We start from the raw sequence: 72,089 nt of genomic DNA on the forward strand, positions 1-72,089 counted from the left end.
TTTTGAAGAACTGTTGCTCACTACAATTCATTGTCAGTGCAGATAAAGTCTTTACTCTTTCCAATTTCTTTGCTACAAATACTACAAGCTTGTTTTCCTAATACTTAATAGTTTCACAGCACAGACATGCAAGTTTCAGTGCCAATCCAGGCAGAATACAAATTTCAAAAATGAAGACTCAAGAGTATTAACAACATAAACCCAGAAATAACGTAATAGCCCTGGTAAAACACGTCAGCATTACCTCATTGCTTTTTCCTCACATAAGAAGTGTAACTCAGGACAATGCAGGTAAAAGATGGTAAGTATCAAACCTGACTTTAGAAATTATTGAGAGAGAACATACTCGCATCTAGATTCTGTACTCCTTAGTTCAGCTTCAGGGAATTTTGTGACTAATCTACTAACAATGACAAACCCTGCCCCTCCATCACTTTCTTACCTGTTTTTTAACTGAGTTAGGAAATCAAATACTACATTGCAAGTCAGTGCACTTCATACCTGGTGTCAAATTACACTGAAATCTTGCTTTGTTTGATTAAAAAAATCCACAACCATTCTCACAAGTGAGAGAATCTCAGTTTATAATTAGTGTCATCCACACTATGTTCTAACAATTATGATTACCAATTTAATGACAAAGCGATGCTACATATACCAAGCTAATTTAGCCACAGGCAAGAGAGTGCAGCATTGATTTCTGGTACAGATGTTGAGCACACAAAAACATAGTAGGATCTTAAAAAGGACAAATGAAAAGAAAAAGAGACATGACACATATAATTGACAGACTGGCATAGCCAAAGGTGTAGTATGGGTAAAAAGCAGGAAAAAAGTTTGAAGGACACTCGCCCCTCCAAGATATTCTACCTAAACTTCATTTTTACAATATATATCTTAAAACATAAGTAAATAATGTGCTTAAAAAGTGCCTAAGAATTTCTGTATCTTGGTGTCCCAAGGTGAAAGTCTGCAAGCCTTTAACAGCTTGGTAGTTCAACCACTGCACATACTGGAATAGCAATGTGAGATTTGGCCAGCTGTGTATATAACAATGCAGAACCGTGATTTTCACTTAAACAAATGTTTAAACAGGCATTTAACAGGTACACCACAAACCTTATGAAAGCACAACTATCTATTTCACCTTCTGTCCAGTTTGTGGAAGATACAGTTAAGAGAAAGTACTGCCAGTTTTCTGCAGAAATGGTCTGCTTTAATGGAAAAGTTGGCTTATGTACTACATACCAGCTGCTTTGGATAGTCCAGTAAGATAAAGCTTCCAAAAGAAAAATAACCTTCTATCATGAGGTATTTCAACCCCAGAGCGGAAAACCTGAAGACAGCAGTACGATAAAACTCTTCACAGAAGAAACTACAAAAGCTTCAGGGTTTCTCTGGAAAATAGAAAGAGAGCAGTTTAGAAACACAGTAGGCAAAATAAAAGGTTTTGTACTCCAACTGAGAGTATATTTCTTAAACACTCAGTAATTTTGCCTTCCTCCTGATTTCAAAACCAGACATTCTGCAGAAGGGATAAAAACTACAGTGCATCTATTTCACTTGAGCCCATTACAGCTTATTAATTTTCCCCTGTGAATGACCTTCCACACACCACCACAAGGCTGACTGATAGAAGATGAGAGGAATAAGGTGCTATAAAATGAACTAATCAGGCAAATAGAAAAGAACTTCAATTTCTAAATAAATGGAAACTCTGATGGCAGACCAAGTCAATTCCAACTTTATTTGTGGTAAAAAAAATTAATTCTGGTTCCATGAGGTTTTCTGCATTTTGTGGTTTTGTTTGATTTTGATATTCCTCAAGATGCCCAATTCCTGCTCCCTATAAATCAGCAGTAATAACTATTATTTCAGCATCATGCCCCTGTGTCTATATGGCCACCAACATGGCCATAAAGCTCTACCTGTAGTAGCTTAGGACCAAGGCTTAAAAACCATGAAGCTACCTGTTGTGTAAGGAGCACAGGATTATTATTTATGCATAGAACCTGAACAAAATCAACTTTCAGCATTTGGTAAGACTTTAAACACCATTTGCCAAGAGGGGCATCTAGATTATTAGTTTCTGGAGAACACAACCTATATATAGGTAATAATTCACAAACCTTATGGTTTCAGAAATAATATATTACAGCTCTGATCCGTCAAGCACTTGCTATTAAAGCTACTCAGATATGTAAGTGTTCACTGATTTTGTCTGTTGAAATGTGAACTGACACGACCTTAAACATAGCTTTTAAACACCCAGTCCCTTTCTGCACTGCATACATTCCTGAGCAGCAGAGGAGGAAAAGGGAATAGATTTAGACAAGCTTAGAGCAGCTATTTGCAAATTTATGCACAGAAAACTTACTTTAATTCTGATGCAGGTTTGGAAAGCTTAGTGGCAGCATTTAGGTACTGTGGTGAGTAGAGAGATACAATAGCTGACACCCATCATCCATACCAAAGTACTCTAGAGACAGGCAGTGATAAGGAAGGGAAAGCAACTGTTTCTCCCTTCATCTAGCAGAGGGTAGAATAATATTTCACATATCATATACCTCCTAAAAAACACATGGCACTAAAAGAAACCCTAAAAAAGACCATACTCAAAACATGTTAGAAGTCTCCAAAATATCCTCTTCCCTGGCAAGTGTGGCATTTTGTAACTCTGGCTTTGTCTTCTTCATACAACATAATGTGCCCACAGTGACATCCAAGCTGGGACACATCTAGTTCTCCCTTAGCTCTGACAGGGAAGCGCAACAGACTGTGGGAAGAAACAAGTTCAGATTGTCTCATGGAGTAAAAATATATACAGCATACTTAAAGGAATGATGACATTCAAATGCTGTATTAGAAATTATTTAATCTAATAATAAAAAAATGAATTATTCCACCTCTAGGCTCAGCCAACAGTCTTGCCCAGTTGCTGGTATCAAACACACACCAATAATGCAAATCCCTCCATCCCACCGCAACTCTTGCCAGGCTTTCCCACTTACAGATAAAAGTTTCCTTTCTCCTCAGTAAAGATGAAATCACTCTCTTAAGCAAGCAGAGGCTTCCCAAGATCTCCCTTTCTGGCTTTTCTTTAAAGGACTGTCACAGGAGAAGGATTAGGTACATTATTAACCCATTCCCAACCCATGTGGAAGTTTATACATTTCATAATGTGGCATTCATGATGTGACGAGTGGTGTTCCTCAGGGGTCACTGTTGGGACCAGCGCTGTTTAACATCTTTTTTGGAGACATGGGCAGTGGGATCGAGTGCACCCTCAGCAAGTTCACCGACGACACCAAGCTGTGTGGTGCAGTTGACATGCTGGAGGGAAGGGATCCATCCAGAGGGACCTGGACAGGCTGGAGAGGTGGGCCCGTGCAAACCTCATGGAGTTCAACAAGGCCAAGTGCAAGGTCCTGCACATGGGTCAGGGCAATCCCAAGCACAAATACAGGCTGGGCGAAGAGTGGATTGAGAGCAGCCCAGCAGGGAAGGACTTGAGGGTGTTAGTGGATGGAAAACTGACTATGAGCCAGCAATGTGCACTCGCAGCCCAGAAAGCCAACTGTATCCTGGGCTGCATCAGGAGAAGTAGGGCCAGCAGATCAAGGGAGGGGATTCTCCCCTTCTACTCCTCCCTCATGAGACCTTACTTGGAGTGTTGTGTCCAGCTCTGGGGGCACCAACATCAGAAGGACATGGACCTTCTCGAGTGAGTCCAGAGGAAGCCACAAGGATAATCAGGGGCTGAAGCACCTCCCCTGTGAGGACAGGCTGAGAGAGTTGGGGTTCTTCAGCCTGGAGAAGAGAAGGCTCCGGGGAGACCTTAGAGCGGCCTTCCAGTACTTAAACTACAGGAAAGATGGGGAGGGACTCTTTATCAGGGGGTGTAGGGATAGGACGAGGGGTAACGGTTTTAAACTGTATGAGGGGAGATTTAGGTCAGATATAAGGAAGGAATTCTTCCCTGTGAGGGCGGTGAGGCACTGGCACAGGTTGCCCAGAGAAGCTGTGGCTGCCTCCTCCCTGGAATGGTTCAAGCCCAGGTTGGACGGGGCTTTGAGCAACCTGGGCTAGTGGAAGGTGTCCCTGCCCATGGCAGGGGGGTTGGGACTGGGTGATCTCGAAGGTCCCTTCCAACCCAAACCATTCTGTGACTCTATGATTCTATGATAATGTCTGTCCTTTTTCTCTAAAAATGAGAAATTTCATGATAGAAAGTATGACTAAATATAAATTTGCAAAATCCCCTTTGCCAGTAGAGCTACCAACTGTCCTTCTAAACAGAGACTGGGGAAAGTGAGGAAAAAACTAAAATAAAACTCCCTTCAGATAGTTTTCTCCTGAAAGCCACTAAGATCTGGATCTAGCAAAAGGCTCTGTCAAGATGGAAGAATCAAACCTCATGTAATTAATTACAGGGAAGTAGTCCCTGTCTCTTACTTTATTGGTTTAGAAGATACAAAAAATTAAACACTAGTCATGCCCCAGTAAAGTCATTACCCCCCTTTTCTGATAGAAAAGGGACAAAGAGGAAAACATCTTAAAACCAAATCCTCTTCTACATATGAATATACTCTAGTTAGCTACCAGACCCATACATCTCTAGACTTTTTTTTTCCACCCCATAAAACATCTAGTTGTTTGCCACTGGCTAGCTCCCCTTTCCATATCTGAAGAGGTCTTACAGGCTGTCAGGGGCCTTGTGCTCTGCAATGAATGGATTTGATTCCTTTATCAAATATAAAGTTTTCCTTTTATTTGTCTCATGAAACACTTGTACAACAGTACAAGTACCTTAACCAAAAACTTTCTTCTACCCTCTTTAAAAGGCAGTGGGTTATTTTCTTGTAGCATTTGTCATCCAAATGATGCTACAAGAAGGAAAGAGACAGACTACCTCCAAAGATTACTTCACAAGACATTAAAGCAGGCACTTGAAATTTTAGTGAAAGAAGTCCCAATTCAAGCCCAAACTGAAGTTATGACATATTCAAAGTGAACCCAGTACTCACAGAAACTATACAGCAGAAAAGTCCTATCTTCTGCTGCAAGAGCCAGCAAAATTTACAAGCTTCTTGGCCAACAATCAGCTCTCATACTGAACTGCTTATGTGAGGGCTTCTGAGTCCGAGGCCTTAAGCAACCAAAAGCTAGCTGCCTTCCATCACTAGGTCCTCCAGGAGCCCGTGAGGACACTGACACCTTCTACAAGCACAGAGGATGACACTAAAGCTTTTCACTCCTGCAGACCCACTATCACTCAGGCCGCAGCACTCCGAGCCTTGCGTTGTGACCATTCTGAAGTAGTACCTTAGGGCTAAAGGCTGGCAAGGTCTCACTGCTGCGCTGTTCAGCTTCCAAAACTGTGGCTTCAGACTAGAACTACAGACAAACAGATGGACACTCGACTGTGCTGCACACAACACTGTATTAACAGACGTCATTCTGTTATTAATAATATTCAAACACAAGTGCCAGGCCTGTTAATTCTCCCTCGTTTCGTAGTAATTTTCAGCAACCAGATAAATAAGCTCATCCATCTGGTGCCGGTGCCTGACATGCCCCCCCCAGGGCGGCCGGCGCGGTGAGGCCGGCGCTGCAGCACAGCGGGGAAGGACCCCTCCGCGCCGACATGTTCAGGGTCGGGTGGTAACGCGGCAGGGACCGAAAGGAGGCGGGAGGAGCAGAGCTCTCAGAAAAATGGGACGGTCAGAGAGGGGGAGCAATTACTAGAATAAAATACAAGAAAAATGGGATGGAAGAAAAACGACTCTTTCTAAAAAAGAGATCTGGTGCGCGAGAAGCCTCTAGATCAGGAACAAAATTGCTCATTTACATCAAGAATAGGAAGATCCGCACTATCGTTTCCACAACGCCGCCACGCTGCTCCCCCCGCGGCGGCTGCTGTCCGCGGTCACAGCAGAGCCTCTTCCCGCGTTCGCCCCCGCCCCTCCGCGCCGCCCCGGGCCGGGCTGACCGGGCACCCCGCGGGACCGGCCCCTCCAGCCTCCCCCAGGCCGCGGCCGCGGCGCTTCCTCCCCTCAGGGCAAGGCCCCCGCGCCGCGCGCGCCCCGCGCCCACCGAGCTGCTCCCGCCGCGCCCCGCCCCGCGCAGCCAGCTCGCCCGGCCGGCCTGCCCGCCCCTGCCCGCTCTGCCCGCCCCGGCCCCGCCGGGCTCTGCCCCTATCCCGTCCCCGCCTGCCCCGGGGCGGTGTCCGCAGCGCCTTCCCTCCCCGCCCCGCGCCTCTTTACGACAGCCGGTGGGGGCTTTGCGGCCGGCGCGGTGCCGTACGGCGAGCCAGGGCCCGCCGCGAGCTCGGCCCGGCGATCGCCAGGGCGCGGGGCCGGGCGGGGGCCGGGGTGGCCATGGTGAGTGCGCTCGGGGGCTTGGGCCCGGCGGGTCTCGCCGTAGGAGCCGGCGGCCGCTGATGTCTCGGGCGGCAGCTCCCAAGCCCGTCCCCGGGCCGCGGAGCCCGGCTCGCCCTCGGCCCGGCCGTGGAGCCGCGGGGTCCGGTGCCCTGGGCCGCGCGGGGAGGGCGCTGCCCCGCACAGGCCTCGGCCCCGGTGCCTCCAGGGTTAGAGCGGGGCTGCCGAGCGGGACGGGACTGCCGGGCTGGGTTCCCCTCGGCCCCCACAGCCGGCGGGTTCCCGCCTGTGCCGGCCGCGCCTGAGCCCCAGCCCCGCCGCCAGCAGCGGCCGCGCTGCTCTCGCTGAGCCCCTGCGGTCCCTCGGAGCGGCGTAGCCGAAGTAAAAACCGTATTCTGACCGCTTTTCCACTAGTCATGCTGTTCTCAACATACATACTTGTCTGACCCGCTGTAGAGATCGCCGGTTGGGTTTTTTATTTTTCCTTTGGTAAACAAATACTTTATGTCTTTCCTGTGTAGGCCAGTACAATGGTGGCGGTTGGCCTGACCATAGCGGCAGCTGGATTTGCAGGTTTGTAGATGATGGGAGAACACTGAACACCCAGTTGTACCTCTCATTGCCTGCTTCAGTACTGATGAATTTTAAAGTGGTTTCATAGCTGATAGAGGACACTCTTGGAGAGCCTGTATTGAGAAACATGGCTGTAATTAAACAAAAGAACAAAGTTCTTGCTTTTTTATGTCCCCAAAAAGCTAATTCCACAAGTTACTAGTTGCACTGAGTTGCTAAATCTTTATGAAACTTCATACTTAGCCTTGTTCAACACTGATTTCTTAAAGGTCGCTATGCACTAAAAGCTATGAAGCAAATGGAGCCACAAGTAAAACAAGCACTTCAGAATCTACCAAAACCTGTAAGTTTTTATCAGTGGCATCTTTTTATTTTAAAGTTTACTTGGTGAAATAACTACAGACTATTGTCTCCGTATAGCATTTCTGTATTTTCTTACAGTACTAAATATAATTTTGTCAGTAATAACAGAATTAAGCTCAGCAATTCTGGTGTTTGTTGACTAATAGAGGCCTTGTTTTGGCAAGTTAAGTACTCATTTAAATAATGATACTCCCACTGAATTTGTTATTACAAGCACAAAAGAAGCTTCACAGTATTCTTACAGACTAAAAGCTCAGCAGCTACTAAAGCAATAATGAGTTGTTCTAACTATTAACATTAAAAATTAATATTTTTTTAAACCACATGTTTTCTCTTTCAGGCCTTCAGTGGTTATTACAGAGGTGGATTTGAACCCAAAATGACTAAACGAGAAGCAGCTTTAATACTAGGAGTCAGGTAAAAGGAGATTTATTAGAAATGAAAGGTAAAAAGGAGGCTACGATGTTACCTAGCTGCTGGCCTGGTTTGAAAAGGACATCATTCTCAATGCATGAGACTGTCCTGTGCCCAGCTTCCCCTGGGAATGTTACTGCCAAGTCAGGAAATAGGGAGTGGCCTTTCAGGATTTTCCATACTTACTTGGGATTCTTTGCTGCATGTCAGCTTGCTTAAAGGTAACTCTAGTTGGACTTCCATACATCTGCAAATCCCTACCACATTCAAAAGCCACGTACAGGTCCAGGTAAAGATGCCATTTTCAGGAAGCCTTGGGGTTCACTTGGTGTGGGGAACCCGGTTGTGCTGTTTCCTTGTGGTTCCTGTCACTGCTGGTGAATTTCAGGTAGATGCAGTGTGAAGGTGCTGCAAACCCCTTCCTGCATGTGGAGTAAATTCATCACTTATTCTAGAATATCTTAGATATGAGTATGGTAGCTATCCCTGCCAAAAGCTAAGAAGACTTCAGACCAAATACACAAATTTATCTAATAAGATACAGAATAAGAACCATTTCTGCTTGAAGGCAACTTTCAACTGTGAAGTTTATACAAACAGTTGTTTGTTTTTTAAATAGATCAAGAGCAAATTTCATTTTTTTCCCACTGGCCTTTAGGAAGTTGTCCCAATAAAAATGTTGCAACATAATTCAGTTTTTTTCAACTGTGTGAATGACCCCCACCATATTAGACTGCTATAGCATGTCTTCTTCCACATACAGTGTTGGAAAAACCTTGGAAACCCTCTCCAGGACTTAAATGCTACATACCAATAACAGGAAAAGAAAAAAACATACATGTAAGCCAAAGAGTTTATGGATAAGATGGAGTTCTAGCTTGTTCTGAGACATCTTTTAAAAATCTGGGGGATTTTAGGAGGTTCCCTTAAGTCAGCTTTTCTCTCTTTTAAAGCCCTACAGCCAACAGAAGTAAAATTAGAGAAGCTCATAGACGGATCATGCTTCTGAATCATCCAGATAAAGGTAAGTAAATTAAGTCACATTGATTAATTAATACATGTTTTCAACACAGATTAATAGAACTGTGTAGGGATGAAGTGACTGTCATATGACTACCTCAGCTACTAAAAGAAAAACCCAGAAAACTCGGGGGAAAAAAATTTTAGGGTGCCTTAATCCTGAGGGTTTTGGAGCATATTTTTGTGTTTGAATGCTCTAAAGTAGACAGATTCAGCAGGTCAGCTTGTTACTTGCTCTATCTTCTGTGTGTATCAGATGGAAATGTGATTAGTTAAAATGAGACTTAATTTTAGATGAAAGCCCAGAGTATATTTGTGCGCTTGTGAGTTTGAGCTGATTTGAATGCGTTGGCAGTTCACCATGAATAGCAAGTATTGAGCCTTCTGCATCTGTTGAAGACACTAAACTATGAAATATTTGGTTTTGGTACTCTGAAGGCTCAGAATCTTGTTATGCTTTAACTTAATTAACTTGAGGCATCTATACCTGTTCTATTCTGTTTACTTCAGTGAGAATAATGTGTTAGTGCTTGGCATTTAACTTTTTAATCCTCACTTAAAAGGTAAAATGGCTGCCTTTAAAGTGACTGTTGAACTTCATTACTTTAATGTACCAAAATCCAAAATAATCCTTGGGATATGCCTTTCCTAGATAATACCTAGCGGAAGTTAACTTCAACATTAACTTTAATGAATATATGCAGAACCTAGAAATAGCTATCCAAACACTGCTGGGAGCATTTCATGTTTTACATGACTGAAGTTAAATTAAGCTTCAAGTAAATAGAGTAATTCTAGTGCTAGTAAATGGTATAATTGCTACAAATACATGCTACAGATCTTTGCACCTCATGGTCAGTTACAATTTCAGTGGATTCGTGCTGTGGATTCTGTTTCAGTATCTTCGCAAGTCATTTGTATGTCATGTTTAAAAACTGAGTTAGTCTACTGGTGCAGCAGCAGTTCCTATGCTGGCCTTGAACTGGGGGGAAAGGTTTATCTGAGATTCTTAGTTTAATGCTTCTGTATTCACAACAAACCTTATGCTAAGTCATTAGTGACCAATTCATTTATGACCAGAGAAAAAACCCACTCCAATAAACTAAAAGCAACCTAATAGGAATGAGCTGTCTGCACATTTAGCTACTGCAGTGACTGTATGTGTAAACTTACATGGCTTCAGTCATAATGCAGTTTGTTCTTTAACCCGAATAACTTTCAGACCATATTCTTTTTTTTTTTCCCTGTGTACTATGGCATTATAACAACACAGAAAGAAAATACTTCCTTCATCTGATGTGACGTGAGGTTATCTTTCTTCTAGGTGGCTCTCCCTATGTAGCAGCCAAAATCAATGAAGCTAAAGATTTACTGGAAGATCAAGCTAAAAAATGAATGGGAGAGAATCAGAGGGTTTGTCCCTGCAAATTATTATTTTTGATAAATGGCTTAAGTCAGTCTTTGACAATATAAATGAAGCTGGAAATAAAAATCCAGGGAGGTACTTCCCTCCCCACTCACTACTTAATCACTTTTTGGGGAAATGTGAGAGGGAGGAAGGCTTAATGGCTTTTTTTTCATAGCTGTTCTTTATTAAGCAGCAAAATCTACCACTCAAATATTTTCAGTGTAAGAGAGTAGTAACTTGGTTTGGCCAATGCATGTTACCAGATACAGGTACACTTACATGCTGTTACCCAATTTTTGTTTAAACATAGCTATGTTTAAAGTTCATGCTGCTGTTCTTTCATATGCCAAAGTTAGCATGATGAACCCATTTGGGGAGGGGGTGGAAAGAATCAAGAGGATTTATTTGATGTGAAGAATGGGGACAGGTGTGTAGTTGTCTGACTAAAGAAATAAAGTATAGAAAAATGTACTCGGTTGTCTTTGCCTTATGAAAAACAACCTTGGTTGAGCTGCTTAAGTGTTACTGATGGGTCTGGCATGGCTCAGATTTTTTAGCAACTTTATGTTTTAATGGATTTTATAGCATTTAATAAACTCCAAATAAGTAAGTAAACTCCAAATAAGTACTGTAGTTTTTATACATTATCTTCCACTACAAAGTCAGTACTCACATAAGGTTTGCATTTATAGTGATTAGGAAACAGGAACTCTTTACATAGAGCATTAAAGATTCCCGAGCTGGATTTACCGTGCTGCATGGAGCCTGACGTACCCCAGGAGCTCTCCTGGTAAGTAGCTGAACTGGGGCCAAAGAGTTCTGTTGTACTCCCAAGAATCTTGCCAGACCTCCTGCAACTACAGCAGAGCTGCTGTACAGCAGATGAGTTAACAGCCATCTGTTTGTGGATAGAGTGGAGTTCAGAGCTTTTGTTTCTCCAGAACCACCAAGCCTCTCTGTCAGAGCAGTCCTGGCAGGAGCCTCAGCTGCAGTGTCGCAGCATGGCTGCAGGCTGGTTCTAGGACACTTAGTAAGGATCACCAGAACAACAGCACGGAGAGTTCCCTGCCTTCAGAGGAGAGATCAAATCAGTAACACAAGCATGAAGTGGAAAACTTAAAAACCTGTAGAGGGGAAGAATGTTGCTTTACTACAGCATTTAGTGAGGTGAAAAAAACAGCTGGAACACCGCCATGCAGCAGTTCCAGAGTGCACATTTCAAGCCATATTAAGAATGTTACTGTACTTAAGTTTTTCCCTGCCAAATACTACTGACTTTTTAAACACAGCTTTTTTCTTCCATTTTTCAAATTTTCTCTACTCAGGGGGCTGCCTGCACTGTTGAGATGTTTGCACACACTTCAGTTTCAAAAATTTAACCGTGTGTGTTCTCCAGGAGGGAACACTGTCAATGAGTGTCAACGCTTAAGTCATTAAAAACTGCACCTCTCCTTAAATGAAATACATACCCAAACCCAGTTGGTACAAGTCTTCTGTAGCTGTACTGGGTACAGCAGCTGGAGTCACAGGTGGTTCCAAATACTTCTGTCCTTATTCCTGATGAAATTATGCAAGACAATTTTTTTTTTTTCAAGTCCACACAACTTCAGCACTACCAGTTTGCTCTGACTTCTCCCAACATCTCCTTGCTACGCTGATGTTTATCCACACCTGTCTGTTCTGCTTCATTGCTCTTGCTCATGTGCCTGAAAAGATGGGTTAGTGTGTCACACTTCTAACTTCATCAAAAACATCTGCATTAATTCCTATATATGTTAGTCAAGTTATGTGATTCTCCAAGATAAGTCTGTTTTTAGACTTGTTAACTGATGTTTTACATCATCTCCTTAAAAGAATGGAAAATTAGCATGTTAGGAAACTCTTATGAATAAAAGAGTTAAAGGTTCAAGCTGCCTCCCAAGTTTCAATTGTTAGTGTTAACAGCTTGAAAACCTTAAAGTCAATAGTAATTTAAATTTCTGATAGAAACAGTCAACAGATGGAAGATCAAAGTTTATTTTCTTTTACTACCAGCATACAAAAAAAACATATTGCACATCAAACAACCAAAACAAAAATAAAAATACTCTACTAAGGACTAACATATGTAGTTTATACAGAATAAACTTTCTGGAAATTGATCTTTTCAGTAGTTCAGGTTATGTCTTAATGGACATGACTAATTCAGCTTAGTGTTAACTAAAGCTATGTTTGATTTTTAAATACTGTACAGTTTAATAAATAAACCAAACAAAGCCTCAATGTAGAACAGTCACTGCCAATGTCACCCAGTATCCCTGCAGATTATGAGAATTTAACAAATGTATTCCAGTGGTCTGCAGATTTTTCCTCTACATACAGCATTTAAAAAACATGTATTAAAACAGACCAGTTTCCAGACTAAACTAATGGAGAAATTACATTTCAGTGCAAAATATTTTAGACTGCATTTCTTTCTAGTATTCCTCAGGTGAAGAAGTGGTTGCATATTATTAAAAATGTAACAAAAGCAGCTAATGCTTTCATAAAGAGTATTATGTTAGGGATCCCCCTCACATCTTTGCCATATTTTGAAAACAAAATAACATTTCCTATAGCCAGCAATTTTGTTTATTTAAATGTTACATATACTATCTCAAGGCACATCTGATGATATATTTATAACACAGTAGGTGTCAAAGTATGTTTAACATATGATTTCTTCAGGATCCCTCCCCTTTCTGTATTCCAAAATGGAGGAACTGAAAGTGCGGTGTCAAGACTGGCGATCCATATTCTATCTTTGGCAAGCTTATACAAGCACTATTTTAAATGTAATGTAAAAGAACTGTAAACTAGGAACTTCAGTTTATGAAACACCATTCAGCACTGCTTCTTCCTGATTATTTCCATCCTCTTGAACAGTAACTTTCTTTTCATCAGGACTGTGCTGTAGTTTAGAAGGCTCATCCCCAGAAGTTGTAGCAGGACCATTCACTGCCTTTTCGGAAGGGCTGTTTTCATCAATCGCATCTTTTGCCTTGCAAAAACAAAACCAGGACAATATTAAAAATTCCATAAAAATATGGAGCGTGAATCTAAGTTTCTCTCTGGCTCACACAGCAGCTATGCAATAGGAAACACCTCTGGTCTGTGTGTGCTAGCAGCCCATCAGTTACAGGATCCTATGACTTCGTCATTTACAGGGTACTTTAGTATCAGACATTTCCAAAGAACTCATGCCAAGGTAACCCCGAGACAGCACACCCCCAGCACACCCACAGTGTTTCACTTCACAATTTCAATTTGTCTAAGCCAATGAAGAAGTTAACTGAAAAGTTGAGTTTTATACCCCTTTCAAAGCCTATAGTAAGATTAGATTTTGTTAATCATACACCAACAGATCCTTTCTTATTTTGCTGAACTCAGACATAACTTGCAGTGGTAAGCTCAATGTTACCTTAGAAGTAAAGGAATTTGGCTTTATGAAGTTCTGAATATTATTATGTATGATGTAATGCCACTCTGATCCTTTAAGGAGAACAGATCTCAAATCCACAATCTTTGTTAACATTAATTCTTTCTAAAATAGTTTGTACAAGTTCACTAAACATGCAACCTAGTATCCTCTATAAATTGTTTTAAGGATTAGTTCTCAAGACTCATCCATGGGTAATTTTCACATTTTACTATGTAATGCTACATTAGTAAGAGTAATGTTTTAAAATGTGTAAAGAGTTAATTTGAGCTTTACACCGGTCACTGAAGTCTGCAGTGACAGTGTACAAGTCAGTTCTGTTTACTCTGGGCCATTTTTGCTTTCCATTTATTCTTAAGTCAACCACATTTGTAGTCAAACGAGGGTGATCTAAATGAAGCATTCCTTTGCTATTTTCCTGCAAGCAAAGAGAAAAAAGGAAACATACATTAAAAAAAAAATATTCTTACCGTTTCTTTCTTGGTTTTGGCTAGTGTCTCCTTTGGAGGGTTTCTCTGTCTACTTTGAGATTCAGCTCGTGATATGTAATCAGCTACTGTTACTGTTCAAGGAAAAAGATTACAGTGATGCTCTTATCAGAAGTCTAATTTAGCATTAAGCTTCATATGTCTTTTGTACAAGTTATGCTATAACTGGGAGACATCTCACAAAAGGCCTTCACACTTACAGGTATCAACTACATAGCAAGGATCAATTTGTTTCTGTTAAATACAGTTGTCACTAAAATGGTAACGTGATGATCTGAAGGTGGAATCTTAAATAAAATAGTAATTTTGTTCCAATTGTAAATTTTACAGAAAGTAAGGACTTTCTGTACTGGGTTTGAAGAGATCAGACTGCAGGCTCTTCACAGTACAGACTCTGTCATTGGGGTTTTACTGTCTTGAGTAGTAAAGAATTTCACACAAATAAAATGGAAGTAAATTAAAATACGAAAAGATTTGGGGAGGTTCAGAGTATGGTATAACTTACGATAAAGCGGCATTCAAATCTCTGTTACTTCATGAAGCAACTGGCCAGAGAACTCACCCTGCTCCTGGTATTCAAAATGCAATCCACAGAGTTAACTCTGGCTTGTGGGCGGGTGGATTAGTCGTGGTGTGTGTACCGACACTCGAGGTGGCTCGGTAGGGGCGAGCCCGCACTCAAAGGCGGACAGCCGTGTTTGCACTGTTGGGGCTACACTTACTGGATGCTGGCCAGGGGTTTTCTGACCTCTTTTCTTCTTACCACCTCAGCACATGTTCTTGTAGCCTGGCTTTGTCTTATCCTGCCCTCTTGTAACCACACCAACTGAGAGTCAATTCTATCTTTAGAATACATAGTACTATAAATTTAAACATACACTTGCATCTTTGATGAGCTAAAGCACATTAGAGTTGGCAAGCATTATCTATTGAACAGTACAGTCAAATTATATTTAGTATATCATGCATTCAGGTGAACTATTTTTCTGAATTTAAGAATGACTGTGCATGAAACCTAAATCAGAATAGAAAGTACAACACACAAATTTTCTGTTACAGTAACTGGACTCCTTACAGCTGGGTCCTTGCCTAATTGTCAAGACCAAGTGAGTTTCTGCACAAGGAGAATTATTTCTTTAAAATGAGGTTCTGTACCAACTCCTCTAATGTAAAGATGAAGCATGCTTTATGCACACAGTGTAAGACACCGATTCTTAACATTCATACATGTAATAGGAACCCAAAACATGTAGCAATGTAGCTCAAATAATACAACTAAATGACTGAAGTACATTGTTAGCATTTGGGGGGGGGGGGGGGGGGGGGGAAGTTCCTTATGTTTTTATTTCACTCACTATACACTTACTAAGTGTTTATGAAGAGATTAAATTATTGGAGCATTTTCCACAAAGACAGTATAACTAACTACCAATGCTCTTACTGTTGTATTTAGAAATATTTATTATGCAAACTGAAAATGGTATGTTGAACAAGGACATCAGCAGAAAAAAAAAGCGAAATCTTGTTTTGTTCTTAGAATACTTAGATTTAAAAGAGAAATACCACAGCTTTTGTAGGAGATGACTAGCATCTCTATGTTGCTGGCCGAAATCAGTTTCTTAGAAGCAAACACTGAAATCCATTTTTACTTTTTCCACCCCTTTATAACTTCTATTGCTGTTACAAAACTAGAATGTTGAGAAGTAATGGGTTACTCTGGGGGTTTGGTTTTTTTTTTTAGAGGGGGTGGGGTGTTAGGGTTTTTTTTCTTCCCCCAAGTTTTAGTTAGTATAATTCAACAACTGTTTTCTTAATCAAATGTATGAGCACCACAGATCTAAGGAAGAAAAATATGGGTGAAATTTTGAACCTGTCAATCTAGAAGACCTTCTGTTACTACCTTTATGTACAAGCATTTTCTAAATAGGGCATTATATTGAAAATTAGCTAGTTCACCTTTAACATTTCAAGTGTTAGTACACACAAAAGAAATGCAACAAGCCACAACAACAAAAAAATTGGAAACATGCAATTTCATTTAAATTCCTCCTCCTCCCCACCCTCAATTTGTGGATGACTTACAAATATTCACAAAAGCCGAGGACCGACAGCAGCAGTTCGATACAAGCGCGGGACTGGCAGATCCCGCGTGAGCTCCCTCACGGAGCTCTGCCAGGGCACCCACATCCTGCCACTCCAACGCTGCTGCACAGCCCGCGCTGAAAAGGCCGTGTCACATCCCGTGCAAGCGCACAGATGCAAGTGAGTGCAGACCATGAACCTTCATGTTTGTCTTGATCCCGGGCCACTGAACTCAACAGCGGTTTGGCTATTGACTTCAATGACACCTGGATCAGAAGCATAACTCGTATGTCCAAGCGAGAAGTTAGACATTATAAATTAGTTACATTAGGCAGATTAAGAACTTTTATAAGTTCTCCTAGTAGAAGAAATGTCTTTCATCTTTATCTAGTAGTCTTATTAGTTATTGAGTAACCTTTTTATATTATGCAGCTATATGTAAAACAGCAGACACAACATTCTCTCATGCTTTTGACCTGAGATTACCCACAGCTCCACTCGAATTACCTGGCTGTCTATCTTCTGCCTGACCCCTGAAGCGACGCCTGCGGCTACGATTGCGTCGCTGGGGTTTTTTGTCACTATCATCTGCAATTGCAAAGTTTACCATGAACTATTTCTGATGATAAAATAAATAAGTAAATTCTTCAGCAGTTTCAGCATGGGGCACTTATAATTGCTTCTGTTAAAGAGACGGGCTAAGTAAGACAGGCTGAAAGAAAAACATAATTTTATACTGAAAGCACATACAATAATACAAAAGCTAGATTCTACTTTTTGCTCTTAGCTCATTAAAATGTTTAGGCATATGCTTAATGACCTCAGTTTTAATTTATTAAGTAACGAACCATAGGTCAAATTTTAGCCACATAACCCAACAAAGAAGAGGGTTTTCTCTATATTATTAAGCAACAGATTATATTCTTGTCCCAGTGAGTATCAAGAGAATTTACTGAGGGAAAGTACTTAAGCAGAAGCTGGGTAGAGACAAATTAACAGCGCCTTCAGCAGCTTTCCTACACCGAGACTGAGGTTACCAAGGACAAAACAGAATGCTGATTCAACAGCACTATTTCTATGAAAACAGCAGTACTAATGGGAAACAAGTTACGTCTTTGGTGTCTCCATCAGACAGTTTTTATAAAAAAGGCATATGAAAATACTAGTGGAGCTAAGTAAACAGGAGATTTCATGGCAGAGCCATGTCGGAAGTCTTTCTTTAATAAGACAGCAACCTTAACAGAACAACAATTCATCACTAACAAAAATGAACAAGTGTTTCACTACGCTTACATGGACAACACACTTTTTCTTAGCTTGTTCTGGGACTGTCATCCAACTGTTTACATACCTAAACCATTCTCATTAACAGAAGCTGTATCAGACTCTGTCATTCCATCCATAAGAACAGCATCTTCATCAGTCCTTCGCCGGCGTGACCTCCTGCGGCGGTTACTACTGTGGTGAGATTCACTAGCATCAGTATCCACAGTCTGGTCCGACTCTGTGTTATCAAGCAAGCTGTAAGGGTTGCTGTCCGGATCCTTAAGCACTAAACAAACAAAAAATTTCCACCTAAGATACTGCAGTTACATATAATTTGATTTCCAGGCTAACTTACATCTGCGTGTGGAAGTTTCAAAGCAGAAAGCAACCTTACAAAAAGGTGTACTACACAGAACTACAGTATTTATGATTTCATACTGGTTTTGCTCTGGCTCTAATCCAACAGTATTCTGAGGCACCATGACAGGCACTTGTATTACTTCATCACAAAGGTTTCCAAGGTGACATTTAGAGAACTTTTACTCAAAACTGCTAAATGTGTAAAATACACCTTTCACTTCAGAGCAGCATGGTACTTTTGATACTATTAAAGTGTTATGAATTAGCACAGTCAAATTCTGATAAAACATTAAGACGACTTCCATTCTATGATTTCTTCTCTCATTCTGTACCTCAACATAAGCTTAATTCAGAAGGCAGCCATAGGTAACATGCCAAAGGCTTACAAACTTTGCTAATATCATTATTATGTGTGTGTGGTAGAGGAAGGAGATGAAGATCACTGTGAGCATTAAACAGATGAAAATCTAACAATATAATGTATGACAAGAAACTATCACACAATTCTATTGAAATCCCAATGTATTAAGATTATAATGTAAAAATGGAGTATTTTAAAATACTAATAGGTTATACAGAAAATTTCAAGGAACACAAGCTAAATTCAAAATACATTTGAAACTCAGTACCAGAGCTAATGGATGACTTGCCACCACGAGGTCCACCACGCCCACGACCTCCAGATACACTACGTCCTCGTCCTCCAGGACGTCGTCTATTGTCACGCTGATGTCTGCTTTCTCTGTCATCTTCTCCTGCCAAGGACCAGTCACTAAGTTCATCTTTTCTCTCAGATTCTGTTTCAGAGGGATTAGAGAGCTCAGAGTTTGTACCTTGTACAAGAAGGAAAAGAAAATTGGAAATGAATATGAAATTTGGGATTATATTCTGGTGTCAGATCCTCACAAAAGTCTTACAACCAGCATGGCTGGTTTTTTTAATATATATATGTGTGTGTGTATATATATATATATATGTCATTTTTACATATATAATGTATAAATATAAAATGAACTTATTAATATATACTTATAAAAATATAGATATATAATCTTATATTATATATATACACTCATGTATAAAAAATATGCATATATAAAATATAGATGGAGCGTAAGTTACCTAAGTTTCTAAGATTCTCAATTTAAGATTATTATAATGTGCAAAATAAGGGCTCAAAAATTACAAAAACTGTAATTTATGTACACAGATAAATCAAGGATTAAAAAGTATTTCCTCTCTTTGTGTATACACTGCAGGCATTTGGTGCAGTTTCTAGGCAACTTCTCTGAAATTCCCAAGGACAACTTTGCCACCTTATACTGGTGGTTGTTGCTAAGCAACCTCTTCTGGCTGTTGTAATGCTGCTTGAGAAATTTAACTGTTTATATTAAATCGCATCCATAATATTCCACCATCTCTGCACTAACCAAACCCACATAGCTTTTCACTACTTGAAAATTCAACACCTACTATTTGTTTTAAGCATCCAGGAACTCTCCCTACTAACCATTCTGGAATAACGATATTTAGACCCGTGTGGTTCTAACATGCAATTCTCGCCATTTTTTGGGGAAAAAAAAAATAGTAAGTTTTCCAAATGAAAGTCTGTGTGTATATAAACAAATTGAACAACTTTCATTACAGTTTAGTCAAATAATTCATTGGGAAATAGTAAAAAAATGTACAAACATTAGCATTATCATCAGAATCAACCTGACCAACATGGCATGATCCTGGAAGCTACAGTCAGTGACAGACTATAAAATCCAAAGAACAACGTGTCTGATCTTGTAACAGAAGTGAGCTACATGTAAGTGATCAAGACTAATTTACTATTTTGAATAAATAGATTATTTTTCTTTGCTGTTTACTGGAGAACCTACGTTTCTTTGTGAAATACATCTATATTCAAAATGCAGACTGTCTCCATTTGGGGAGCTGCTGCTGAATGAAAAGAAGACATGTGCACCTCTAGGGAAACAAACAGCAGCTCCTCGTTAATTTAAAAATGCATCAGAATACCTCACTACATCTTAAACAAATCCAGTTAGATCCTGAGCAAATTAAAAAAAAAAAACACAACAGGATTTTGTGCTGTCTCCATTTTATATTATTTTGATTTACTTCTTGAAATATATTCATAAGATAGCCGTAATCACAGACAAGTGTTTGTTCTCCTAATCAAAACAAATAATGCTAATTCCAGATGATGTTTTTTTTAACTTGAGTCTCCTGAAAAGTATCTGTGCCAATTTCTCTTTCCAGTTTTGTATGATGTAACCACTACTGCTGAAGGCCAAGATCTTACCAGTTTGGTTTGCTCATTTTTTCAGTTTAAAACTTAACTTCAACACGAATGTAAATCTAGTTAGGTGTTTTGAGCCATGTAAAAAATAAAATGGCAATTCTAAGTTTTCAACCCTACCTTCACTCAACTATGCTGAACAGAAATCTAGAGACAGTTATGGATTCACAAATAATCCTGAGGACTTGCTCAACAGATGCTCAAGAAAACTCACCGTAACCAGATGTGTAATTGGGGCCTCTGCGGCCTCTCCCTCTTCCACTGTAGGATCTGGAACCTTGCACTGAGGAGAGGGTGCTCTCATCAGTTGTATAACCCTTTTCTTTTTCAGGAACTCTAGCGGAAGACGGTCTGAAACCCATACCAATCTGACGCAATTGTTCATCAATCTGGAGCCTTTCCAGTCTTAGTTGTTCTACCTCCTACATAAAAGGAAACAAAAAAAAATTGTTGATAAAGAAATGTTCTTTCCCCTCACAAAATGCCATTGTTCATGAAGTCATCTTAAAAACTGGCATTCCCGTAGAAGAGTTACCACCACCTTGAAGGTGGACTGCAAATAACAGAATTCAAATACGAGTTCTGCAATCTCTGAGTTTTGCAAGAAATCTAAAACCTTTCTCTTAGATCACCATGCTGAAAGATTTTTGTAAGACTATTATTATTTTTCTTAACTACACTTCACCACACATTTTCTAGTCAAATTTAAAAAAAGCAAACTGATAAAGTAACGATTCATTATTTTTGTTAAGTCAACACAACTCCATGCAAAGCCAACTAATCTAAATGGGCAACTGTTCCAATACTACATAGTATTAGTGAGTTACTATTAGAAATTCTATCCTACCCGAACAGAGCATTAACCTCAGGACAACAGAACACTAACAGAGAAAAAAACAATTGCCAATTATCTTCCCAAACACCTCTTAAACCAGTGTTATTTACAGTCCAATCCTTTCAAGACTGACAGTTCTAAGTAACCATGATAATGCATTTAAAGGCCTCTGTAACACCTATGGGCAAGGGGGGGGTTCAAGGCACCAAACCTTAAATCCCAATATACAGAGAAACAGTTTATCAACTGCAAATCCCCCCGAAGCTGTTACTCAAAAATTCTGTTACTTCAACCAAAGTTTCCTGCACAGATTCTTTCTTCTGAAATACACTTACCTTTAGATATGCAATGTGGTATTCTAAAAGAACTTGGACATTTCCAATGCTTTCTTTAGTACCAACAAATACAAATGGTACCATTCCCTATAGAAACAAAATGTCAAGTTTTATTTTCAAGAAGAACATTATAAAGAAAACAACACTTTCTGTTAAAATTATTAAAAAAAACCTTTGTAAGTTACAAAAGTGAGATAAACAAGCAAAGATAGTAACCCTCGGGCTGCAAATATCCACTAGAAATGTCTCAGACTGGGGTGAGGGTAGGGGCTTATATGTTACGGACTTAAGACTGTCCAGCTTTCCCAAAAAGCTATTCTGGCAGTTGAGGTAACGTGACATACAGCGTTTATATTCCCCCTCCCACCCCCCAACCACCACTGCTGTGTGTGTTTATCACAGCAGGTGTGTAGAAGCATCCATAGTTTACTAAGAAGTGGTTAATTAAACTAACTTTACAAGATGAAGCGCCTTTAGAAGTTTTTATCTTATGTTCTCATATATTTAAACTATGTGAACACTATCAACCCCGAATTAGTTATGCAGCTAAAATACATATTAAAAAAAGATTTAAAAAAGTCTCGCTTCAGCAGCAAAAAACCTTTCCTGAATTGTTTCATATAGAATTTACTGCAAGATGCCAGTCTGAAAACACACTTTAAAATTGCTCTCTGTTTATCCACAGAATAGTTATAAAAGTGGCTTCATTAAATAGTACACAAGCATATACCCTAGAAAACTACTCTAATCACAAAAACATGGTGTCTGTAACACAGACATCACCACCACTATTACAGGTTGGCCATGAAAAAAAGGGTGCATAGGCCATGAAGGCTGTTATTTATAAACTGCACAATGACGCAGAGATGAAACAGCAATCCCATTCTGATGCCGTAAGGTAGCACTTTAACTCATTTGAGTCACGTCCCAGAAATTCTCACTTTCTGCATATATTTTCCTACATATTCTTTGTTAAAAGGCTCAGCATGACTGGTTTTGAAAATAAAAACCTAATCATAGGAAGAAGGAATAAGGTACTTACATCTTCACGGGGCAGTTTATTTTCATTATCTCCTTCAATTCTCACCCTGACGACTCCAGACTTGTCTACAATCTCCTGAATCACTTTTCCATTTTTTCCAATAACTTTTCCTTCAGAGGGCAAGAATGGTTAATTTTGCACCCATGTGCAAAATATCTTAATGGGTTTCTTGATACTTTAAGTTATGTATAACATAATTGTAACAACCACCTAACTCTTCTTTACCATTCACTTTGTTTCAAAGTTTTCTCCTAATACAGAGAGGTTCAAAAAACCCCAAAGAAACTCCACACTGTGCCAGAAGAAAGAGGCGAAAACTTCCAAAATTAAGTGTTTTTATATATATCTCTTTCTGCATAGAATGACAAGCATTGATGAAGATCACCACTACACACAAGTTTAAAATAGAACTAGACTAAGAATAAAATGGCTCAAAAGTTTTGCAAATGCCTATTTTAAATGTATGTATCAAAATTATTTGCACCCCTTGACTCCACACGTACCCTCGATCAATTTTTCCTGACATTTTGACAGGCATATATATCTGTTGGAAGCCTCTTAAAAAAGTAAAAAACTCATAATTGGTTTTCGAAATCTAATTCTACCTTTACAACAAACATGAGTATTACCCATACTACCTTTAAAATACTTGTTTTGAAATGTGCGGTTTCTAAACCAAAACGTTCTTCAGAACTTGTATGTTTACATCTCAGGAGAGTGACTCCTTTGCTCCCTTACTAAAAGATTTTAGCTCTTCCTTAAACTAATGTTATGCAGAAAAATTTCTTCATTCAAGCTACAGATATCTGGCCCTCAAAAACATTAATGTTTAAATTATGAGTGAAGGAAGGTAGAACCTCTGCAAAAACGGTGTAACAGCCGAAAGCATGTGACAGAATGCTCCGTAAGGAACATTCTTTACGGCAGATGTCAACATTATACAAAGTAAAGTGCAAATAGCATTAAAAATTGTTTCCTTCCCTCAACAATTCAAATAGCTCAGCAGGTTTTTATTTATCTTTTTGTCTTAAAAAGACATGTAACAGCTAATCATTCTGTATGCCTACAATTTCATTTTGCACAGTGACCCTGTTACTAATACTGAAAAACCACACTCATTATAGTGTTAAACATTTTTCTATGGATAATGCTTAGCCAGTATTTGGGAAAAAGTCCTCAGTCCCAAGAAGCTTCAGTAGCTGAAACTGGCAATTCAGCAGATGGCACTCTTCGTTCTTGGTACAGAAAGAAATGCCTTGGGGATAGTGCTGTATCTTCAATCTGAGTCATTAACAATCACTACACTTCTTTTAACTTGGGCATCTTCACAAAGTATAGCTAAATATATGTCTGCTTACATATATTACCATGGGTGATTTGGGCAAGATGTCTGCCTTTGTCATAAACTGGTACTGTAATTGTGTAAAGGTAGCATTTTCAGTTAAACACAGTACTACAACTAGTGCCATGATTCTTATATCAGTATGTTCACCTTAGTGAATGCTATCTAAAACCCTCAAAAACTCAATTTGCTTAATATTAGATTTAGCAAAGTTCAACTAGCTTTGCTGAATAAGATTACAGAAAAAAATGTGTTCAGGTACAAACAACTGATTTGCTGAATGTTAAAACAAACTTTAACATCAGGTACATGAGAGAATCATCAAGTTGCATCAAATACATAATTTGCAGAGGTCCTATAAAAAACCCCCAAACACTACACCTTAACTTGCTCAAGTCATAAAACCTTGAAAGTCTTTAAATTTTTAGGAGTTTGCACATGAATTATTTAAATTACATTGTCTATAATATGCAAGCTCTAAGCCCAAAACCACAGGAGGTTAAAGTACAGCTTTTAACTTCTCCTTTGGATAATCCAAACTGCTGTTGAATCAGGTACAACACCTGCACTCTGGATACTCCCTTCACGCCTGCGTTGCCTGTGGGCTGGTAAGGTAGAGCAGGAAGCTGCCAGACTCACGAGCACAAGCAGCAGGACACGAGGAGTTGAACGAGGGACTGGACTAGGGAAAGATGTGTTTTTCTCTTGAAGGGGAATAAGATTAACCTCACCTTTAGGTATCTTATGATACAGCAACTACCATGATGCGCATTTACAAGTTTTGGGAAGCTACACCTTCATAAAGCTGAAACATGGAAAAATGCCCATTTCTAGCCCGAGGATGAGACTGACAAGCACTGCTGGTTTATAGAGCAGCTCAACACCATCCAGCCACCATCTCTAACAAACCTGAACCCAGGAGGGAGCAGTAACATGAGAATTGTCTTGTGTCATTCTTGCAAGTCAAGTGTAGTACTTCCATATTAAATTCTGGAATTTAGTTTAAGCATTTCTAAGCAGTCAATTTAGCAAATAATTTTTCTACTAGAATCTGAACTTCAAATATTACCATTAAATTAGATAGTACAAGTCCATAATCAAACCATTTTAAGTGTTAAAATCCTGACAAAGTATTATTCAACAATAATATATGTAATTTCTTATTAATTCCATGGTACCTATAGTTTAAAAAGATTAATCACTTTCTACTTAAATGGAGAAATCAAATAACATACTGGCATCTAAATCTTCTTTGCAGAGTCATTGCTGATTAGGGTCCCTTTCCCCAAGTTTAAGTTTTAGCAGTATTACATACCAACAAGATTTCTGGGAACTTGAATAAAATCCTCCACAAATTCCAAGTAACTTCTAGCCTTTTTTACCGCATCAGCAGTCTGGAAATGAATTTTTAAAAAAATTGTAATGTGAATGTCGTATGTTAAAAATAAAACCATGTAGCAACAGCTGCAAGTCTTCCAAACATCAAACTTATTTCCAAAGAAAGCAACAGAGACAAGACTAATCTAGTTTTGAATTGAGTAAAATGCCCAGAGACAAAATTCAGTAGCAAAGCAAAGCATCAGTAATGAATAAACCAACTTCTCCCATGTTATTTCAAGACACTTCCAAATATTATCTGCAACTTATCATGAGCAAACCCCAGACATAAAATATCTTACAGATCTATCTTGAAGCAGTTTCTGGGAGACATTAACTGGGAAAACACATCTAATTATATTAATTTTCTCCAAAATCAAGACAAGATTTTCAAGTCTAGAGTCCATTTATAAAAAATTCAATACAATTATCACAAAGATTCCATACTAACTCGAAACAAATTTTTAAGAGGTCCTACCAGCATTCATAGAAACTTCATCTTACAAGAATACTACATTAACAGAAACTTTGGATCATATACCTCATTTCACCTGATTTCTCAGTGAATGATTAGATGGGCAAACCATAAAACTATAGTTTACTCTCTGCATTTTCCTTTAACTGGAAGTATCCAGTTTTTCTCAACAGAAACTGTGCTACCATTGATACTGTCAGCAATATAAATTTGATTTTGCAATTTTTAATGTCATTAACATGTAATACACCATTACATTTCCCAGAGGGCCATGTGTGGAAAAATGGGGAAGGAGAAAATGAATTTTAAACTCCTGATAAAGCTAAGACATTTCCAAGGTTGAAGGACAATCTCTCCACAGAACTTTACAGGCTCACTCTAAGCAGTGACTGGCTTTACAGCCTTTTCCATAAGAAAGGTGTACTGATTTTTCAGAACAGCCTAAATAAAACAGCCGTTAGAAGTTTTCTCCTCTATGAAGCTTCTGTCCTCTTAGTATTTGAGAAAACACAGAGAAAACAACAAAATCAGTCACAGAACCTTTTTTGTAACAGATAGACCCATTTTGCATATAAGTCTTAATACCAAGTACTGTTTGCAAACAGACATTAATCCTCAGTGCATAAACGCTGCCAAAAGTGACATAACTCCTCCAGGTGTGTGCACACTCAGAAGGCTTGCCCACCCCACGATCCACTTGTATCTTCAGGAAAGGGACTCGCTGCAGAAAGGCCGGAGGCTCTGTTCAGCGCACAGTGCTCTACAGGAGAATTCAGCAGCGGTCAGGCAAAGGGAGGATTCAGAGCAACGGCACTGTAGGAAGGTATAGGAGTGTACACACAGAGCACACCAAGCCTGTTTAGAACTGGCTACAGGTAGGAAGTTCTCTGTTTTCTCTACAGAAATTCTTCTACTTCTGTTCCTCTCCTGTCTTATGCTTGACAGGAAATTAAGCCTGAATACCTAGCACCTTCAGGCAAACTCTCTCCTGTAACAGCAGGCAAATTACACTAGTGCAACCTGAACTCTACAGTGATCACTAAAATGGTGTACTGCACTAATGAATCTGCCCTAACCATACCACCTCTACGTTGCAAGAATGCAGGTTTCTGGCCACAGTTCATCTACAGTGTTTTCCAAGACAGGACAGCGTCATTGGTTAGTGGGGAGAACTCCTATAAATGCTCTCTTATAGCTTTATTATTAAATGACAGAAATTAACCGACAGTTAATTGAGGCTATACAGATGCTGAAAGAAGAAACAAAGCTTCAAATTCGCAACAGCAAAAGTGTCGAATTAAGGAATGAGTATCAGCATCTAGTCAGTAACAACAGCTTTTGAGCAGTTTTCATTTTATACTAGTATCTCAGCCCTTTCATCTGTCATTTTTTAGGCAACACATGGGTAAGAGTACCACCAGCTCCTGCATCTTTCAATCAAATTGGGAAGTACTAGAAGAACAAAAAAGCTGTAAATCTTTACTTCTGGCAGAGGTCAAAATGATAGCAAGAGAAACATGGGTGAATTGGCTTTCACAATAATGAAACAAGCCATCAAGCATGGAACACAGATGAACAGGAAGTTGTAGGGAGCAGAGGCTATGCTGCATATTCAAAGCAAGTGCTAAAATGATACTAACTTCAACACACGCTATCAGTTGTTCACCTTCAATGAACTCTACGAACAGCACACAACTGAAGAGTTCACCATGTCCTGCCTTGGAAGTCTGTTTATCAGTTCTCTCCCAAATAAAGATGAAGGAACAGCGACTGCTTTCACAGAAGCAGAGTCAGGATGAGAAAATGAACAACTGCCAGTAACTGCAGCTCTCCAGTGCACCCATATGTCTATCTATACACTTTGCCACAAGGACTCGGAATTTTTACGTAAGTACAACCTGTATGACTCATTCACACCACAACAGATAGCATATAGAGCTATGAGATAGCATATAAAGCTGCTTTAGACAATGTATACTCAGTTCCTCACAGTCAGTAATTCAGAAAAGGAAAAGAAAAATAATTTCTCTCTAAAAATTAGCATGCACACAGATTAAAGACCTTGAAGTACTCCAATTACTATTAACTACCTTTTTAACTGAATTACAGTCTATACGTCCAACCATGCTCTGGTTATTTCACATACAATCAAGACATGTCCACATTACTAGAGGAGTCTTTAATAGAAAAATTAAATGCAGGGTGTTTCTCTAAACTCAGCATTATACCTACCATTTTTGCAGCAGGAGAATTCTACGTGAGTGCAAAACAAGAACTGTATGGCTGCAGATCTGAGGGAAAATGTTTTGTAACACAGTAGAACCTAATGGCTACATGCTGGTGGAGAGCACTCCCATTAGAAATGGAGGATCTCTCCTGGGAGTCTCACACCAGCCTGAGACAAGGTTTTGAAAGTCTCTCTAAAGTCCTCATAGCTCTTTTAGACCTTCCCGAATGGAAAAAAAACAAAACTACCTCTGGGAGTCAGTTGAGAAGCCTTATCCCCATGCAGATAAAGCCCCCAAGTCACAGCAGGGAACACTGTTTTTTCTGTTGTGATACAAGTCTTTCTTCAAGAAAATAAAATGTGTATTACTCTCTTAGTTCTAACAGAACTGAGATAGTGGAAGCTCCAAACAGGAAACAAGTTTTCTTGTTTTCTCCAAAGGGAAAACAAGAAGTAACAGCCGCCTGAAAAAATCTGGGATAGATAGGACCTTGTTACCCTTCTATCCAAAGAACAGTTATCATACAGTTAAGTACCTTAAAAAAATGGTATAAGAGGAAAGAAGCTCAAGTGTTGAAAACTGCACAAGAATTGAATGCAATTCAATTTGGCCAGTAATAAAAATCTAAGAGAAGCTCTTCTGTTTCTGATAAGGCTCTTCCTCCTGATGAAGCACAAGATTGCAAAAGTAGGGATAGCTAGTCACTGTCCAAGCTCTGACCTTCTTCACAGCACTGTGGTCTCCATAACAAGTACCACAAGCAGCAGTTCAGGCAGAAGGGGAAGGGTCTTGGAATCAAAGCGGTCTTGACCAGACAAGGAAAAAGCACAAACAGCATCCCATACAGTTTAGCTTCCTTCTAATCATACAGCTTTCCAATATTCTTTAAAATCTATCTCCCTGTTCCTTCCCTCAAAGATTCTGGCCCTGAGTAACAATGAACTTTTGTCTGCATGCAAAACATTAGCTGTGGGAGACCCTCTGACCCTCACTACAGCATCAAGGACACTGGATCACTACTCCCACACATCTCTCAACTTAAAATTGTCTGCCCATGCATTCGGCCATTAGGGCCTGGCTGCTTGCCAACTTCAGCTGAAAAGAGGTAAAAAGAGTAGACAAGTACACCCAGATGCTGAAGCCCTAGTCACATGGAATGTTTAGGTTGCCTGGCTTTTTCAGAAGCAGCTATCACTTCTAGGAAGGACAACGCTGGATGTGTCTAAAGGCATTTTTATTTAGGGGGCATCTGGTATTTATAATCGTTGCCATGCACTACTGTAAGAGGCTGGTGACAGTCACAACCTTTCCACAAGTTTCAGCATCACATCATTCATGTTAAGGAGCTCAAAACTGGAGTACACTAGACATTTTACTGCATTTAAACTTGTCTGATTCATCTTCATTAACTGTGAGATGTGATTTACTCGTAGTATGAGGTCAAAAAAGGATCTGTTGCCACCCTGATACCCTGGAAGTGTTTAAGGTTTCCTGAGAAAGGACACAAAACTGCAGAGATACTGAAGAGTACAAAAGTTTGGCCTTCTCTCAGCAATACCAATTTCATCTGACCCTTGGATCACAACCAGGTTCTACTCCTGACATGCATGGAGCATAATTCAAGACCACAGATTCATGAAACAGTAGACAATGAAGGATTTCTGGAAGTGTTAACACCAGAGATTCAGGTACTAGTGCCACCTGTAGAGTTGGTAACATGGGACAGAAACCCTCAAGACATGTTCTGAGTGGCCCTGGTGACAGAGGCACCTTTGTCACTACTCTTCTGCCTCCTGAATGGATTAGTGTTTTGGTCCAAAGACAGTTACATTTCAAGGCACTTGTGAGAGTTAAAACAGATCAGGTAAGAGTCACACAAATGGAATTAACTGAGAGCAAACCAGTATTATTGCCAAATATGGCCAAAGCCAGCATTAAATTGCCAAAATAAAAGTGTTGGGAGCAGCAGATAGTCTTTTAACACATTTGGCTAGGTCAGAAGAGCAGACACCACACACAGGAACTAGAAAGGGAGGAGGGGGAGAACCAACAAGAACAGCATATACAGTCTGAAGGGGAAAAAAGAGTAAAAATCTGTGATCAAGTAAAATAGCAAATGATACTTCTCTCAGGCTGACAGATGTACTGTGCAGTTATAAAATTTGTGCATCAGGACATGGACTAATTAGGACAACACATCTTACAGAGGTCACCATCGCAATGAAGTCTTGTATTTCAAATACACGCAGTATAAGCTGCCGTAGTGTGAACATGCATATAGTCACTCGGACAACTACTCAGCTATTTCCAGTTCTTAGTTCTAGGTACAGCTCTCACCATTCTAAAAGCAGATATCAAGTGAAATGCTCATTAGACTCATACAAAGTTTCCCCCTTACCTCTCCATAGATTCTGAAAGTACCAGTATCCTCCTCCAGCTCAATGGCAGTAACTCCTGGAACCTTTCTGGCTTGCTGTATGTTACTGCCATGTGTTCCTATAGCAAGTCCCATTAAATCTTCTCTGACTACAAATTCCTCATGAAATGCTGCAGCAAGCTGTTTTGTGCACTGAAAGGAAAACAAAGTAAGACTCATCCACATGCACGCAATGTAATGTACAGTTACGTGCTCAGTTTCAAGCAACAAGAATTACAAGCTCTGGCTTACTTCTAAGTGTTTTGTAGCTTCTTCATTTCTTGACATAAGCATAAGTTTGGTACGAATGCTGCGCAGATGCATGTCACTCAGTATATTCACTCTCTTCACTGTTGCTTCACTGGCAGACTACAGAAGAGAAGGAACATGAAGTTTCATTTTTTAAGCAAATCCACATTTAAAGGATAAACCAGGAACCTATTTAAATTAAATCATAATCTAAATTTCCAGAACTTATATGGACATTATTCTTCCTCAAAACAAATCAGAAATTCAGCACCACCTCCGCAAACAGAAATTTTCTGTTCTCACAGCATATTTTACACTAAGGATTTTGCTGCTGGATATACAACAGTAATTCTTTCCCCTTGATATTCCCCAGACAAACAAATTAAATATCATTCTACCATATATATACTTGTCATTCACTGTCTGAATGGCAGAGCTAGGAAATAAGCAAGGAAAACACAATTCCAGAGAATGCGGTTCACGTGGATAATACTAAATAAACAGAACTGTAAAGAGAAACTAAGGCTGGGAAAACTCTATGTAAGAAGAGAAAACCATGACAGAAGAATTTAAGTGAACAATTCCTTCACAGCTCTGCTGAACCAATGCAGTTCTTCATGTGGAAACACAGCTGTAGGTCAAAGTGCAAAATGTAACACAGTAACACAGGGGGAAATCTACTGCTCCAGAGCAGAGTAAGCTCCAGTTAGCTTTGAGCCATCTGCACACATCAGTGAAACAGCACTCAGTTGTGGATGACAAAAATCATAAAAACAATGAGACTGGAAGCTGCTCCTAAATTTAGGCTGTATGCAGTGCAGCACTCGGTAGTCGCTCCAAAAGGCCTACTCCCAGAGATTAAATCTAAACACATCTCCTTATATATTAAAGCTCTCACAATTTACATAGCTTGACAAGTTAAACCGTTTTCCATACAAATATACAGCTGGCTATATACCTCCCATAAATAATACACTGAAAATTCATGCAACATTTACATAGAAATAATTACTTACCAGTATTATTAGTTGAGCAGTTTCAGCATGATAAAAAATTCGACATGCTCCCACAGCTTTCTTGAAATCTTTATGTGCATTTTCATTAGCACACCTAAGGAGACAAAATGATTGTTATTTCAACAAGTCGCATCAAAACAGAACATGTAATATCATGATCAGAACCAAGAATGTTTCATAGTTTACAGCAAAGACTGCTCAGAAACTGGAAAATTCCCCATCTCCTTCACACGGTTCCTGAGCTTATTTCTCTGTGGCCTGGATGCCATCACGGTTATTTGGCAAGTCTCAGTACCAGAGGCCCACTGTGAGTGCATCACTTCTCCAAGCCTGAAGCACAACCTGAAGCTCCCTTTTGTCCTCAAACTAAAAGCTCAGCAGGGATCCCAGACAACAGTTTCTAAACCAGCTACTGCAGCCATAGCCACCCTTAAGGTTCTTCATGGACCTGTCTCTAAAACGTAAGCCAAGAGGGGTTTTTCCCACCCTCAAATACAGTAAATGCCTTATTAAAGCATGCAGAGCTACTCACGCATCTCTCAGATCTTCAGGAACATCCACTGTGCACTTGAAAAAGGTGTTCTTTTTGACAGTTTTGTTTTGATTCACAGGTCGGAGTCGTTCATAAGTGACAATTTCATTGTAAGTGGCATCACAAGCAGCATATTCAATGACATAAAACTATGGAAGAATTTTTTTTTAAATGGTAACTTCAGTAAGGAACAGCAAAGACTTGTCAGCATCACCAAGAAAGTACAAAATGTGAATGTATTGACTAAAACATATATCTGCTTTGATGCAGTGTTACAATTCTACACAAATGAGCCTAGATGTATTTCCATACCCATGTGATACCTCAGTGAAGTCAGGGCACCGTATCAGCATAATTTCAGTCCCTATAAAAGCATCTTTAACTGATTTTTCTCATGTCCATCCCTCTTCAAATACCTACTTTAGTGCAGTTCACATTCCAAAATTCAAGATGTTTACTGGAGTTCCAATTCTAAAAAATACCTAACAGAGAAGCAAAGAACTCATTCTTCATAGAAATATCTGCTCTGCAACAGTTTTAAAAGAAAAAAAGGCAAATCCACTGATTCAATGGGCAAACTACCTGCAAATCATGTAAGATCAAAGGGAAATAAAAATTCAATCTTTTTGATACACACTATCCTAAATTTAGGAAGGCAAGAGAACTAAGAAGATTTAACAGCTACCAATAATCCAACTCCTACACTTCAACCCAACACATGCCTGGCTTTGTGTTAGGGATGCAGCTTCCTCCTATCCTCCCTTCCACCTGTACACAATTTAGGAATGCAGCAGTACTTTCTCCTCTCCCTCCCTCAAATCTGTTTTTGTCAATACACACAATTTACTCAAGCATCAGGAAAAAGTGAATCACTAAGGTCATGATGCATTTTTCCACATGCTATTTTCCAATTTCCAGTTTTAAGTTTAGCTTAGGTATCATCCTAATCACATAAAGCTGCTTTGAAACATCACAAAACAAGTTAAAATAATGAAAAATAAATACTAAACAGACAATTAAATTTAATAGAACTACCTCCATTTAAAGAAAAAATAACTCCTATAGTTAAAGATCATTCTGGTTATCAGAACAATCACAAAGCTAACTATCATTAGATACAGAGGTTGTTTGTGAATTTCACGTTTGAGGAAAAAAATCTGAATACGGAATCCATGTTAAAGACTGCACAAAGAAGCCAAAATTGAACTGTGAGGTTTTCTGGGGAGGGCAATTCCATAAAATAACAGATTTGACAATGCTGTATAAAGGTACCAGCCACCTGAGGATGAAAAATCATTTTTATTCTGTCAAAAACACTAGAAAATTAAGAATTGGATAAAACTGCTTTTAAATTCAGAATTTTTCTTTTACTACCTTTTTTAAATAAGCAGCACAGCAAGGTAACTGATACTAAAATCCAAATTTCTATGACATAAGAGAAGCAGAGAAGCCCCAAATCACAAACTCTAAATCAGTTTGTCTCCTCTTGTTTTCTTAACAAGCTGTTCATCCACATGGATCAAGACACAGACTCTTCCTTTGATAACTGTTTACCACCACCTTACCCTCACAGAGCTCAATGGCAGTTACTATTTGTTTACAGTTTTTAAACAATATCAGAAATCGGACATTTTTTTTTCCCCAACCCTGTTTCCTTTGGTTTTAGGAATCTAACACAGTAAGAAGCGTCAAAACACAGGACCCTTCCTACCACGAAGTTAAACTCTCTTGCTATCATTTCACAAAATAAAGCTTTAATGAGACTGTATGAGACACTGCCATAGCTCTATACACTTCAGTGTCTGAATCTACAAGTTGTTTTGCACGTGCAACTCTTAAGAGCCAGTGGTGAAATACAAACTTGACATATGTAAAAGCAAACCAACCAGTGTCTCTGCACTACACTGAGCAGAAATGCATACACAAAAAAGAACCCACAGCACCACACATCAATAGCTACAGCATGCTTAATTTATGAAGTTTAAACACCGACTTTAACCACAGGCAAAGCATATTGCTTCACTTCATTTTTAGCACCAAGTTCAGTTCACAAAGTAGGTTTGTTATAAGTCCTGTTCTTACACGTGCATACAATCCTCCAAGCAATTAAACTACTAATAATGGAAGTGACTTGCTCAGCTATAAACACACAACCCTCACTTGTGTAACACAGCATGGGTCATTCCAAAGTGATCTCAATCTAAAATTGTTTTGTCATGTTTTTGTATTGGTAGTACTTTTTTCATAGTCTTTCCATCACAAAGACCTTTCATATTTACTGTATTTAACGTTAACAGCACAAAATCAGTAGGTTTTAAATTAATTTACCTCTCCTTTCATCATTCGAACTTTTGCCAGCCACCAGCCACAAGGTTCCTGGTCATTTGCTCTAGAATAAACCTGAAAGCGGAAGTAGTAAGAAACACTGAAAGCAAGTACAGACATAATTCACTTGCCTGCACATATAACGTAGAAAGAACATCCCAACTTTTCTAATTTTCATTAAAAAGGAATAGTATGCTACACAAAAATAATTTTTGTATCGACTACCCAGGCACATGCTTCTTGCACAAATTATTATTTTGCACTACAAGGATTGTGAACGACTTCCTTTGCATATATTACCAACAATTCAGAAGAAATTTTTAAAGACAAAAACTCAGCTCAATGCTTACTCAGGGGCAATTTCTCATGAAATTCAAACACTTTGAACTGAGAGTTCACACATAAAAGTAACTCCTCAGTTAAGATTTTTGTTTTGTCCTTGGCTTACTTGGTATACCTAGGACTACTGAAATGAACCAAGTCATATGACAACACATTCAAGAAATACTACCAAGTTAATGCAAGATCAGATAGAAAACAGATGACTTATGAAACTTTCATTTTCCTCATCTTCTGTAAGTTTCAGTTACTGCTTATTATACTTCTGACAGGCCAAAGTCATTTGCATGCAGACTAAACAAAAAATGTTGCAATAGTGAGGTAGAAAACAATCCTTTACATTTGACTTCTAACAGAGCCAACAAATAGCATGTATTTCAAACAACAGAAAAACCCAGCACCTATACTACATTATTTCTTAGATTTCTAACCCTAAACTATAAAGATATCCTAAAGAAATTCATTACTTTGATTTTACGGATAAGTAAAAAGCAGAAGTTAAACTAATTACTAAATTACTAAAGATACTACAATGAGCCGGGAACAGAACATGCACCTTTTAACTTCCCGGTTTAATACATCATTAATGGTTAACACTGTTTCTCTGTAAAAGAGTATAATTCACACAATTTCCTACCAGATAGTATCAGGTATTTTACCTGGGTTAAAACTCTTGTTATTGGAAGAGCTTTATTATGTCTTCACATCAAAACATTTCCCACAGTTACATTCCAGATCAAAAATGAAAATTACCCAGTTCTAATTCTGAAACATTCTCAGCTATTCTAAGTTTTAGATTTTGAGACTGTTCCATTGGTAGTTCTGTGAAAAAACTTATATGTCACTGTTTCACTGAAAGCCTACTAAATCCATCACTAGAGACATGCTCCATTTTAAATCTTCACTTTGGCAATGTACTTAAAATCATCATCACCACCCTGAATGGACAATCAGTTATGGATCAGGACAGTTTATTAGAATAAACTCACCTCCACTTCATCTCCTTCACCAATTTCTTTCTTGATATCAGGGGGTGGTGGTAATCTGACTTCATTAAAGGGTACCTGGCGCTCTGGTTGCCAACTGGAAGTTGAAGAAAACATTACACGTTATTTCTAGAATTTTCATGTTGTTTTCTTAAGTTTTATTTTTAAAAATCTTGAGTTTTAATTAAACTCACTCCATATAATCAAGTCTGTTTCTTCACTCCTAGAAAGCAAACCTTATAAGCAAAGGAACAAAATAATCCTGTCCAGACAAAAATAGTATCCGGGAAGATATAAATTTGACTCTGATCGTTAACAAAACTTTACACTTTTATCTACAAACTTGCTAACACTCCCCATTAAGTGTCTGGCAAACAGTTTCAGTTCAAAACATACCTTTATATCTGTTTATCAATACCAATTATTATTAGGCATATAAAATTAAAATTTTACCTTCTTGTACAGAAAGGCTATTCATTTTACCACAGCAGGCTCCACAAAGCATTTTACTTGTAGAAGTGTATATTTTAGACACATTTTACAAAGGCTACTGGAGCAATTCACATCCTCTGTGTTCTCCTGAAATTCCTTTTCCTTCTACTGTGCAAACGTCATGGAATACCATCAGCCGTTCCTCACTCTTTTAGTCAGAAACTCAACTGACAACTCTGCCCAGGTTGAAATAAAACCAGGGGAAAAAACACGCCCCTCCAAACTTATTAACTTATATCTGAGGGACAATATCTGTCAAAGCATTCCAATGTTTGTTCACATCAGATACAGACAGGATCCAGAACCAGCTTGTAACAGTATGGATTACTGCAAGTAATTTGTTTTGCTTACTTACAATACATGAAAACAGAGCAGCCTAAGTTAGTGGAACAAGCCTCAGCCTTAAGAACAATGGGCACTTCTGCAATTTTCTACAAGATGGATACATTTATATGTTTTCTTCAGAAAGACAGCTTATGCTCAAATACCTCACTTAATAAAGATGTGAGGTATCCACAGTTTTGCTCTAACCCTTATTATAGACTCCGTTTTTCTTTTAACTATAGTAGAACTTTGAAAAACAAGAAAAAAACCCATGAAGATTATGGATAGCTTTTGTTGAAGTTGGAAGGCATTTTGGCCATAAAATGCTATTTAAATATCATTCTAATTCTGAGAAACGGGGCTGGCAAAAATCATTTGTAATTCAATTGCCCTTGTTGCAACTATAATGGTCACTAAACTCAGGCTTTGGGTTTTTCCTTCCCCTCCCTGCCTTTGTGAAGTTATTACTCTAACAGATGCAAAGGCTTGAGGACAAAATGCACTCCCTGAATTATAGGAAATATAAAACTTCACTTTAGAAACAGCGTGAGCATAATAATCATAACTGAACAACAGGATCAAAAATGTTGCAAACTCAAATGAGCTACTTAAAGTTCTCTTGAGAATTTCAACTGTGTCTTGTAGTTATGGAATCTAGCAAACGGAAGCTTACAGAAAGTTAGAAATTCCCCGTAATGAGATGCTAGGATTGAAGAGACATTGTACCTTCAATAAAATCCACTCGAAGTTGCAGTAGGCTACTTTTGGTTCCATCTCTAATTGTGTAAGAAGCGGATGGACCAATAATGACTTACCCCTATCAGCTGCAAGCTGTTTTGGTATTTTTTAATAAAACAGTGGAAAAGTGCACACAAGGCTCAGTTCTCAGAATATGAGTCAAAGTTTTGATGGCAGAAAGTCCAAAATTGGAGAATCTCACTGGTGAAATGCAAAACAAGATGTTAAGAAATGGCTTGTGACGGGCTATAAATTACCTACTAAGAGGATCTGACGGAACTGATGCCTAATAGTCAGCATGATTATCCCAAATATCTGGCACAAATTACAAAAGAGGGAGGTGCTTGCTTCTTACAACCGAGAAGTCTTTCTTTCAATATGGCTGCTTCAAACTCCAATGGGTCTATATGAAATTGCAGCTCAAGATCCAATTTTCTGCCTCATACAGTAATAAACGTTTCCAGTTCCTGAAGCATCTGTGTCCATCCTCCATGTCCTTACCTCCAAAACTTGTCTCTTAAAAGAATCAAGGCTATCTGCCCAGAGATTCATTATTGCTATGGCCACAAAATCATCATTAGCTGTCTGTGCTAGTACACCAACTTTGGGAACCTTACAATAGCTGTAGATAAGACTGGTTAACAATAGCAGAAAATGCAAAGTGACAATTCAGACCGCCTTTAGCGGAGTAGATGTGTTTACTTTGGTAGTGCTGATCACTATCACAACACAATGATGCATTCAGGACAGGACACTTGCCAACTTTGGTTCTACTAAAGCCCTTATGAATTTAACTCAGTAAAAAGGGTAACAATTTATCAAATCTACATCACAGATTAATTTGACTAGAACTGTATCCACGCTTCCTGATATGACCTATTTTTGGTCAACAAAACACTCGACATATGTTGTAGCCCATCCTTTTTGGAACATGGCTGCTGCTGCTGCCAGACTTTCTGTAAAGCACACGGATGACATGGATACTAAACACTAGAAATGTGTTTGCCAACAACTAAAGCCCCTGCTGTGAACCACAGGCACTTCCTTTCGCTTACTTGGTTTCTCACGTGGAAGTATATCCTTTGAAGGCAAAGAGCCTCCTACCTTAAAGAAAAGTAATATAGATGTTAAATATGAAACTGAATATTTTTCACATCTCCTCAGACCATGGATAGGATGAAGGACCCAACTTGTTTTTTCTGTTTGGCGCGCTTTGGCGTGGGGGTATGAAAACCTAGAAGACAGTAACATCTTCCATAACCACTTCAGTAAGTATTAGTACAAACTATGGTTGCCACCTCACCTTCTAACTATTTTTCATAAAAGAAGGGCTAGAAAACACAGGTTCGAAAGAAACAAAGACTGGACTTTGAAGGGTAAACCCCAGGATTACTTCTTTTCCCCCCCCTAGAATTTATTTTTATACACATGTATATATGTATACACTGTACCTGTGCACACATATATACACACCCACCCTAGGATTATACATTCACAATTATAAAATACTGTTTATGAACGCACACTTGCACGCTCCCTAGTATTACTTTTATTACCCAGCAATCTCTCTTGAAGAAAGGCTCAAAGACTCATCTACAGGTTGGTGCTGGTAGATTTTAATAACAATATTCACATCAAATGCTGACACATTTTAAGGATCTCCACCTAGCAACTGGAAGAGAAACAGGAAAGAGGATGTAGCTCCCAGAATATCTTAATTAGTCCTGAAATCTCTCAGGTAATCCACAGTGTTATCAGTCTGAATGCCGAACAACAGGTATTCATTTGTACTTTACCATCCCAAGGATTATTTGACTTGCCACTACAAGTCCCTAGCACTGCTGTGTTTACATAGTAAAAGAAGAGGGCCTCATGGATAATTCTTTCTCCAGATTTGCAGCCTTTTCCACAAAAAAAAAAAAAAAAAAATGGATCTTTAGACTGGATATCTATGCATATTTGTTTTCTTAATAGTTAAAATGAAAGAAGTATCCTGACAGTGGTTGATTTATCTGTTCCCCTCTAGTTGAGAGCACTGATGAGCATTCCTCAGATCAGACATGTAGAGAATTGTTTACTTAATAGAAGTACTTTGGTATTTTCCACCTTTTTCTGCTTGAGTGTAAGAGCATCATGCCTCTGTCACTGATTATTTTAATTAAATTTGGCTGTCACATCTATGGACATCATTAAGATACCAAAAAATGTAAAGGACTGTGTATCTGATCAGCTGAATTCTGATATAGTGGTTCATAGAGACTGTGAACAGAATAGTAAGCCTGTACTTCTAGAACTATACATTTCTAATAAAATCTACTTCATCTTAATGTCAAAACAAACAAAAAACACCACCAAAAGCACAAACCCGAAATAACAACCTAATACTCAAATGATTTTTTTTTTAAATAAAATACTTACTTGTTTTCAAATACAACTGTGAGCGAGTCCTCATGAACATCTTTGATAAATCCCTAAAACAAAAACATTGTTATGGTAAGAATGCATGTGAAATCAAAACAAGGCAGCAATTTCAATACAGCCTGAAACTATGCCGAACAGCAGACCACCACTAATACTATGGTTCCAATTTTGGAAAGTTCCAAGACACGATCCCACTGTTCACATGAGGTTGCTGATACCCTTAGTTGGCTATCCCAAGAAATACAGTGCACAGGGATTGTTTCAAATGACTGCTCAAATCAGCACATTTACAACTGAAAGCTCACTATCAGAGTTTACTATTTTATCTACAGGTGTGCGCAACTGTTTTACAGGCACAAAATGAGAAGACAATTAGTACAACTCACAATCCAATAGCTGGGCACAGCACTATTTGCTTTATAGGTGTTCTTCTCAACACAAAACTGAATCCCCCACAACCATCCTTCAGAACGGTATGACAGAAAGTTTGGATAAAATTTGGCAATACAGGCTGCCACAGAGCTAGTTCCAATATCATCTTTCAAGTACCAAAAGGAGGACTGTCTGAAGCCAAATACCTGTAGGCCCTCACAGGAAAACAAAGAGAATACAAGTATTTCACATTTTTGTGTGTCACATTATCATCATCTCAGGAACAATTGAAGGGGATATCCCACTTCCCTTTCTTTTGAAAAACAAAGGGCTTTTTTATGTCAAAAACCTGTATCTATCACATTGTTCTTTGTCTTCAGCTGTACTCAAGTATCCATGCAGTAATTAAGTTCCTATATGTCTTGGTTAAGGAAGGCATGTTGCAAAAAACCCCAAAGGAAACAGACAAAGGGACAAGAAAAATCTTTCAAACTACTCCTGCTTTTGCTATCGCTGCTGTCGGCCCGAGCAGAGGTCGAGGAAGAACGTGCAGTTTTAAAGGAGTAAGAGAGTTGCATAGGTATGTTAAGAGAAGTTCCAGGAAATTTGCTGAATGGATTATATTCACTTAAGAAACTGCCAGCTGAGGAGGACAAAGAACGTATCAACTGTGCAATGAGCAGCTAGTCCACAGAGGTATTATGTGTCAGCTTAGGGAAAGGTAAATTTTGACACAGGAGATGCCTCAATGTAACGATGGACAGGAAAGGAGCCCCTACTGACAGCTAGTTGCAAAGAGCCTATGTGAACAAATCTCCTTCTACTTGAGCTTGTACTCAGGCAATGCTGTAAAGGCATTTGCTCAAAATCTGCTTTTCTGCTCCCTGAGCTTCACCCCAAACCATCTGCCAGCAACACAGAAGACTGGTTCTAACAGAAAGCTTACTGGGAACCCTGAACAAAGCAGGTCATCAGTAATCACAAAAATCACTTCATTGAACCATCTAATGTGTTCCTAATAAAATAAACCATTTCAAAGGCCATCCTGTCACTGCAAGGGAAAGAAGACAAATGTCTTTGAAAGGTAAGCAACTGAAACTGTTGGTAATAAAATACACCCATAATTAAGGACTTTCAGTTTCAAGGAAGTTTCTGTACAGGTGAACTGGACAACAACACTGAAGTTATGTCTGTTTAAAGATGCAAAGAGCATACAAAATTTTACTGCCTGAAGTATGTTTTAGATAACACAGGTAAAGCAGAACTTCTATTAAATTTATGCTACCACTGTCCCCTGTAAACGTGCCCCAACATGGGGATGAGTAACGACATAAAGCGCAGGAAATAAAGAGTTGTTCTACTGCAACTCATTCAAACTCTATCGAGGGTGGAAAAAGCCCAGCCACAGCACTGCACACCAAATTCACACAGTCCAACATTCTGCCGAACAGCAACTTATCAACAGAAAGCAGTATTTACAGAAAGAGATTCAACTCCCTGCTATGGGCAGCCATTTATCTGCATTCCAAGACTCTGTGATTCAGTGTTAGTCTTTGCCTCCTTATGCTGCTTTATTTCATAGCTGAACCTTACCTCTTATTTACATTATTTCATGCTCTCACACTAGTCAGCATGGAGGGAAGGGGGAAATAGGTATTTCATTTCTAAGGTCAGCCTATAGCAGCTGAAAATTTATTCTGCAGATCTGAATTCAATTGTCCTTCCTTTGTTAAAAAACAGAACTTCAGAATCCAGGGAGATTCAAAAATTAGGTACCATAAAACACCTGAAAAACATTTAGAATATAATGCTCTGCAGAGTTTAGAAAATCCTGAATCCACTGACTAGCTGCAGGTTTCATTAATAAGAGAAAGGGGAAAAAAGGAATCCCACCTGCATTGACTTTCCAGGTTTTCAGGCAATTAGTCCATTACTAGGTGAAGTCTGGCTTTCTGTGTTAGCGGTACAAACAGGTTTAATATTCACAACTGATTTTCAAGTTAATGTCCTGCTAAAGAATGGGAAAGCTGAAGTGGAACAATAATGCAGAGATATGACTAGCAGCAGACTAACAGCTGACACTGCACAGAGGTCAGCTGCATAAACAGAAACATTGAACACTTCTTAATAAAATCAAAAGTACAAATTCCGACAAAGAGTCCGTACATTTTACGACACCATGTGGGTTTCAGGAACTCCTCCACACAAGAAAGTCTTTCAGTTCAAAGTGCCCGCACTGCTCTTCCTGTAGAACAATATAATGCAGACTCATGGCTAGCAGACATGGATGCAGTAACTTGCCTGAAACTACCTGAAGAGCATTTTCAGTTGGCATTCTCAAACTCTTTCACTTCACAGTATTTATACACTCAAAATCAAATATAACATTTATCAGTTATGCACTTCAGGTCACAAATAGACATATGTAAAGTATTAAATAAAATTATGTAATTAAGTAATTACATTGTTGAGAGGCCTGAAAAAAGTCTGATCAGAGTCTAATTGTACAAACACAAGACTAATAGTGAAGGAATAACATAAAAGTCAAAAATCCCCAGTATAATTCTTCCTACTATTATCAATTTCTCTACAGCTGTGGGCAAGAAATAGCATTTACAGTAACTGAAGCACAGTCTAGGAGGTATTACAGACTGTATGGTTCATTTGTAATACAACTAGAAATAACCAGAATTCAATATAGGTTTTAAATAGTTTTATACGATATTACTCCAATATTGCCAAGAAACATGCCAAAAGTATCATCAAAACATTCATCAAAAGCAAAAATTCCTTCATACTATTTTCCTGCCTACAACCCTGACCTTTACTATAAGCATTATCAGCTGTCACATCTACAAGATAAAAACAAACATATTTCATGCATATCAGAATGAGATTTAGTGTAATTTTTAAAGTATTCCAATAGCCTAGAGATTTTTTAAAAGGTTTTACAAAAAACCTGTGACATTAAGATACTCTGCAATACAAAGCAGATTTTTTTATATTTAAAGTTACATTAAATCCTATAAATTCACAAGGATTTCTTCAGAAAGGGTGTGATGAACATAAAACAGGAAAGTAAATATCCTGGTTTTCAAGTCGGAGTTTCGAAGGAGTTCTTTATTGGTGAGGTAACCTATCAAAATAGATTTGTACTCTAAGCTTGTACTAGTCATGTCTGATACTGTATCAAAAACATTTTCTACTAAATTGAGTAATGATGCCTCATCTTAACTCCTGCTCAAATGAACAAGGTACTCCATTACTGAATTTTAATTCAGCAGTGTTGCCTGAGATAGATAATGCCAATATCTAAGTATGAAATGTTCTATGTTCCCTACACATCACTCCATGTATTCTCATTCCAGACAGAGGTGACGAGGCAAAGCTAACAAGAGACCACCAAAGACATCATCAATAACTGCACTGGCATCAAAACCACAGAGTGATGAATTGTATTAGCAGCAAGTAAGCTTACACATACCAGTTGTGTGTGTTTTATACCACATACAGTACTGTGGAGGCCAGGAAGGGAAGAAAAATTGATGCAACTTCATCTTGCCAGACTTCTGATCTAGACTGTCCAGATATTAGTGTCAGTCATTCAGTTTACGCTGTGAGCTGGATCTCTGGAAGCCCATGTATGCCCTGCTTGCTGTGGCCCAGCCCACGAGGCAGGCAGGAGACTGTACTGTACTACAGGCTATTAATGTCACACTGGCTCCCCAGGCACCTCGGTTCAGACCTGTCTCTGCCACTCACTTGGCAGAAGCCAGGCTCCCAACACTGGCACCTGTAAAACAAGGGGTAATATTGCTAGGACTCCTGCCTAGGTTTGGGATCAGAGATCCAGCAAATCTTACACTGGGCCATATTGTGTTAAGTATGAACAAAAGGACAGGAAACTATGAACAGATCATTTGCCACTAAAATCACTACGGTTGAGACTTCATCTCGTAAGACACACACACACACTCTTTCCCTTTTACCTGGGTTTTGCTCATGGATTAAGAACTGCTGATAACATAAACGGATCAAGACTTACTCAAGTGCCCTTACAGTGAACTGTATGTCTCTGTATATATATACACACACACTTTTTTTAAAAATCCAGTTCCGGGCAAAGTCATAAAAATCTCTGTAACAGGCAGATGCAATCCAAGTTCCCCCTTCATCCTGCTTTCTTATCTGACCCCCAAGTAGGATGGTCCAATCTAAAAATGAGGTGCTGTTAGTTTAGCTGCAAACGTTCTTTCCAGGGACAGCCGCTGTGTTGGCTTTTGAGTCACACATACCTGCACACTAAAAAGTATATGAAGATCACCTTACCCACTGCTGAGCAAATTTCAAACAGTAAACGCTTTGGCATCTGGTACCATGGACTGTTTCTGAATCAGTGACATAAAGGTCAAGAAGCCTATATCCAATTACCAATCCTTTCACTCCTTTCAGAAGCAAGAACCATCAGTATCTTTAACTAACATCCATACACAACTGTTTCATGTAACAAATTTGTGAAATAATTATTACTAAGGGATGTATTCCATGCTGAACCCCCAGGGGAAAAAAAAAACAACAACAAAAAAAGCAAAGGCAGAAAACTTGTAAATAATCAAATCACAGAACAAAAAAGACTGAACTTTGTAAGTACTATTTTCATTAGAAGTGATTAGCTGCACCTGCTTATACAAGGATTGATAAAAGAAAGCAGATCTAGCTTGCTGCAAAACACAAACATTACAAGCAGACATCAGGTAAGAAAAAGATCCTGAACTACTGTATCAATTCTAGCAACCACAGTTTAATCTATGACTTGACAGCTTATTTCCATTCACAATCATAATTATCATATGTAAATTCAAGGGTCCTCATAACAGTTATGCAAGAGTTTCAGCACTGAATCCCCTGGTTTAGGCTTATTCACCACTCTGAATGACTCACACAACTTATACTGCTTCTTCACGTGCATATTCCCAAAGGGCAAAACTTCTGAAAAGACACCCTCCACTGATTATGTACACCAGCAATCAATGATCACTGCCTGCTTGCGGCATCTCCCTTTTAGCTGCCTGAAAGGGTCAAGCAAATGGCTCATCAACAGCAATGAGGACTACAGGTATTGCACCAGTCTACACAACTTTCAAGAGATCAGTAACAACTGTAAGATGTCTGAAATTTGCCACCCATTAGGGCTAGATAAAATAAATGCTGACCATTATAAGGCAGTTGAGATCTTTAAAGAAAAAAAAAAAGTCATTCCAGTTACCATGTTTCCTGGTGTAGTAGTTGGGTATGAACAGCTGTGTAAGCTACACTCCTAATGAGCGTTTCCTATTTTAATAACCGTCAAACAAAATCCATTGAGAAGAACTCAAGAGTTGTTTTCAAAGCCACTAATTAAAAAATGTAAGAAAAATTAAAAAGCCATTATATTTTTTTATTGATGCATAAACTTTTTCTCACACAGAATTGCTCACTATGCTTTGACACTGTACATGCAGTCAAATGCTGTGTACTTCTCTTTCATCATTTTTTCTCTTAGTAATATTTTGGCTAGTCTCTGCCTTGAGGCCTATGCCAAACTCCTGCTACCAGCGCTTCAGTCAGTCCTGTTAGCAGAAAACTGCACCTCTTGGAAGAGGCACAGATCAAGAATGAAGCACTTCAGAACCTGTAAATTAAAGGTTGAGTTTCATTCTAATTCACATTTTTATCTATTTTATGCCCTTGCATAATCTACGCAACTACTCTAGAAAAGAGCACAAGGGTATGCAACACAGAGTCAGTTTTTCAGCACATGTAAGTCCCTACAATGAAGATCATAGCAGATCTTTCAGAGTTATTCAGACGCCACTGAAAGATTCAGGTGGAGGAAGTTATCTGGTGGTCAATTCACGTACCTTGGCCTAATTTTACTGTAAGGCCCAACCTATATCACATAAACTGACATCTGAACTCATAAATAATGTGCGGAATCAGGGCTCTAATTTGCATACAAGTGAGCATACGCAGGCTGACGGAGATACTGAATAAAGCAGAAGCTTTCATCTTGTTCTTGACAAGAGCTGCACAAACACCCTTCACAACTGGCAGGACCAGAGGCAATGGGCACAAACTGAAACACGGGAGTTTCTGTATGAACGTCAGCAAACACTTTTTATTTATTTATTTTCTTTTTTTTATTGTGAGGGTGACTGAGCACAGTCTCAGGCTGTCCAGTGAGGTTGTGGAGTCTCCATCCTCAGAGATGTGCAAGTCATCTGGACATGGTCCTGGGCAGCTGGCTCTAGATGGCCCTGCTTGAGCAGGGGTGTGGACCAGACGACCTCCCACAGTCTCTGCCAGCCTCAACCATCTGTGACTCTGCAAATTACTTAACTGATCTTAATGACACAGAGAATCATCAACCTGAACACACTGCAGTCAGGCCAAGATGAGGCTGGGGGTATTCAACTCTCACTCTCTCCAAACCACTTAAGAGGCCAAAGAAATCCAGGTATTTTTGGCCATTTCACATAAAAAAAGAAAAGTCTAATGTCTCAAAGATAAAAGCTAACCTGCAATCTAGCAGTTGCCTAGAAAGCATCAACTGTTCTGCTCTCAGGAGGTCCTCACCACAGCTCTAATATATGAAAACCCTTAACCAGTAGGGTTCATCAACCCTGTCTGTTCTCCTCCCTGTTCCACAACACAAACTCCGCCTTTTTTTCAGAAGACCATGACCACTTTGAGCCCTATCAGTGCCATCTGTTCTCTAAAGACAATGGGTGCTTAATATTATGATATATGCAAAATCTTCTGAGCCGCAGGGAGAGGCTAAACACTGGCTCTGCTGTATACTGGTTGAGACCTGGGATAAAATACAAGGTAAATGTTGTCCTGTTCTCCAGATTATATTACTTATTTCAACCAAAAGGAAAAAAAAGCATAAATTAGTTTGGAAATTTATAAATAAAAGGTTAAATTTAGACTGTAATAATTTTTTTGTCCAGAACAGAGCATTAAAAAGTTATCTTGGGGTATCTACCGTAACCACAGTTACTGTCCACTGATTTATGCATCACAAAAAACATTCTGACTTTTCATGTATTTTAATAAAGAACATAATTTTCCTTACTAATTTATAGCAACCATAGTGTGTATATATATAAAAATATACATACAAAGAATTTCCTCTTAAATTGTATTTTACTAAAATGAAGAGCATTACTAGAGGAACAAAAGAAGCTATAAAGAATTTAATTTACCATGGTCATCTCTGATAACTACTGAAGACCCCACTATAAGGCTCCAACAGATTTAATCACTACATTTGGTCTACTACTGCTAAGTTGCAGATCATATTAACAATTCATTTAAAAAATTCTGTCATGTAATTGTTTACATCATTATTTTGTTTATCTCTGTTGGCATAGCAGGATCATTCTCATCTCATTTACTGGGAGGTATGCTGTGCTAATGAATCTGAATTCAGACTGTTCCGAGGGCAAACCTCGAATTTCATCCCATCATATAAATTCTGCTTTTCTCTTCAGAAAAATTTTGCCACCTTCTATACGGTCACATGGAGCTTAGACAAGATGAGCCTATTCTCATTATCTTACAAATGCTATTATCAGTGCTATCAGTGTCCAAAATAGGATACTTCCTAAATGAGAGTGACACGCCTCCCTCCTTTGCTTCAGAAACTTTAAACAGAAAGTTACTAGTAGTGTTATTTAGTTCCAAAATGCATGCATAACTTCTGCCTACCTCAACAGTAAGACTCACAAAATGGAGTCACTGACAAACACATTTCAATGCATTTAGCTCACAAGAATAATCTTCTGAAATTGTGTTTCAGTATGGTTTTGTTTTGGTTTTTTGGGGGGTTCTGTGGGTTTTTTCCCCCCCTCCACATTAACACTGGATTATTCTGAATTGAGGCTTTGGTTGCTATAGGTCCAATCACTCTAACTTGACTTCATCCACCATGCAGATGCCATCACTGGACATAATCCCCATTTCATTGATCTGAAACCCATTAACTCTATTTTAAAGTAAAACTTTTGCTTTTGTTAGTCACCGTTCACAGGGCTAAAACACATGATGGTGCTAATCCAAGCCTGACAATTCTCACTGATTTAGGAGGAGACGTCATCATGGCAGATTTTAAATCAGGCTTATTATAATAAATTCTGTGCACACTGATCCCTTCAGTCCAAGAATTCAGTACACCTCCTAATGCTCCCATTAGTTTCACATTCCTCTTAAGCAGAGGAAACAACTAATCCATGGTTTATAAAGTTGTCCAAGATCACAAGGTAGAAAATGGAAATCTAAGAGTGTCTCCAAATTCTGGTCTTCCTAATGTGTGGAGAGGGGGAAATCAATTCTGTTTAGGAGCATCCTGTTCTAAATACAAACGATTCTGATGGGGGTTTCTGTGTGGTATTTCAAGTCCAACTGAAAATGTGTCCAATTTACAAAATTTATTTTCTACTGGTTTTGGTAAAAATTTAACACACTTACCTAGCAAGGGGATATATCTTACCCCATTACATTCTTTTCTCGTAAGAGTATCTCCTATTTGTCTCTTAATAGACAGCCAGTTGAAAAAACTAACTCCTGAAGTCAGCTGGTTACAATCCTTTAAACGCCAACTGCCTTTACATACTGTACAATTACCACAACTTCCAAGCCAAATCCACAGCTGCGCACAGGAAATTCAGAAAAAAAATGGACCACCACCCCCCCCCACCCCCCAGTGTAATATCGCCTGTGCAATACCACACTGTGTATGCGGTTAGGCACAATAGCTCAAGAGAGTCCTGAGATTAAATACTCCCAGAACATAGCTACACTGCGTGCTCACAATACTGGCTGGAATCAGCCCTCCTGGAAAGGAAGACAGAAGGCTCTTGCCATAAAAAGAGCTGGGATTCTTAAACATCTGAAGCCAGGCTTAGGGGAAAATGACTGACGGGCAACAGCTGAGAGTATTTTGCATTGATCCTGTAACATCCTGACATTCCAGGGAGGGTGATGGTCAAGAAAGATTTCTGATGACATAAATAAACTCAAAATCTTTACAGAATTATTTAAAATATTTTAAAATCATTATTTTCGGCTCAGTTCACCCCATCCCACCCAAAGCCCCTACTGCTTCCAAAAATACCCCCCCGCCCACCCACCCACCCACCCTTTCCCAAAGGACGTCTGAGCAAATCCCGGCGCTGTGCATCTGCTCCCCACGGCCCTGCCAGCGCTCCCCCTTTCCGACACACTAACCTCCCTTGAGAAGAGCCCTTATCCGCCCGCCTCGTCACCACCTTCCCCAGCCACCGCCGCCCCGCTCCATCCCCGCCGCCCCCCGGCCCCCCCCTCCCCTCCCGCCAGCCCCCGGCCCCCCCCTCCCCGCCGCAGCCCCCTCCCCCCCCGCCCCCACCACACCCAGACACCTTCCCCCAACGCCCTTCCCCCCCTCACCTTCCCCTCCTCCGCGGCCCGGCGCAGGGGCTCCCCCCACGGCCGCCAGCGCCCACCCGCCTCCGGCCGACCTCAGAAACCGCCGGGCGGCCGCCCCCCGCGCTGCCCCCGCCGCGCCGGCCCCGCCGCCACACCCTCCCCACGCCGGTACCTTGTAGAAGGCCCCGTTAGAGCCGCGCACTTCCACCGTCAGCTCCTCCATGTTGAGAGCGCAAAGGACGCCGGGACGTGCTTCTAGAAACTGTCACCACGGGGGGGAGCGCTGCCGGGCTCCCCCTCCCCCTCCGCCCGCCCCCCGCGGGGTGGGGGCCGCTCCGGTGCCGCCCCGCCCCTCCTCTCCCCCCCCCCCGCCGCGCGCGGTGGGTCTGCCCACGCCGCGGGCCGTGGCGGGGGAGCTCCCGGCCAGCGGAGCGGGGCGTTCCCTGCGGGAAGGGCTGCCGAACGCCGTCTGCCCCCCTCCCTTCCCCCCCGCCCCGCCGTGGCCCACGGGAGTGGGAGCGGCCGGCTGCCGCGCGCGCCCCGCCGCTGGCCGGCGCGGCGACCGAGGGGGCTGAGCGGCGCCCGCCGCTCGCCCGCCCTGAGGCGCAGGTGGCCCCCGGCAGGCTCGCCCTGGCCCCGCGGGAGCGGCCGCCGTGTGGTAATGGAGGACGTAGCGGCGCTGGCGCTGCAGGCCGCAGTCAGCGCTGCAGGCAAAATGCGGTGTTTGGTTTGTGTTTTTTAAAACGAATTCCGAAGGCCGGGCCTTAGGGGACACCTTCCGCGCCCCAGCCGCCTCAGGCGGCCTGGCTCGCCGCCCGGTGCAATCAAGATGGTGCCCGTCAGCCACCCGTCGCACCCTGCTTTCACGGCCGCTGTGCCGGGCCGTCTTTGTCCCTCCTGGTGCTCCGGCCCGGCTCTGGGGGCGGGGAGCGCCCCCCTCCTTCCGCACTTGGTCCCGCAGCGAGCGGCCCCCCGCCCCTCACGGGCCCGGCCCCCCGGGGGGGCTGCCCGCCACGCTGACGTACAGTGGGGAATCGCCCCGTTGCAGGCTGTCTCCTTTCTTCCTCCGTGTGCTGGTGCAGAGAAAAGAAATAGAAATCATAAAATGACTTTGCTATTCGATGACCCTCACAACACAATCGGACCCGAATTTTGCTATGAGCTCAATGCTCACATAAGCTTAGTCATGCAGAGCTTGATGAAAGGCCTGTATCTTTGCCAAATGCATATTTTTTTGCAATAGCTTTAAATATCAATGACAGCACTTTCAAATGGTCTTTCTGCTAATCTTTCCTGTTAGATGTCAGCCCCAAATGAACAGGAGTACATGATGGTATTTTACCCGTCAGATGTTTTCATTTTTAGTTTCTCCATGCTAATCTCCCACTGTAGCTTTTTTGCCAGTTCTAACCACGTCTGTCAGAAGGGTGAGGATTTCACATAATATTTTAACAAGCGATAGGACAAAAGAAAATGGCCTCAAGTTGTGCCAGGGAAGGTTCAGGATATTAGGATGGATATTAGGAAGCATTTCTTTACAGAACGGGTTGTTAGGCATTGGAATGGGCTGCCCAGGGCAGTGGTGGAGTCCCCATCCCTGGAGGGGTTGAAGAGTCGGGTTGACCCAGCGCTGAGGGATATGGTGTAGTTGAGAACGGTCAGTGGGAGGTTAATGGTTGGACTAGGTGATCTTCAAGGTCTTTTCCAACCTCAATAATTCTGTGATTCTGTAATACAGGCCTAAAAGTTTTGAGAAACCTGGCTACTGGGTGAGGAGACTCAAATGTGCCACAACTGCAGGAAGAATAGGGTTCCACATCATTGGCTTCACTGGCGTGTTGCTGGCTAACCCCCACACGTGCCAGATGGTTAGCATGCAACTCTTCAAACGTTTATATACTCCGTGCTGTCCAGTGAGTAATTTGAGGGTATGGGGATGCGCTGGGAGGGTTCTGTTGGGGAAGAACTGAAAGTCATAGGTGGAGCCGAAGTTATAGGCTCTGTGGACAGTAGAGCCTTGAGTCATTGTGGTGAAGCATAAAGGGAAATGAGACACAAATTAATTGGAAAAAACCCCCAATAGGCTCTGCTTGTTCCAGAGAACACCATGGATTTTTCCACTCAATAACTCATATCTTTGTTTGGCGATGAGGTAGTGTTTAGAAAAAAAGCCATTATGTGATCTACTCTTTTCCCATGCTGTGTACATGAATATTCTCATTCTTGCATATTTATTCCACAGAAATGTTGGAGAGTACCTTTTATTAGAAATACTGTTTGAATCTTCAGAAATGACCCACAATTTATTCTGTCAGTGGTGCCTAAGTCACACATAGGTAAGAGAACTCTTTTGCAAAATGGTAGGTGCCCCCTTTCCTATTGGCAGAGGGCATGAAGGACCTTCCAGGATAAAGTATGAAACATGATAATATGAAGCAAACAGTTGTGCTACAAAAATTCTACGCCAAAAATTTTCATTGCCCCAAGACTGAATAGCTTGAGGTTCAGTTATTCAGCTTCCAAGACACAGACTCTCTATGTCAACTTCTAAAAAAACGAATTCAGGGTTTAAAGAAAAAAGCAAAACCAAACTATGCATGAGCTGCTGTCATTAGGAGTAATACCAGGACACAGATAAAAAAAATTACTTCAGAACTGGGCGAGGTGCCTGGGTCTCCACATTTGCAAAACGGAGGACAGTTCTGGTCAATAATGATAACGAGAACTGGCTTGAGCCAATGCAATCTGCATCTGAATTTGCCTGATAAAATTTGTTTTTCAGGAAGTCTGCACATGATAGGAGTTAAAGTGTCAGGGTTGTTTATAGATTAATATTGAAGCAGAGTGCTATACCTAGGTGAAAATGGCGGTAGAAGAAGGTTATTACTAGGTTGTGGGCTATAATAGTTGGCAGCACATCAGCCAGACTGGCGAGGATGAACCTGTTCTAAGTTTAGTTTTCACTTAATGTAAATTAGAAGTAACTACTAAATTGAGTTACTTGAAGTATTTACTGAAATAAGAAAAGGGAGGATCTTTACTCAGCTTCGGGAACTCAAGAGTCTTCCTCTGATAGTAGCTACTTACAACTTTTTTCATGAGACTATGTAAGATGATTATTTTTTTGTTTTCATTTTGCAACACCCACAGTGAAACTGCCACCTACATTTCATAGAGCAGTTCTGGTCAGGGAGATGCTATGAGTAAGTCTAGTTGAACCACTCTCTGTCCTCTGTTGAAACTGTTTGGTAATGCAGGAGGGAGAGCAAGCTTCATCATGCCAAAAGGACAGTAAGCAAGAAAGAGCAGGATTCTGTATCCTTGGGGCTCTTGGTTGGAAAGAGCAGAAAAAGGGTTGGCTTATTTAAGTGAGCAAAATAAAGGGTGAAGGATTAAACACTGAAGAATTGTTGTCTTCAAATACATGAAGGCACATAGAGGGGATAACAATCAACGAGAGGCTAAGGCTATAAAAGACAGAGTACATGACTAGCAGAAAGACTCCCAAATAGGTATAGGCTGACCAGTAATAAATTGAGTCTGGAAATTAGAGTTTAAAATGGGAGGTTGAGGGAAGTTTCTGGAACAGCCTTTCAAAACAAAGCAATGAAAGTTAATAAAGCCTGCTTACTTTCAGGATAGAAAAAGCATTTATGATGGTGGTACATCATGAGCAATATAAACCGTATTTTCAAGATGGGAGACTTTGAAAGTATTGATCCCAATAAATAAACAATCAACTCCTACCTTCATCCTTTCAAATGCCGTTGTCTAAAATTCAGGAAGTATGTGGAAAAACTGTAGAGGGTTCAGGAAGAAGCCACAGAATCAAGGACTGAAACTCACAGTGAAACATTATCATAGCAGAGTTTTAATATTTTGAAAGAATGATTTTTGGCCACAATCTGCAAGTACCCAGGTAGGAGAAAAAATTATAAAGGCCTCTTTAGATTCCTATCACTGGCAATTTTAAAATCAGGATTGGATATGCTCTGGTTCATACAAAAATGAATTCCTGGAAATCTTATCTCTGTAACTGCAGGTCAGAATGGAATTGTCATTCTGGGACCTTCTGACATCGGACTCTGTTAAATGGTCATCTTACCCAAAAGGAGACAAATTTTAGCCATTTTCAGGGACTTGGGCAAGAGTGAGACAACTATGAAATCAACCCCTCAGAATAGCGATCTTTTAAACTAAGATTATATATTTATATTGATAGCCCTCTAAACTATTAGTTGGCTGATAGTTTATTTTTGCAAAGTTTTTGTAGTTTTAAACTAGTCAGTCACTTCTCTGCCAATTGCCTTTAGTGCCTTTGCTGATACCAAAACAAGGGATATTGCTGTTTTACCGAACATATTGTCTACCCTTCAGTAAAATAAAAACCTGGAAGCATACTTTCTTAGACCATTTTGTAAAAAATAATTAGGCAAAACTCAAGGTCAACTAAATTCAGACTTGTGCCTTTACTTACAGATGCAGAGTGTAATAACCTGGGTCTTACATTCCATTCAGTGAAGGGGAATGCTGACGCTTAGCAACTTGTGCCATAAAAAATAAAATAATGATTAAAAATTCATCTAGCTTTGCCTTTAAGTGGGTAAAAACCTCTTTGATTCAGTTACTCATTCTGATATTTTGGCAGAAGGCTGATACCTGTGAGAGATGTCCATCCAGAGGCTTCCAGCCTTAGCAGAAGCTTAGGCAACTGGCAGCACTTAGACCCTCTCTAAATTACTGTGTGTCTCTAATCCTCAATGGAGAGAAGCAACACAGATGAATATTTGAAAGATATTATGAGATAAGATCATATTGGCCTCATGTCATACCAAATGACAAAACTACATTACAACTCAGAAAAAGTCTTGGAGAAATTATTTTGAAAAATTACATGCTTCCAAGTGTGGGGGATTTACTCATTTCCGTGTGTTTTCTTTGTTCCACATACTGTACTTGGGTAGCAGAAGGAGGTTTGTGAGACATGTAAAATCAGCTCCAGTAGACTTGGGCAAGTAGAGCAGGGGATCTCCTATTTTGTGGCACAACACTGGTAGTGAGGCATAAAGTCTCGATACAGATCATCCTGTTGGGCTGCCACTGTATAAAGGGCCAGTGGTTTGTTGTAAAAATGGAAAGAAAACTCCTGAAGAAAAGCTTGTGTTTTGTTTTATTTTGTCCTTCACTATGATTTTTGCGCTATTTGAATATTGAGCTGAAGAAGAATCTCCACCAATTTTCAGCAGCCTTTTACAAATGCATTCCTGACCTTTAGAAATGAATGAATATTTGTCTGGAGGTTCGCTGAACTGAGTGTGCCATACCCAGATCCATCTGCAAGTACTGTAAGCAGACACCGCTTCTGAAAATAGGATCCACAAAAGGTGTTGCTAAGTGAGTGTATGTAAAAACATTTTTGTCCAGTGCAGTTTAAAACCCTCTGTCTGGTGTGGAAATCAGAGAAAGAAGAAATCATAAGTGTTCTTATTATTGTTAATTAACTTTTGTAGTTATTTACATCTACCTTGAAAGGGAAAATCTTTGGAGCTAGTTTTTTGTGTATTACAGCTGATAGCACTCACATTGATCTGGTTGTGTCTAGTCACAATGAACTTAAAATGTCTCATAGTTATAGGGTTAAAAACCTCCTATGTTTAGAAAGATAAAAAATGTTAATAATCCACAGAGTGCAGTAGGTGTTTACTACTGTATTCTACTTCCTGTTACTGCAATCTAAAAAAGAAAAAGTCACCGAGCTAACAAAATTATATAAGGAAGATGTCAAGAACCAGTATTAAAAGAAAATTGGTTTTGACTACAGTCTGTATTTATGCTGAAGTAACGATGAGTAATGGGATTCAGGTGTCATTTGTTCAAAGTCCACAAGATAACATGCATGCTCAGCAAAAGAAAAATACACGTCCAGGCAACAGACTACTACGTGAAAGTAATTTCACACTGAGTGACAACATATGAACCTTGTTTTTTCACACTGGGTGAACTTCTGGCTTGCCATTCACAGAATCATAGAATCATAGAATCATTTAGGTTGGAAAAGACCTTTAAGATCATCGAGTCCAACCATTAACCTAGCACTGCCAATCCTACCACTACACCATGTCCCTAAGTGCCACATCTGCTTCATCCCTTCAGGGATGGTGACTCAGCCACTTCCCTGGGCAGCCTGTTCCAATGCTTGACAGCCCTTCTGGTGAAGAAATTTTTCTCCTCCGGTGTAATCTGAGGCCTTTACCTCTTGTCCCATCGCTTGGCTGGTCTCCCTGGTTTTGTCAGTAGCAGCCCAGGAAAGCAAGGAAAATAAAACTAAAAGTTTGATGTCATTCTAGAAGCAAAGAAAAGCCCTAGACAACGCCTGCTGTAAGCACAATGTTCATTCTGGCACAATGCAAAGAAACTGCAAAATCATTTCACTGAAATTTTAATGAACTTTAATGAGAACACTGTTGCTTAATGGCGTTTATGCAATGGTCTGAAGCTCATCCATTCACAGTACAACTTTTCATGGGGTTGGCTTCGTTTGGTAATTTTCATTATCACTTTACACATCTGCCTCTTCTGAATGCTAGTATGGATGCAGCTGATCAAGAATAACCCTGTGCTTGACTTTGTTCCAAGCCAGGAAGTGAAATGCACTGAGCACCAGAGAGGGTGGTAGTGTGAAGTCATGGTGGAGTAACGGTGTGGAAAGCCTGTCATGGTATTAGCTTTAGATGTCCAAGCCTAGAAGTTCTCATCTCCAAGTGTTAAGAGTTATATCCTTCCTATCACAAACCCAAATGAATAATTTCTGCTTTCTGAATACTTTCAATGGAAACCAGGGAAGGAAAGTATTATTTTTTCTCTATTGCTGATCCAGTTTTGGTCCTTGTTTGATCCTCAGACAAGTCTAGACTACCTTTGTTTTGACTTGACACCTGGGCCAACTTTTAGTGTCACAGAATCACAGAATCATCTAGGTTGGAAAAGACCTTGAAGATCACCCAGTCCAACTAGTGACCTAACACTGACAGTTCCCAACTACACCATATCCCTCAGTGCTATGTTGACTCTACTCTTAAACACCTCCAGGGATGGGGACTCCACCACCTCCCTGGGCAGCCCATTCCAACACCTAACAACCTGTTCTGTAAAGAAATGCTTCCTAATATCTAGTCTAAACCCTCCCTGGCGCAACTTGAGGCCATTACCTCGTCCTATTGCTTATTACTTGGTTAAAGAGGCTCATCCCCAGCTCTCTGCAACCTCCTTTCAGGTAGCTGTAGAGGGCGATGAGGTCTCCCCTCAGCCTCCTCTTCAGACTAAACAACCCCAGTTCCCTCAGCCGTTCCTCGTACGACATGTGCTCCAGACCCTTCATCAGCTTCGTTGCCCTTCTTTGGACATGCTCGAGTAATTCCATGTCCTTTTCGTAGTGAGGGGCCCAAAACTGAACACAGTAATTGAGGTGCGGCCGTGTCAGTGTCGTGTGAAGAGATATCTCCATTTCTAGGGTTGGACTGGCCCAGAGCAGGGTTTCAGGTAATGTAGATTTTTGTGATATGAATTACTAGCTACTTCTTGCAAACATCAAAATGTCCGTGTTTAATCCCTGGTTCTGAGTATTAGTATTTAATTTCTTAAAGTCAGGGCCTACTCTAAAAAAAAGGCAGTGAAGTCCTGAGCAAGATTTGTGAGAGACAGTGGACAGTGGACATGTTGCTATCATAAATACATGATCTGAGGTATACGACTTTAGTGCCACGGACATCAAAAACCAAACCAGTGGCACTTAAACAAAGGTGTATCTGGAGTAGCAGAGGGATGCGCATCAATCCGAATGAAGAAGTTCAGTAGGGAAGAACGAGGAGGGAACTCACAGCTAGGAAGAACTTAGCAATGCATCTGTGTGAAACTCTAAGCAGACAGACTGAAAAGCTTATTTCTGTTCCTATAGGATTGCCTGATGTAATCTAAAGCACAGAATAATACATTTCAAGAAGAGATCTGTTGTCAGCTCAAGGTACTCTGCTGTCGAGAGTTCCAAAAGCAGGTTTCTGTCTTGCCAAGCTTTACTTTTTGAAGGCCTCAATACTGCAAAGTACTTAGGCAGGTATTTTATTTAGTATCGGAATGGAAGGGATATAAGAATGACTTTAAATATTTGGCTTAATCAGTGCTCTTCAAGAAAGGAAGGAGTTGAGAAGAAAGTTTTCTGCTAATTTGTTGGCAGAAAAATCATGTAAAACTTTGTGTATACACATATTTTCAGGTTCCTCTGAAAAGTCCTACGTATACAGCAACAGAGATATAAATGACATATATATGTATTTATTGTATATATTGTTATTATATCTATATGAAGAAACTGCAGATAAATACAGAGAGTCTCAGTGCCCTAGGAGTGAAGATAAGCATTTCACAGATGAAATACTAAGAATGTTGATAAGTCAGTGTCAGGATCTCAACATCAATTGTTCTCCCAAAATGGATTGTATTCAACTCCCTCAAAAAATCAGGGGAATCTGTTCTATAACTTTAGTCCTAGGCACTGACTTTAAGAAATTAAACACTAATACGCAGAATAAGGGATTAAACATGCACGTTTTGATGTTTGCAAGATGTAGCTAGCAATTGACAGGACATAAACATACATCACCTCAAACCCTGCTCTACTGTTAGATACAATGAGGCAGTATGGAACAGAGCATTTCAGTGAAATGAGCTATCAAGAAGTTAAAATACATTTTCTGTGGATTTTGTGATTTCTCTCTCAACTGACAAGACCCTCCTCTAGTACGTGTGTTCCAGTTGTTACACAAATGCCATTGAAGAGGGTGGGATAAAATCTGGACTCTTGCCTTTTTCTTTTTTCCATCTTTCTAAAAATACTGTTCCATTAATAGCATAGTATTTTCCCAGACTGCCTATCTGTTGAGGTGAAAAAGGGAACTCATGAAGCTACTTTGGTGATAAAATAGATAGTTCTGATTGGTAAATACAACAAAACTGACCGTTCTTTTTTGATCTAATCAATAATATCGCACAAGTGCTCAGGACATCATGTCTTTGGCATACTTCCTTTTTTTTTAGTTGTTTGATGCTGTAGGCTGTCTGGCATATTAGACACTGCAGAACCTGATTTCATCAGTGATTTGTTGCCACAAGACTCATCATCTGAACCCTAAAAACTGAGGGTGCTTTAACCTGCTCTTTCCACAACTGTACATGTGCACTTGTTCTGTCCTGTCTCAGTGGAGTTGTACCTCCAGCCCTGGACTTTTCCTGCTGGGCTGAATTGGTACTTTGGAAAGGAGCTCCTCTGCTCAACATTTAAAATACTGCTTTAGACAGTGGGGAAGAAGTGGCTAACTGTCAGAAACCAAATACATTAGAGCCATCAAAAGGAGGCGCTGAGGAGGATTAACACAAACAGATGAAATATGCAAGAAAATAAATAAGAACAAGGAGGAGACAAATGATGAAAAGAGGAGTCAAGAACAGCAGGAAAAGAACAGCAGAAGGAAGAAAGGTTCAAACAACAGAGAAAGAAAGGTTCAAAATTTAGGCTTTGGTGAAGAAAGAAAAGTTTGATGAATAAAAAAGATGAGGTAAGAGAGGAAGATAGATAAAATGGGTGATAAATGAGGAAAAACAACAGAGCAAGAACAGTTGTAAGGTATACATGAAAATACATGATTGTCACTTCTGACATTCACATGCTTTTTCTCCCTAAAAAAGAATAGAAGAAGAGATGGTAGAAGACATCAACAATGTAAACCCACAAGACTAATTCATATCTAACATGATGTTTACTGGTATTTGGGAAATCCAAGTTCAAATCTATTTCTTGCCGACTTGGAGCAGGGATTTGATTGCAGTTCTTTTACCGTCTGACCTGCGGGATGTCTGTACCACACACAGTGTTGCATCACGTCACGATACTGGACTAAGCTCTGAATGAAGGAGTATTTGCATGGGAAGGAAGTAACACAGCCATGTAACATAGCGTTGCACCCAAGCTGAGATACCCTGCCTTTCAGTAGGGTACTTAAGCCTCCCTGGAATACCGAACAAGCATGGGCAAAGTGTTTGCAATGCCCAAGGTAGCTTGTTCGGACATCCTTGTATGTTAGCACATTGTGAACTATAGATGTAATTCCAGCTTTTTCTGTTGAAGCTGTTCCACCTCCCCTAAATATGTTAGTGCTCACAAAGCTACAGTGTGTGAGAATGACAGTTTAGATTTTGAGCCAGTGAATCCTTGCATAGCGATAACAATCACAAATAATGGCTTTTTCTGTATAAAATTTTTTCTGTATGCTTATCCAAACCAGTTTGCAGGACTGGAGACTTTAAAAAAAATGTGCAAGTTCCACTTTATGGAACCATTCTGAACAACTTTTAATTCACATGACAAATATTTTAACAATTGAACATTTTCATCATTAAATGTAATTTTATTTTAAATTAAAATAAGTTTTCTAAATGCATGACAATAAAGCTTAATGTCATAGCTACCCATACCCTTCCTCTGAGAAAATAAAGTCTCAAATACCCTAAATTCCACACTCTGGAGCAATTTAGGTCTCCTTAGAGATCACAGTTTGAACTACAAATGCAATAAGGGCTGCATCCTGCTGTAACTGAAATCCTTCCTAAGTCTACTTCTGCTTTTCAATCTCTCTAATTTTTCATTAGATCAAGAGTCACACATTTTTGTTGGCAGTAAAGCAATTCCAATTTGAACTGCCTCCTGTCTTCAATAGGAATTTTCCCAAAGTATAGAAATAAAAATGTAAAACTTTGCTGTGTTTCATTACTTTCATTCTTTTGAACATTGCTTCTCTGAAAGCTCTGTGTGAAATTATTAGAAGACAGGTTTTGAAATGCTTGTGAAAGTAGATGCATATATGGGACTCAAAGGGCCTTATTTAAAAAAGAAATTTGCCAGTTACCCAGATCTCTGGTTGGTTATGCCCATTCAAGGATACAGAATCCATCATTCGTATGATTATTTTTACATCTGAACTTTTTTTTATACTAGATAGACTTGAAACTTTCAGGGTCATTTGCCCAGCATGTAGTTGAATGTCCTGTGCTATAGATTCCAATTAGCAAGACCATGTTCAATGGTCCTACACCACCAATGCTGTCTAACTGCTTTCCACTTGGCTTTATATGTTTCTTCTTTGTTGCAGCTGCAACCAGGTCTACCTACTCTTTGATAGAAAAATTTCAATTACCCCAGGGAGAAGCTTTTAGCTTTATTAAGCATTGAAGTCTACACATTTGTTCTTCTGTTGAAGAGCAGTTCAAAAGGAGAGTTTCTGAGGAAGTAATCTGATAAATTAGGATAAATCTTGTGGACTTTCACTGCTAATGTTTTTCCTGTAATCTGAGCCTAAGAATCTGCCAACTCAATGTACGGTCAACTATTTCTTTAACACTTTTAGCTCCTGACAGATGTTTCTTATACTTTACAAGTAAATGGCTCTTCAGTGTTTTTTGAGACTGCTGTGCTCTCAGCATAAAATTGATGTCACAGAAGGCTGGATAGCTGTGCTCTAGCCTTGATAGATAGTGACAGAAAACTGTTCCCATCTGGTAGCTTTGTATTGGCCCCTGAGTAAACTAATGGTTTCCTTTCTTAGATGATGGGTGTCAACTCATCACCTCCTTGTTGCCAAGAGTAACCTTAGTTAGCTAAGGAAAAGCAAAGACTGCCTACACCAGATCTCTAATCAGCCCACACTTTGTTGTGATTGGCCTCTTAGGGGAGTGGGGTGGCCAAGTGACTGGAAGAAAGCTAGCAATAACACTGTTATAAGTCACATCTCCTTGCAGATTAAAAAAAGGAGCTACTCTTCCTAATGCTGTCAATCTTGTATTTTACTTCAATGGTGGTTTCATTTACGCTAGTAAATAAGGCTGTCATTTATACTTTTTAATGTTTGAAAATTCCACAAAAGTTTCATGTCGCTGGTTTGAAATTGAATATTTCACTATTGTCTCTATCTTGCAAATTAATTTATTACTGTATTTGAAGTCCTAAATGCCTCTTGAGGGAGCTGAACATACAGTCTAACAATCTACCCATAAAGAGCAAACATGAGTTACACATTTAAAGAAGATAATCTTTCAGTTGTATGGAAATTTTGTCACTCTTGCTTTTCTGTTCAAGCTTCATATAATAAAGCCTTTCTGTTTTCAGAAAAGTTTTGGTTCTTCATCACTCATCCCTGTTCTGTGTGGCAGAGGAAAATGGCACATTAAATTGAGTCTGTGAAAAGGGCACACAACTAAATGTAATTAATATCAAACCAGAAGAACACTAGAGTTCTTGGATGAAATATATTTTTCTAGGAATCCTCAAGAGAGAGTGAGGAGGAACAAAATAACCATGGAGAGAGTTCTCTAAACTCACAATCCCACATAAGTCTGAAGCGACAGCGTGCCTTTTTTGGAGCACTATTAAGTAACAGCCACTATCATTTTCAAACACAGGTAGTAGAATTTACATAAGCAAATCTCATTTGGCTAAATACTGCCCTATAAATATACATATTATAATCTGTTATTAACACACAAGATTATATTGCCATAATACATCAAAATATTACAACCAGGGATTTTGAATGAATTACCACTCTTCATTATTGTGCATCCATCATAAGGCTTATATGCCACCTACATCTCTCTTACAAGACATACATCCTTTACTGTCCTTCTGGACAGAGGCATTTAACTTTTTTCTCAGCAACTCAACTAACAACAAACAATCTCACTAAAACCAAAACAAAATTGAAAAAAACGGAAGAAAAGAAAATCTCCAATCTGTCTGCTCGCTCTTAGGAAAACACTATTTTATCATGCAATAAAAATATCAAGACAGAGGTAAAATAATTAAGATTACAGAAATTAATTCTCTATCAAAGTCCACAGAAAGACTCCTGTTGACATCAAAGCTTTGGCTTCCCTTTGATAATGAGATTACACATCAAACTTGATTTTCTACATATTTCTCTCTGCAGAGGAGATGTATTACCACTGTCTGTCAGTGATTCTCACAAAATTCAATCAGTTTAAAAGCAAAGGATGTATTTTTTGTACCACTGGGTTTGGAAAACCTGCAACCCAAGACCTGACACCATAACCTTGGAATTGAAACTGTAGTTAGAGCTTGTGTTTCCAGTGTTTCATCATGTTGCGCATACATAATGTTTTAGGCTTTCACTTCCAGTCAGTCAAGACCTCTGCCTTTCAAATTTCAACTTGTATCATCTACCCAGATTAATTCAATACATTTGTACACATGTAATTACATGAAACTTAGTAAATAATTCCATTGACAGAAAAAAAAGTGGAAAAATTGCTGTCTCACTCTTTCACCTGGTTGGGTCTGGAAAAATTAGCTGGAGTAAGATGCAATTAGAAGGCAGTAGAGAAGACTAAACATAAAGAAAGGGTTACCTTGTTTATGAAAAAAAACATCTCTGCCTATCCCCTTATCAGAATAGAAATAGTATCATAAACCAAATACCCAATTTTACTTTGATACTCTCTATTTTCTGGTAATATAGTCTGGTGACATTTTGACATGTAACCTTTTAAGAAGAGACTTGGTATGCTGTGAGGGAGTGCAGTCCTTTTGATGCTGTATTGGGCCAAGTCACTATTCCAAAGTTCAAGGTTTATGTTGCTGACTCAGTCATTGCTAATACTGATGTTTACAGCATTAAGACAGAGAAAGTCTTGCAGGTGCCAGACAGAGAGATGTCTATATTAAGACTTATGCCGAATTGTTAATTTTTAGTTATCAGCAAAACCAAACTAAGAATCTGCGTGCTCAGCTGAGAACGTTATTGATGCAGCTCGTTCATGCTTCAAAGATAACAGTTGCTTTCAGTATGAAATGCTGAGAGTTTTTTTCTCCTAGGTTTGAGCTCTTCAGTTCAAAACATACTCAGAGTTGGTTACTAAACAAGCAATGAAATTTTTGATGTTTACATCAGTGTAAGATCTACTGAATTTTCTGGGATTTGGGGTGACTCAGTGCTGCCAGTGTGCATCGAGAGGAGAGGGTTTTTGTAAAAATAATTTAAAATCCACTAAGTGGAAACCATAATGTTCATTAACGCTGAACCCAAGCTGTGAAGTTCAGCAGAATGTGGACTGAAGAAGATCATCATCTCAGTCAGGGTACATCTGACCTGTAGCCAGAGAAGGCCAACTTCATCCTCCGTATGTGAAAACACTACAGTCCACAGCTCTTAGGCTGGAATCGGTCCATAAGGTATTCCCATCCTAGCTCCAGCCTTTCCCCTTCCCTGCCCACACCTCTTGCCTACTTCTCCTTTCTGCAGCAGCCTTCTACAGATACAGAAAATTAGGTCTAGTAGCAGGGACTTTCAGGGGAAATGAAAGCTGACCGATCAGCAAAGAGGGGATGAGTATCGCTGCTTACGCGGTGGAGGTGATTTTAAACTGTTTAGGAGATGAGCAAGGTGCTGCTGCCTCTGCCAGTGTGCAGAGGCTGAAGGCTGCTTGGGCAGGTTAGCCCGGGCAGGAGAGCTGCCGCCTGATGAGGCAGTGAGGGTGCAAGAGGATGGCAGCGGCTTGTGGGGAGAGGGGACACCACTTGCAGCTGTGGGCAGGAGGAGGGCGTATGGGTTACAGGGTTTTGTAAAGCAGAGATCTAACTCACAGCTACCAAGGCTGCACACTTCTGCTTTGCATTATCACACACAGCAAAAAGCAGGTGAAGAAGACTTCAAATGAGCAGAACAGCTCTATCAGAAACTTCATGCTGATCAATACAACAGATTATCTTCCTGATACAAAGATTTATCCTTTTATTTCAGTAACTTTTTACATGGACTTCTAATGAAAGATCCTGTCATAATCATCTATACTAGGGAACAGTTTAGATTACCTGCAGAAAAGTTCTCCTCACTACATAACCTTCACATGCTATTAAGCAAAGATCTCTTTTTAAAGCAAATATTAGTTGGAGAATTTCCCTGCTCTTAGTGATATTTTCAAGGAACTAACATTAGAGAATGTCCACCAGAGGCAGATCGAGGTGGTGGTGAATCACTTTCTTTAGGATTCATGGTTGCCCAGTGTAGCCTACAGTGTGAGACTATGAATGGGGGTGTGTGGGTATGGGGGTGCTGCGTGTTAGAAATCACAGGAATGATCTACAAAGCATAAGAAAAAAAATAATTTAAAAAAGTGCTGGAGAACACTTCAAAGAAGCCAGGTTCTGCTGCAAGAATTCTGTGACAATCTCAGCCAGTGCTTTTCAGCATCTTCAGTCATCGTCTCATTTCAGTAAATTAAGACACCTCTATGCTTGATCATTATAGTAGTTCACAAAGCAAGGAGTAATTTATGTCTCTCTGGCTAACGATGGTACCTCACAGGCTGAGAGGACCACTTCAATGAAGTGGCATTGTATCAGTGAGCCAGGCACTCATGCACATGCAGAAAATGTTTGTGTCTTAATGCTTTTTTTCCTCTCCAAAGAAAACATACCTTCTATAGCCTTCTTGTATCATTCCTCTTCCTGCATTACTCCACTTCAAGATATTATTTCTAGATCATGTCTTCAGTCCTTTCTCTGTACAATTTAACAGTAGGTCAGACAGTAGGTAAGCATATTACAGTCCCAGGCACAGGAAGTCCCCTCTAAAGAAATATTCAAAGTCAGTGCAATAAAGAGGAAATAAACAAAATGATGGACCCTGCTGATTCGTCTCTTGCAGTATATAGCTGCTATTCAGCTGACAAATTAAATGGTGGGCGGAAAATAACACTACTGCTATTACTATATATATTGGTATTACTATGGAGAAGGCAGCAGCAGTCCTTGCCCTCATCCCATCAACAACATTAGCTGGTGCCAGCTAATGGGATCTCTACTATCAAGAGTTGTCCAAGCCTTAAAAGAATCTATTCAAAGCAGAGAAGGAACAGAGAGATGTTACCCAGGTGAAGGATACAACGCCCTTACTTTCACTGTGCTTTTTCATCCCACCAGTAGAACAGCTTTGTCTGTGAATCTGGCTGCAGCATGGAGGGAGTAAAAGAGTGAATGTGCACATACACATCTTGCAAAATTAATGCCACAGTGTTAAGTTCAACAGGAATCTCATTTTAATAAGAAAAAATACTATTTCCATGGAATCACTGTCTCCCTGGAACAACCCTCCCAGCAGGTACTTGTACCTACAGGACAAGTGGCTAAGCTATGCCTAATCCTCAGAAAACTCTGATCTCATACACATCACTGGCTTGCAGCCATGAAGTTATATAGGACCGCCAAAGACATAAAGCTTATAGCACGCTTCACAGTCCAAGTGGCACCTGGTATTCACGAGAAAATAGAAACCTCAGCACACCTAATTGCAGAGCTTGAGAGCAGTTTATGCAGCCCCAGTGCATGGGCTTCTTTTTGGGTTGTGAAGAGAGCCTGTATTGAGCAGCACGGTACCAACACCACCACTTGGTTCTGAGATTACTTCACTCTTCTTCCAAGAGGCTGTAAGAACAGAGGAGTTGCAATTTTTTTGCAATCTTCAATATTTTCCCTGGTGAGAGACATCCAAAATATTTTAAATTTAATTTTAGGATTTGAAAATGGAGTTGGGCCTGTTCATGATAAGCAACTAGAGTTTATTTGGGAAAAGTGCCAGAAAACTTTCTAATAGTTTTAAGTAGTCTGAAACACTAGTTGGACAAGCTTACTTTTGAGAAAAAGAATGTATTAGCTACCATAGAGGAACTGAAAGGAGACCTTCATATCTTTCTTAGAAAGTTTTGTTCAGGTGCTAAAGGTCTTTTTTTCATTTCCCTGTCAAAATATTAACCACTTCTAAGTTACAGATTCAGCAGATGAAATTATTTATGATTTATAATTAAAGAGCTCATAATGAATTATTTAGAGTTTACAGTCAGTCTTTGGAACTGATGATCTGATGACTTAATTCCAATCTGATATATCAATACCTAATAAACATCTATTTATATAACAAAATACTTCAGTTAGTAGTCACTCAGTAAGTGGATTGCCTTAACTTTCACTTTAGCTTAATACTGGTGATACCAGCTCAATTTTAGTTTCCTGCTTTCATTTTTTTTTTCTAGAGATATTTAATAATTTTTAAAACAAAAAAAATTAATTAAAAATCCTTTTTTTTCAATAAGCAGCACAGACCAAGAATTTTCCCATATTGAGTGAATATTAAGTGATCAAGAAAAAACCTGATGGGCCCCCAATTAGTGTTTGGGTCTCTCACATAGCCCTACTCATAGATCATACTATCAGATCACAGGGAGTCATCTCACTCAGCATACAGATTGTACCTTTGAACAAGGCACACTCCCCAAATATGTCAAAGAAATCACCTCCATAGTGTGACCCTGCCATGACACTAGGCAACAATCTGTTTCTGACAAAATGTGTTCTTAACACAATTAAAACAACCAGGCAATACCCTTTTTAACCCTCAAGAAGCCTCAGAGACCGAAGACACTACACCGGCCAGCTGGAGAAAGCAAGTGCCCCGTTTTTCTTAAGTTCATCCCCTATCTCAGCAGTAAACTCAATTCCTTTTTCCCTCCATACTGAAGAAAATTTTCATACACTGGATTTCCCTCAATATTCAGTGTTTACACTCTGTGATGCATTACACTGCCTATCATGCAGTCTCTGGTGGATCCATGCTTTTTTGGCCATGACAGCAGTAAAATTAGAGTAGGCACCCGCAACAATCTGAAAAACAAACTTCCTGTACTTAAATAATTCTCTGTAGAATTTTATGTAATCTCACCTGACAGGTAATGATTTGAATATGAAGGTATTACTGGACTGCTTGAGCTTTTCATTCAGTTGGGACCATGTCTCCATCAGGAGAGGAAAAAGCAGGGGAGCTGAGGTTATGTGGTTCCACCTCCTGTCCCTCTGGCTTCTACCTCCAGATCATCTTTCTGCCGAGCTGGCACCTATGATGCTTTCTATTCAAACAATAGTCAAAACAGGTTTTACCAAAACTTTGTATAATCTCAGGCAAATGCCTTCTTTTCACCTCAAAGTCCTTTGACCCAGGTTTACGCATATGAAGTCCTTGTGAACTGATACATGCAAAAACTTTTAAAGACTGCATACATGATATGGTCCCTGTTACTGACTTCTCTTGCAAAAGCTGTAATTCTCCTAACACACAAAAGCAAGATCTATGACAGGTATGCACAGGCACAGATCTTTAAGGATCAGTATACTACACCCAGCTGGAGAGGTGCTGTCATTTATGTTTTCTGCGCATCAGTTCTGCATTAGCAAAACCCAGAATGTTCTAAGACAGGTAAAACGTAGCCTTACTTCAGAAGTGATTTACCTCTAATGGTACATGATACTTATCAATCATTGTTAGGTCCTTTTCTTCTTTTGTGGTGGGGAAGTGCCTACAGGAAATCTGCATTTTGACCTCTCCAACTTTAACCTCCAAAAACTTGAAGGGGCTGCGTATTTCGACATAGCCTAATACAAGTAGTCTTATTTTTTCGTATTTTGTGATACTGCTGCCATCTAGAGTGTAAAAGTAATATTGTGTCAGGAAACACCATCAGCAGTATTTAATTAATAGATTTTGTATTAACAGTGAACAAGTATAATCGTAATCATACATTTTTCTCTATTTTGTTCCACTGCTGCCACCTAGAGTTATAAAACAAGTATATTATTTTTCTAACTACAGCTATTTAATTAGTGGCTATTTATGTTTGTAAGTAATACTGTACTTTTCCACAATTTTCTCATTGCTTTGGCTTGTCTCTTTGTCCTGAACATTAGTATAAAGTATTGCATCTAATGTTCTCTTTTAAAAAAAAATAAGAAAATGGTTAAGCTAAATAATTAATTTGTCACGATTTTAGGTTTTTAAAGGTCATCTTTAAACAAGAAAATATCATAGGTCAACCTGACATTTTTTTCGCGTTGCAGGACATCATTCATCATAAAAATTGGACTTAATATTCATGTGAGACCCCCTAATCAGAATTAATAGGGAAAAAATAGGCTGCCATTGTCATTAACAACGGCAGACAGCTGCTGTTACTCCTGTAAAAAACCCCAAGGTTTTACAGAACCTTTTTATTTTTTTTGTGGCACAGAAAGCAACACACATGCCTTGGGGACTGTAAAACAATCAATAAAAGAAAATAATGAATAATAGGTTACCAAATCTGCAGTCACTAGTGCATGTGACCTCCTTGTATATTTGAAGGTTCAAAAGAAGTCTCCTTTGATGCCTAGTAGGTAACTACAGAAATTCCTGAAGAAATCCTAGGCATTCTTGTTCTTTTAGCCTATTTAATTTTTAGACAGCTTTGGATGACTGCACTGGAGGTAACAGCAACCCTCCAAGATCAAACATCCACCAACTCTTTACCTGGATTGTTCCTTCCTCTTTGCTGATGTAATCACTTTCATTATCCCTCTTCAGGTGGCCTTGACAGCTTACTTTGTTGGGAATCCTTAGCTTGTCATGTCTAGTGGAAACAGTAGCACTTTCTATATCTTTGTTTGACAGCTCTATTACAGTGCCTCAAAACTCAGGAATTTAATACATAGGCCTCCTCAATATCTCTAATGGCAAATTTCATGAAAAAAAACCCTTTTCTTGAACTTTGATCACAGAACTTTCTCTAGCTGGCTGTTCTTGGTTCCCAGTTCCTCTAGCTGTGCCCCTTGCCTTCTTTCACCTACCTATGAAGTAAAGCCGATGTCCTGGTTTTGTCTTTTCAAACTATCTTTATGAAAACTAGTCACAGCTCTTGTCACAATGGCTTCACCTTAATAGCAACATGAAAGTCACACATGCTTCTGTATATCCTCCAAATAGCTCACCCCAGGAAAACTGCTGCAGATAACACAGGTAGCCAAATGAAGCAACGTTTTATTCTCAGGTTGGTATCATTTGTCTTTTGGCTGTAACATGAAAACTTTTGAATAATACATCCAATCAGTTCCACAATTTCTCAGAACATTTTAGGCATAAATGCACAGGTATTTACAGATTTAAGCAGAATCAAATGAGAAAGAAAGCTAAACAGGGAATATATGAAGCTCAGATAGAGAGCAGGCAGAAGCAGAGCTACAATATGATCTGTAATTGTCTACAGATCAAAGCTATTAACAGCATGCAGTATAACAAGAAAATATCTCATCTCTGCTTGTCCTCTCATTGTAGAAATAAGAGATTAATAATGGTGTGAAAGATAGGTCTGGAGGAAGGAGCAAATAGTATGGGGAAAGAGCCCTGTGAGGCTGAAAGGAAGGACTCGCAACAGGCCATGTCCAGGTGTTGGGAGGGTGCCCGTAGCGTCTGGCACAATGAAGGAGAGGGGTGCTTCAGGGCGTTCCTGAACATTAACAGAATGGGAAAGTGGTGGATAGGAGCTTTGCAAACTAGATAGACAAATACAAAAATTGCTTAGTATAAGGAAAGGCCTAAAAAGCAGTCTCCTGAAGTATTCATCACCCTGAATAGTGGTTACCATATGAGATTATACAAGAAAAATAATCCCATGCAAGTTCAGAAATAGCCTTTGTGTTAAAGGTCTAACAAAAGCATTGGCAATAGGCTGTTGTTATCTCTTAACCTCAGCTATATCTGAATAATGATAAAAAAAAAGATGTGTAAACTACATAATCACTACTTCCAGTAGCTATTATAACCTCTAACTCACACTGTCTATATCCTCGTAGACTATTGTGAGTTTTGTCTGAGGAGCTTCAATTCTTTCTGTAAAATTGACCCCGGGTGAATGATAATACATGACTTTTATGAGAATGGACTCTCTGTTACCTTTCTGGGTTAGTAACCACTGTCTGAAATTTATCTTTTTTTTTCAGTTTGAAATAGGGGTCATTTGTTATCATGTTTCGTTTGGTCTGCAGTGACAATCATTTTGGAACCTCTTGTTGTTGTTAGGTATTGCCAACATTTTTCTTTTTCTTTGGCCTCTAAGTTTCAGATCTGCTAATTCTAATAAGTGATACTCTCAGTTTAAGAAAAAGATATTATGTTGCTGATACTTCGTTTTTTAAAAAAAATCAATTTCTCTGGTATTTATGCTGATTTTTCTTCTAGTACTTGTGACCATAAAAGCCAGGGTGTATTATACTTCCATTAATATAACAGAGAATTACAAAAATGAGGCAGTTGTAACTTGTAAGTCATTATCTATGAACTTGCATGCAATCCCATCTGGCCAAATTATGATAAACCTTTGTTATTCAGCATATTCTGTTCTGACTCAATATTTAAAGTGAGAATTGATCAGAAGATTGCACCACTGGGTGATCATCTAGTAGAAAGATTCAACCTATATAAGTTTCTTACGGGGTTTTTGTGCTTTGTTGGACTTAAAAAATAATCAATAATTTGTTTCTGTAACTTCCATGAGGTTTTTTCCTGTGCCAGTCCTCCTTGTAGCATATCAGTCAGACTGTCCTCAAGCTTCAGCCTGAGTGGAACGTGCAACTGGTCATTGCCCAAGTACCTCAGCATGGAATGGTCCTTTCTAAAGGCTCACCTTGTGTGCAACTGTCTTTTCCTTTTGGTGCTGTGATGAATTTGCCAGTGAATACAACTTCTATGTAGTTAGCCTCGTTAATCCTTTCTGACATTTGGTCCCTGTTATGTGTAGTCTCCGTTATGTCTGTCTCTGAAAGTGTGGGAGTAATTATTTTTACTTCAGATAAGCAGTCCAGAGATAATTACTTATTCCTCTTCTAGAACCCTAAAGATTCAGGTCATGGTGTTTTGATGGCTTTTAATTGCTGGGCTGGGTTAAGGCTAAAAAGAAAATTTGGGAAGAGGTATCTACTAAGAATGGATGTAACACTTCTGAATCCTTTACTAAGTTGGTTCTACTCAAACTAAGGGCTTTTTAAAAAAAAAAAAAACAACTTCTGCATTTTAAAATGCACTCTGGTATCTGCCACTATCTTTGGATTCTCATCTTGTTTTTTCAACAGTGAGCTTATTATTGCCTTAGTAGATGTCTGAATGTATTCAGCACCTATTATTTTAAACACTTAGCTTTCTTTTGGTGTTAACAGTTCAGCACAATGGAATTTATATCAATGTGTTACCTTTTGCTAAAAGCACACAAAGAACTTAACAAAGTGCTTAAGAGATTTAAGAAAAGCATTTGAATCCTAATCAGCAGACAAGGTCTACCCAATACACATAGTTGATAGTTTGATTCTGCAGCCTGCTCTTCAATCCAAATTCACATGGGATCCTTGTTGCATTGTTTCCAGTGCTATTTTCATCTTCTTGTAATGTGATTCAAAATGGTTCAGACATAAGAGTTCCCATTCTGTTTACATAGCTTTTGCTTTTGACAGTAAGTGGTCAGGCTCATAATGCCTCTAGTAATTATCTTTCACTGAACACCAATATTTATTTTGAAATTTACATCCAGGAACTAATCAGGTACAAAATCCTACTTTGAAAATGCATTTAGAGGCTCAGAGAGAACTGTTCCCATGTGATCAGAGCTTTGTCCTCAATTTGTTTGTTCATATATGTGTGTTTGCTCTTATACCTTAACAATTTTTCCCGAGTGGTGCATGTTTGCATTACATAAGCAAGTCATACAAAGCA

At 39.5% G+C, this 72,089-nt stretch overlaps 2 protein-coding genes and 1 long non-coding RNA gene across 9 annotated transcripts; 1 reads left to right on the forward strand and 2 right to left on the reverse strand.

Moving 5' to 3' along the window:
* The first annotated feature begins 6,265 nt into the window (after nucleotides 1-6,265).
* On the forward strand, nucleotides 6,266-10,629 carry DNAJC19 (DnaJ heat shock protein family (Hsp40) member C19). The gene is made up of 6 exons (XM_074834204.1): nucleotides 6,266-6,383; nucleotides 6,902-6,953; nucleotides 7,223-7,296; nucleotides 7,657-7,733; nucleotides 8,684-8,754; nucleotides 10,075-10,629. The coding sequence occupies exons 1-6, from the start codon at nucleotides 6,381-6,383 to the stop codon at nucleotides 10,143-10,145; spliced, it is 348 nt and encodes a 115-aa protein (XP_074690305.1). The 5' UTR covers nucleotides 6,266-6,380; the 3' UTR covers nucleotides 10,146-10,629.
* Nucleotides 6,960-11,611, reverse strand: LOC141927198 (uncharacterized). The gene is made up of 3 exons (XR_012624324.1): nucleotides 10,909-11,611; nucleotides 7,917-8,152; nucleotides 6,960-7,066 (listed from the first exon to the last, which is right to left on the reverse strand). It is a non-coding gene; the product is annotated as an uncharacterized LOC141927198 (long non-coding RNA).
* A 547-nt stretch (nucleotides 11,612-12,158) lies between these two features.
* On the reverse strand, nucleotides 12,159-49,737 carry FXR1 (FMR1 autosomal homolog 1). Of its 7 annotated transcripts, XM_074834201.1 has the most exons (18): nucleotides 49,583-49,700; nucleotides 42,130-42,208; nucleotides 39,589-39,641; nucleotides 35,620-35,713; nucleotides 34,295-34,366; nucleotides 31,967-32,115; nucleotides 31,435-31,528; nucleotides 30,422-30,538; nucleotides 30,152-30,322; nucleotides 24,989-25,067; nucleotides 22,332-22,441; nucleotides 21,290-21,376; nucleotides 20,334-20,541; nucleotides 18,441-18,644; nucleotides 17,537-17,737; nucleotides 16,693-16,773; nucleotides 14,086-14,177; nucleotides 12,159-13,177 (listed from the first exon to the last, which is right to left on the reverse strand). In XM_074834201.1, the coding sequence occupies exons 5-18, from the start codon at nucleotides 34,307-34,309 to the stop codon at nucleotides 13,007-13,009; spliced, it is 1,779 nt and encodes a 592-aa protein (XP_074690302.1). In that variant the 5' UTR covers nucleotides 34,310-34,366; nucleotides 35,620-35,713; nucleotides 39,589-39,641; nucleotides 42,130-42,208; nucleotides 49,583-49,700; the 3' UTR covers nucleotides 12,159-13,006. The 7 variants fall into 7 exon arrangements, with proteins under 7 accessions (XP_074690302.1, XP_074690298.1, XP_074690297.1 ...); XM_074834197.1 differs by lacking the exon at nucleotides 42,130-42,208 and having other exon boundaries at nucleotides 18,441-18,608; nucleotides 49,583-49,737; XM_074834196.1 differs by lacking the exon at nucleotides 42,130-42,208 and having other exon boundaries at nucleotides 49,583-49,737.
* Between the last annotated feature and the right edge of the window lie 22,352 nt (nucleotides 49,738-72,089).

The sequence above is a fragment of the Strix aluco genome, chromosome 9, assembly GCF_031877795.1.
Source record: "Strix aluco isolate bStrAlu1 chromosome 9, bStrAlu1.hap1, whole genome shotgun sequence".
NCBI classification, from domain to species: Eukaryota; Metazoa; Chordata; class Aves; order Strigiformes; family Strigidae; genus Strix; species Strix aluco.

Coding starts and splice junctions, on each gene's coding strand:
- DNAJC19 (XM_074834204.1), top strand. Junction 7,297..7,656: donor TTCAGAATCTACCAAAACCT/GTAAGTTTTTAT, acceptor TTTCTCTTTCAG/GCCTTCAGTGGTTATTACAG. Junction 7,734..8,683: donor GCTTTAATACTAGGAGTCAG/GTAAAAGGAGAT, acceptor TCTCTTTTAAAG/CCCTACAGCCAACAGAAGTA.
- FXR1 (XM_074834196.1), bottom strand. CDS start 49,633: ATGGAGGAGCTGACGGTGGAAGTGCGCGGCTCTAACGGGGCCTTCTAC. Junction 32,116..34,294: donor TTCGAATGATGAAAGGAGAG/GTAAATTAATTT, acceptor ATTCTTCCATAG/TTTTATGTCATTGAATATGC. Junction 18,645..20,333: donor CAATTACACATCTGGTTACG/GTGAGTTTTCTT, acceptor TTCTTGTACAAG/GTACAAACTCTGAGCTCTCT.